Source organism: Triticum urartu, chromosome 7, assembly GCF_003073215.2.
Source record: "Triticum urartu cultivar G1812 chromosome 7, Tu2.1, whole genome shotgun sequence".
NCBI lineage: Eukaryota > Viridiplantae > Streptophyta > Magnoliopsida > Poales > Poaceae > Triticum > Triticum urartu.
The window spans coordinates 420,994,643-421,066,731 of NC_053028.1; the positions used below are offsets into that span (position 1 = coordinate 420,994,643).

Genomic DNA, 72,089 nt, shown 5'->3' on the forward strand with positions numbered 1-72,089 from the left:
TGGCTTTGAGGTGCCCCCCGCATGCGGCGCCTCCTACAGCCGCGGCACTGGCGCCGCGGCCCGCCCCTCGCGCCCAGGCCCCTCGTGCCCCAGGCGCCTCGTGCCCAGACGCCCCCGGCGCCCCCCCGCGCCCCAGGCGCCCCCGGCGCCTCCAGCACCCTCGGCTCCCCAGACGCCCCCGGCGCCTATGGCCGGTCCGGTCACCCACACCCATATGGGCGTTTTTCACCCGAGCTCGCGTTATGCCGGGGATGACTACGTCCATGCGGCGTCCACCTCTGAGCCGTCGCCGTTGTCGTCCTCCGTTCGAGCTGCTCTTCGTGACCCGCTCTGGATGGCTGTGATGCAAGAGGAGTTTGACGCCCTGTTGCGCAACTGGACGTGGCTGCTTGTTCCCCGTCCCTGGCATGCCAACATGATTACCGGGAAGTGGGTCTTCAAACACAAGCTCTGTCCTGATGGTACCATTGATCGCTATAAAGCGCGTTGGGTCGTTCGTGGCTTCCGACAGCGTGCTGGCATCGACTTCACCGACACCTTCGCTCCGGTCGTCAAGCCCGGCATGATACGCACGGTTCTTCACCTTGTGGTCTCCCGTGCTTGACCGGTGCACCAGATGGACGTCTCCAACGCCTTCCTTCATGGTCACCTCAAGGAGCAGGTCTTCTGCCAGCAGCCCACCGGGTTTGTGGACCCGGCGCTTCCCGACCACGTGTGCCTGCTTTCGCAGTCCTTGTACGGACTCAAGAAGGCTCCGCGCACTTGGTACCAGCGCATCGCGGCATTTCTCCACCAGCTTGGGTTCCGCTCTACCCGCTCGGACGCCTCGCTCTTCGTCTATCATCAGGGCTCTGACACGGCCTACTTGCTGCTCTATGTTGACGACATCATCCTCACAGCATGTACTGCTGGTCTTCTCAGTCAGCTCACGGCTCGTCTTCGTGCTGAGTTCGCCATCAAGGACTTGGGTCCTTTGCACTACTTCCTCGGTGTCAAGGTGGTGCGCCGTCCGGATGGCTTGTTCCTTCATCAGCGGAAGTACGCTCATGAGCTCCTGGAGCGTGCTGGCATGCTTAACTGCAAGGCCGCCGCTACGCTTGTTGATACGAAGGCCAAGCTTTCTGCCACGGATGGTTCTCCTGCTCCGGATGCTGCATTCTATCGGTCTATCGTTGCTGCTCTCCAGTACCTCACTCTGACTCGACCGGAGATCCAGTATGCCGTGCAGCAGGTGTGTCTTCATATACATGCTCCTCGAGACGTTCACTTGGCTGCCGTCAAGCGGATTCTTCGGTATCTCTGTGGCACTATGGATCTTGGCGTCACGCTTCATGCCTCTGCCGACACCACCCTCACCGCCTACTACGATGCAGACTGGGTGAGCTGCCCTAACACTCGTCGCTCCACTTCGGGCTATTGTGTCTACCTTGGACCCTCACTTCTCTCGTGGTCGTCCAAGCGGCAGCCTACGATCTCTCGTTCCAGTGTTGAGGCTGAGTATCATGCGGTGGCCAACGCCGTCGCCGAGTGTTCGTGGCTTCGTCAGCTGCTTCAGGAACTCTCTTGTCCTATTGACCGTGCCATAGTGGTCTACTGCGACAACGTCTCGGCGGTCTACCTCTCCGCTAACCCGGTGCATCATCGACGGACCAAGCATATTGAGTTGGATATTCATTTTGTTCGGGAACAGATGGCCCTTGGCCATATTCGCGTTTTGCACGTCCCTACTTCCCAACAATTTGCTGATATCATGACCAAGGGCTTGCCTACGGCGTCATTTGAGGAGTTCCGGTCCAGTCTTTGCGTCAGCCGCGGTGCCGCTTCGACTGCGGGGAGGTGTTGAGTATATGTGTTATGTGCATATTGTGTATTGGGCCCGCCTCCTAGTTCCTTGTATAGTTGAGGTCCGAGGCCCATCTTTGTACATCATATATACGTGCTATGCACGAAGGGAAATATATCGTGCAATCATAATCTCATACAGAGAGAACCCCCGGTGATGCTTGAGTCCAAGGTGGCTTCCTCCCTCCTCCCATTGGATCGCTTCTGGCGGCTAGAGCTTTCATGGGTTGAGTATACACGGAGAGGGTGTATGCCTTTGATTAACAATTACAATACCTACTAAGTGTCACAAGTGTGAATCCATCTGAAATGCCAACTACCCCTATTAAATATCTAAATGGTACGAGTTAATGAATGACGAAAAATTAATGTACAATAAGTACTTATGATCTCAATTTTATAGAGTTATTATTGGGATGGATGAAGTGGTATTTAGTTTCTTTGTCGAAATAGTGGGATATTTTTTCCAAGTGGAAAGGAATTTCATGAGTTAAGTTGATTATAAATTTACATATGCCTTAAGATAACAAACATCTAGTAGTCCCTATGGACAATGAAACAATTTTCACATGTTCTATAAGAAAAAATTCTTGTACGAACGGGACAATTCTTGCAACTTATAGAAGTGTATAAAATATTTTTGTTTCTTTTTACAGTATATATTTTCATATGTAAATCCTTCCCCGATGAGCTATTTATTTTGAAAGTACTAATTTTTCTTTTTGAGGACAATAAATATTTGCCGGAGTTTTTTTGGGCACCCCAGGCTTTACACTTTATGCTTCCGGCTCGTATGTTGTGTGGAATTGTGAGCGGATAACAATTTCACACAGGAAACAGCTATGACCATGATTACGCCAAGCTATTTAGGTGAGACTATAGAATACTCAAGCTTTGATCTAAGCGGTGGCGATATACTGATAACCCACAAGTATAGGGGATCACAACAGTTTTCGAGGGTAAAGTATTCAACCCAAATTTATTGATTCGACACAAGGGGAGCCAAAGAATATTCTCAAGTATTAGCAGCTGAGTTGTCGATTCAACCACACCTGAAAATTTAGTATCTGCAGCAAAGCATTTAGTAGCAAAGTAATATGATAGTAGTGGGAACGGTAGCAAAAAGTAACAGTAGCAAAAGTAGTGTTTTTGGTATTTTGTAGTGATGATAGCAACAGCAACGGAAAAGTAAATAAGCGAAGAACAATATATGGAAAGCTCGTAGGCAATGGATCAGTGATGGAGAATTATGCCAGATGCGGTTCATCATGTAACAATCATAACCTAGGGTGACACAGAACTAGCTCCAGTTCATTGATATAATGTAGGCATGTATTCCGAATATAGTCATACGTGCTTATGGAAAAGAACTTGCATGACATCTTTTGTCCTACCCTCCCGTGGCAGCGGGGTCTCACGAACGACGGTGAGCATCATGAAATTGGTGATGGAGGATGGTTGATGATGACGATGGCGACGGATTCCCCTCTCCGGAGCCCCGAGCGGACTCCAGATCAGCCCTCCCGAGAGGTTTTAGGGCTTGGCGGCGGCTCCGTATCGTAAAACGCGATGAATTCTTCTCTCTGATTTTTCTCTCCCTGAAACACAATATATAGAGTTGGAGTTGGAGTCGGAGGAGCTCCAGGGGGCCCACGAGGTAGGGGGCGCCCCCTAGGGGGCAGGCGCGCCCCCACCCTCGTGGACAGGTGGTGGGCCCCCTGGCCTTCGTCTTTTGCAGGTATTTTTTATATTTTCCAAAAAGTTGCTCCGTGAAGTTTCAGGTCATTCCGAGAACTTTTGTTTCTGCACATAAATAACACCATGGTAATTCTGCTGAAAACAGCGTCGGTCCGGGTTAGTTCCATTCAAATCATGCAAGTTAGAGTCCAAAACAAGGGCAAAAGTGTTTGGAAAAGTAGATACGACTGAGACGTATCAACTCCCCTAAGCTTAAACCTTTGCTTGTCCTCAAGCAATTCAGTTGATAAACTGAAAGTGATAAAGAAAAACTTTTACAAACTCTATTTGCTCTTGTTGATGTAAATATGTAAAGCCAGCATTCAATTTTTCAGCAAAGATTATAACTAACCACATTCGCAATAACGCTTAGGTCTCAAGTTTACTCATACAAATGGCATAATCAACTAGCGAGCAATAATAATAAATCTCGGATGACAACACTTTCTCAAAACAATCATAATATGATATAATAAGATGGTATCTTTCTAGCCCTTTCTGAGACCGGAAAACATAAATGCAGAGCACCTTTAAAGATCAAGGACTGACTAGACATTGTAGTTCATGATAAAAGAGATCCAGTCAAGTCATACCCAATGTAAACTAACAAGAATGAATGCAAATGACAGCAGTGCTCTCCAACTGGTGCTTTTTAATAAGAGGAGGATGACTCAACATAAAAGTAAATAGATAGGCCCTTCGCAGAGGGAAGCAGGGATTTGTAGAGGTGCCAGAGCTCGGTTTTGAAATAGAGGTGAATAATATTTTGAGCGGTATACTTTCATTGTCAACATAACAACCAAGAGATGGCGATATCTTCCATGCTACACACATTATAGGCGGTTCCCAAACCGAATGGTAAAGTTTATACTCCCCCTTCCACCAACAAGCATCAATCCATGGCTTGCTCGAAACAACGAGTGCCTCTAACTAACAAGAGTCCCAGGGGGAGTTTTGTTTGCAATTATTTTGATTTAGTTTGCATAAAGTATGGGATTGGGCATCCCGGTGACCAGCCACTTTCTCGTGAGTGAGGAGCGGAGTCCACTCCTCTTGAGAATAACCCGCCTAACATGGAAGATACGGACAACCCTAGTTGATACATGAGTTATTAGAGCATACAAAACATGATATTTATTTGAAGGTTTAGAGTTTGGCACATACAAATTTACTTGGAATGGCAGGTGGATACCGTATATAGGTAGGTATAGTGGACTCATGTGGAATAACTTTGGGGTTTAAGGGATTGGATGCACAAGCAGTATTCCCGCTTAGTACAGGTGAAGGCTAGCAAAAGACTGGGAAGCGACCAGCTAGAGAGCGACAATAGTCATGAACATGCATTAAAATTAATCAACACCGAATGCAAGCATGAGTAGGATATAATCCACCATGAACATAAATATCGTCAAGGCTATGTTGATTTTGTTTCAACTACATGCGTGAACATGCGCCAAGTCAAGTCACTTAAATCATTCAGAGGAGGATACCACCCTATCATACCACATCATAACCATTTCAATAGCATGTTGGCACGCAAGGTAAACCATTATAACTCATAGCTAATCAAGCATGGCACAAGAACTATGATCTCTAGTTGTCATCGCAAACATGTTTATTCATAATAGGCCGAATCAGGAACGATGAACTAATCATATTTACAAAAACAAAAGAGGTCGAGTTCATACCAGCCTTTCTCATCTCAGTCAGTCCATCATATATCGTCATTATCGCCTTTCACTTGCACGACCGAACGATGTGAATAATAATAATAGTGCGCGTGCATTGGACTAAGCTGGAATCTGCAAGCATTCAATAAACAAGAGAAGACAAGGCAATATGGGCTCTTTTTTCAGATCAATAATAATGCATATAAGAGCCACTTCAACAATTTAATCATGGTCTTCTCCTATCGACCCCCAAAGAAAAGAAAAGAAATAAAACTATTTACACGGGAGAGCTCCCAACAAGCAAAAGAAGAACAGGAAATATTTTTGGGTTTTCTTTTTAATTACTACTACAAGCATGGAGAGTAAACTAATTAAAAGCTACAACTATTTTTTTTGTTTTTCTTAAGGTTTATTAACACAAGAAGAAAGCATAAAAAGAAAATAAACTAGCATGGATGATACAATGAAAAAGTATGAGCACCGACATCTAGCAATGAGTGTGTGAACACAAATGTAATGTCGGTGAGAAATACGTACTCCCCCAAGCTTAGGCTTTTGGCCTAAGTTGGTCTATGGCCACGGCTGGCCTGGCGGATATCCATAATAATAGTTGGGGTCGTACTGAGATGCAGCGGCTATCGCCTCCTGAGTTGCAGCGTGGCGATGAGCGGCCTCCGCTCTCCTCTCATACTCATCTGCTTCCTCTCTAGTAATAACATATCTTCCTTTTGCCTGATGATCAAAGAAGGCAAGAGCAGGGAGAGTAATATGGACAGCACGGCGTCTGTCAAAGATTAGTCGATACTGGAGAGGTGATTCATTCCTCTCAACAAACTGGTGGTGAACCATAACATTAAATTTTAGGTAAGGAGGGGGTAATTCAATATCATCTTCGCGTATGGCTATACCAAGAAAATTAGCTATGCGGGTTGCATAAATTCCACCAAAGAAATCTCCATTAGATCTGTTAAGATGCAACCTACATGCAACAGTGGCTCCCATATTATAAGATTTATCTCCTAACACAGCACTCCTAAGAATACTGAGGTCAGGGACACACATGTGACATGCCTCATCTTTACCACTAATGCATCTACCTATGAAGAGAGCAAAATAATGTATAGCAGGAAAGTGAATGCTCCATATGGTAGCTTGTGTTATATCTCTAGATTCTCCCACAGTTATACTAGTAAGAAAATCTCTAAATTCAGATTTGCGAGGATCCCTGATACTACCCCATTGTGGAAGTTTGCAAGTAGTGGTAAAATCCTCTAAGTCCATAGTATAAGAATTTTTATAAAGATCAAACAGGACAGTTGGAGAATTACGTGAAGATGAAAATTCAAACCTCCTCACAAAGGAACTAGTGAGATTGTGATACTGGCTGCACTTCTCTTCCTCGAAGCTCACAAGATCAGCGTTACGCAAATATGCGTTAAATTCTTCCTTAATTCCCGCTCGATCCATAAAGTTCTCAGAAGGCCATTCACAAGGACGCACTGGAGTGTCTCTTGGTGGCTCTTCATCAGCATCACGCATTGCAAGCCTGGGTCCTTGCTTTCTTGAAGAACCACCCTGGAACATTTTCCTAAGCATATTTCTTCCTCTGAAAATTTCTGAAAATTTTTAGTAACCTCAAAATAAAAGTAAACCAAACTCAATAATATTGATAGCAACTACTCCTACAAGTGCCTAGAGCCTATATCATGCATCAAAACTACTTGGAACCATATAAATTTGACATGCAAGTTCAAGAACATGGTCACCTAGACAGCACAAATTTTCAATGAATAAAGCACTAGAACAAAAACTAATTGGACCAATGAAGGAGTCACATACCAAGGAACAATCTCCCCAAGCAGTTTTGTGAGAGGTGCTTTGAGCAAGGAGATCGAAAATGGCAGCAAAACGAGCTTGGACTCGGGTTTGAGCTGGTTGTTCGTGTTTGTGGAAGGAAGAAGGAGTGTGTGGGTGAAAGGATAAGTGGAGGAGGGCCACCGTGGGCCCATGAGGCAGGGGGCGCACCCTCCACCCTCGTGGGCAAGGTGGGTGACCCCCCTGCTATGTTTTCAGTGCCAAATATTCTCAAATATTCTAGAAAAATCATATTTAAATTTTAGGGCATTTGGAGAACTTTTATTTTCGGGGTATTTTTATATTGCATGGATAATCAGATAACAGACAGAAAAATACTAATTTTATTTTATTTAATATAAATAACAGAAAGTAATAGGAAGGTACAGAAGGTTGTGCCTTCTAGTTTCATCCATCTCATGATCATCAAAAGGAATCCACTAACAAGGTTGATCAAGTCTTGTTAACGAACTCATTCCGAATAACATGGAGCCGGAGAAATTTCGAATAACACTATGTTACCTCAACGGGGATATGCACATCCCCAATAATAAGAATATCATATTTCTTCTTGACAGTAGGAAGGGGAAATTCAAAACCTCCAAATATAATCGATGGAATTTTTCCAATAGAGTTGATACTATGAACTTGAAGTTGTTCCCTTGGAAAGTGTACCGTGTGCTCATTACCATTAACATGAAAAGTGACATTGCCTTTAGTGCAATCAATAACAGCCCCTGCAGTATTCAAAAAGGGTCTTCCAAGAATAATAGACATACTATCGTCCTCGGAAATATCAAGAATAACAAAGTCCGTTAAAATAGTAACGTTTGCAACTACAACATGCACATCCTCACAAATACCGACAGATATAGCAGTTGATTTATCAGCCATTTGCAAAGATATTTCGGTAGGTGTCAACTTATTCAAATCAAGTCTACGATATAAAGAGAGAGGCATAACACTAACACCGGCTCCAAGATCACATAAAGCAGTTTTAACATAGTTTCTTTTCATGGAGCATGGTATAGTAGGTACTCCTGGATCTACTGGTTTCTTTGGTATTGCACCCTTAAAAGTATAATTAGCAAGCATGGTGGAAATTTCAGCTTCCGGTATCTTTCTCTTATTTGTAACAATATCTTTCATATACTTAGCATAAGGATTCATTTTGAGCATATCAGTTAATCGCATACGCAAAAAGATAGGTCTAATCATTTCAGCAAAGCGCTCAAAATCCTCATCATCCTTTTTCTTGGATGGTTTGGGAGGAAAAGGCATGGGTTTCTGAAACCATGGTTCTCTTTCTTTACCATGTTTTCTAGCAACAAAGTCTTTCTTATCATAACGTTGATTCTATGATTGTGGGTTATCAAGATCAACAGCAGGTTCAATTTCTATATCATTATCATTACTAGGTTGAGCATCATCATGAACATTATCATTAACCTTATCACTAGTTTCAGGTTCATTACCAGATTGTGTTTCAGCATCAGAAATAGAAATATCATTTGGATTCTCAGGTGTTTCAGTAATAGGTTCACTAGAAGCATGCAAAGTCCTATCGTTTTTCTTTTTCTTCCTTTTAGAAGGACTATGTGCATCTATATTATTTTTCTGAGAATCTTGCTCAATTCTCTTAGGATGGCCTTCAGGATACAAAGGTTCCTGAGTCATTTTACCACCTCTAGTCATAACTCTAACAGCATTATCATTATTCTCATTATTCAATTCATCGAGCAAATCATTTTGAGCTTTAAGTACTTGTTCTACTTGAGTGGTAACCATAGAAGCATGTTTACTAATAAGTTTAAGTTCACCTTTGACACTAGCCATATAATCACCCAAGTGTTCAAGCATATTTGAATTGTATTTCAATTGTCGACCAAAATAAGCATTAAAATCTTCTTGCTTAACCATAAATTTATCAAACTCATCTAAGCATGGGCTAGCAAACTTAGTAAATTGGATTTCAGCTTTATCATATCTATAGAGAGAATTTACCTTTACTACCTGTGTCGGGTTATCAAGACCACGAGTTTCTTCTGTTGGGGATCATAGCAGAAATTTAAAATTTTCTATGCATCACCAAGATCAATCTATGGAGTAATCTAGCAACGAGGGGAAGGGGAGTGCGGCTACATACCCTTGTAGATCGCTAAGCGGAAGCGTTGCAAGAACGCGGATGAAGGAGTCGTACTCGCAGTGATCCAGATTGCGGTTGATTCCGATCTAAGCGTCGAACAATGGCGCCTCCGCGTTCAACACACGTGCAGCCCAGTGACGTCTCCCACGCCTTGGTCTAGCAAGGGGAGAAGGAGAGGTTGGGGAAGACTCCGTCCAGTAGCAGCATGACATCATGGTGGTGGTGGAGGAGCACGGAACTCCAGCAGGGCTTCGCCAAGCACTACGAGAGACGAGGAGGGAGAGAGGTAGGGCTGCGCCAAGAGGGAGATGATCTCGTGTGTCTTGCAGCCCCCAATACCTCAAGTATATATAGAGGAAGGGGAGGGACTGCGCCCCCATCTAGGGTTCCCTCCCTAGGGGTGGCGGCAGCCTCAAAACCCATCTAGGGTGGCGACCAAGGGGGGAGAGAGGGGGGCGCACCTAGGGTGGGCCTTAAGGCCCATCTGGACCTAGGGTTTGCCCCCTCCCACTCTCCCTGCGCCTTGGGCCTTGGTAGGGGGGTGCACCAGCCCACCTAGGGCTGGTCCCCTCCCACACTTGGCCCACGCAGCCTTCTAGGGCTGGTGTCCCCACCTGGTGGACCCCCGGGACCCTCCCGGTTGTCCCGGTACATTACCGGTGATGCCCGGAACACTTCCGGTGGCCAAATCGGGACTTCCCATATATAAATATTTACCTCTGGACCATTCCGGAACTCCTCGTGACGTCCGGGATCTCATCCGGGACTCCGAACAACATTCGGTAACTGCGTACATACTTTCCCTATAACCCTAGCGTCATCGAACCTTAAATGTGTAGACCCTACGGGCTCGGGAGTCATGCAGACATGGCCGAGACAACTCTCCGGTCAATAACCAACAGCGGGATTTGGATACCCATGTTGGCTCCCACATGCTCCATGATGATCTCATCGTATGAACCACGATGTCAAGGATTCAATCAATCCCGTATACAATTCCCTTTGTCTATCGGTACGATACTTGCCCGAGATTCGATCGTCGGTATCCCGATACCTGTTCAATCTTGTTACCGGCAAGTCTCTTTACTCGTTCCGTAACACATCATCCCGTGATCAACTCCTTGGTCACATTGTGCACATTATGATGATGTCCTACTGAGTGGGCCCAGAGATACCTCTCCGTTTACACGGAGTGACAAATCCCAGTCTCGATTCGTGCCAACCCAACAGACACTTTCGGAGATACCCGTAGTGCACCTTTGTAGCCACCCAGTTATGTTGTGACGTTTGGCACACCCAAAGCACTCCTACGGTATCCGGGAGTTGCATAATCTCATGGTATAAGGAAATGATACTTGACATCAGAAAAGCTTTAGCATACGAACTACACGATCTTGTGCTAGGCTTAGGATTGGGTCTTGTCCATCACATCATTCTCCTAATGATGTGATCCCGTTATCAACGACATCCAATGTCCATGGTCAGGAAACCGTAACCATCTATTGATCAACGAGCTAGTCAACTAGAGGCTTACTAGGGACATGGTGTTGCCTATGTATCCACACATGTATCTGAGTTTCCTATCAATACAATTCTAGCATGGATAATAAACGATTATCATGAACAAGGAAATATAATAATAACCAATTTATTATTGCCTCTAGGGCATATTTCCAACAGTCTCCCACTTGCACTAGAGTCAATAATCTAGGTCACATCGCCATGTGATTAACACTCACAGGTCACATCGCCATGTGACTAACATCCAAAGAGTTTACTAGACTCAATAATCTAGTCCACATCACTATGTGATTAACACTCAATGATTTCTGGGTTTGATCGTGTTATGCTTGTAAGAGAGGTTGTAGTCAACGGGTCTGCAATATTCAGATCCCTATGTATTTCGCAAAACTTTATGTCATATCGTAGATGGTGCTACCACGTTCCACTTGGAGCTATTCCAAATTGTTGCTCCATTATACGTATCCGGTATCTCTACTCAGAGCTATCCGGATAGGTGTTAAGCTTGCATCGACGTAACTCTTTACGTCGAACTCTTTATCACCTCCATAACCGAGAAACATTTCCTTATTCCTCTAAGGATAATTTTGACCGCTATTTGGTGATCCACTCCTAGATTACCTTTGTACCCTCTTGCCAGACATGTGGCAAGGCACACATCAGGTGCGGTACTCAGCATGGCATACCGTATAGAGCCTATGACAAAAGCATAGGGGTCGACCTTCGTCCTTCCTCTTTCTTCTACCGTGGTCAAGCTTTGAGTCTTACTCAACTTCACACCTTACAACTCAGGTAAGAACCCCTTCTTTGACTGATCTATTTTGAACTCCTTCAAAAACATGTCAAGGTGTGCATTCTTTGAAAGTATCATCAGGCGTCTTGATCTATCTCTATAGATCTTGATGCCCAATATGTAAGCAGCTTTATCTAGGTCTTCCTTTGAAAAACACTCTTCAAACAACCGTTTATGCTTTCCAGAAATTCTACATTATTTCGAATCATCAATATGTCATCCACATATACTTATCAGAAATGTTGTAGTGCTCCCACTCACTTTCTTGTAAATACAAGTTTCTAGCAAACATTGTATAAAACTAAAAGCTTTGATCACTCCATCAAAGCATATATTCTGACTCCGAGATGCTTGCTCTAGTCCATAGAAGGATCGCTGGAGCCAGCATACCTTTTAGCATCCTTAGGATCGACAAAACTTTGATTGTATCACATACAACTCTTTCTTACGAAAACTGGTAAGAAAACTTGTTTTTGACATCCATCTGTCAGATTTCATAATCGAAAAATACAGCTAATGCTAACATGATTCCGACGGACTTAAGCATCGCTACAGGTGAGAAATTCTCATCATAGTCAACTCCTTGAACTTGTGAAAAAACTCTTTCCCACAAGTCGAGCTTCATAGACGGTAACATTACCGCCCACGTCCGTCTTCTTCTTAAAGATCCATTTATCTTAATGGCTTGCCGATCATCGGGCAAGTCCACCAAAGTCCATACTTTGTTCTGATACATGGATCCTATCTCGGATTTCATGGCTTCTAACCACTTGTCGGAATACGGGCCCACCATCGCTTCTCCATAGCTCGTAGGTTCATTCTTGTCTAACAACATGATATCTAAGACAGGATTACCGTACCACTCAGGAGTAGTACATATCCTTGTCGACCTACAAGGTTCGATAGCAACTTGATCCGAAGCTTCATGATCACTATCATTAACTTCCTATTCAACAGACGTAGGCGCCACAGAAAACATCTTTCTGTGTTGCATCACTCTCTGGTTGAAGTAAAGGTTCGACAACCTCATCAAGTTCTATCTTCCTCCCACTCAATTCTTTCGAGAGAAATTCCTTCTCGAGAAAGGACCCGTTCTTAGCGACAAACAATTTGCCCTCGGATCTGAGATAGAAGGTATACCCAACTGTCACCTTTGGGTATCCTATGAAGATGTGTTTGTTCGTTTTTGGGTTCGAGCTTATCCGGCTGAAGCCTTAAGCATCACAACCCCAAACATTAAGAAACGACAACTTTGGTTTCTTGCCAAACCATATTCATACGACGTCATCTCAACGGACTTAGATGGTGTCCTATCTAAAGTGAATGCAGCTGTCTCTAACGCATATCCTCAAAATGAAAACGGTAGATCGGTAAGAGACATCATAGATCGCACCACATCTCATAAGGTTTGATTACGACGTCCGGACACACCATTACCCTGTGGTGTTCCAGGTGGCTTCAACTGTGAAACAATTCCACAATGTCTTAAGTGATTGCCAAACTCATAACTCAGAAATTCTCATCGATCATATCGTAGGAATTTGATCTTCTTGTTATGATGGTTCTTAACTTCACTCTGAAATCGTTGAACTTTTCAAATGTTTCATACTTGTGCTTCATTAAGTAAATATACCTATATCTAGTCAAATCGTTAGTGAAGATGAGAAAATAGCGATATCCACCGCACGCTTCAATTCTCATTGGATCACACACATCAGCATGTATGATTTCCAACAAGTCACTTGCCCGTTTCATTGTACCTGAAAACGGGGTCCAAACATCCATCGACACGGAGTTTCTTCATGCATCTTACGCCAATATGACCTAAGCGACAGTGCCACAAGAAAGTGGTACTATCTACATCTTTTGGCGTGAACATGTGTATTACCACGACCGAGATTCACTGAACCATTCACATAGGGTGCATGACCATGAAAGGTATTATTCATGTAAACTGAATAACCATTATTCTCTAACTTAAATGAATAACCGTATTGCAATGAACATGATCTAATCATATTCAGGCTCAACGTAGACACCTGATAACATTTATCTAGGTTCAATACTAATCCCGAAGGCAGATGGAGTGTGCGATGGTGGTCTCATCAACTTTGGAAACACTTCCAACACACATCGTCACCACGCCCTTAGCCAGTCTCCGTTTAGTCCGTAGCTTTTGCTTCAAGTCACCAATAATAGCAACTGAACTGGTATCCAATACCCAGGTGCTACCAGGAGTACTAGTGAGGTACACATTAATAACATGTATATACTTTGTTGAAGTTGCCAGCCTTCTTATCTACCATGCATTTGGGGTAATTCCGCTACCAGTGACCGTTCCCCTTACAATAGAAGCACTTAGTCTCGGGTTTGGGTTCAACCTTGGGTTCCTTCACTGGAGCGGCAACTGGTTTGCCATCCATGAAGTTTCCCTTCTAGCCCTTGCCCTTCTTGAAACCAGTGGTCTTGTTAAACCATCAACACTTGATGCTCCTTCTTGATTTCTACCTTTTGCGGTCTTAAGCACCGCGAACAGCTCCGGGATCAACTCCATCCCTTGCATGTCATAGTTCATCACAAAGATCTAGTAGCTTAGTGATAGTGGCTAGAGAACTCTATCAATCACTATCTTATCTGGAAGTTTAACTCCCACTTGATTTAAGTGATTGTAGCACCCAGACATTCTGAGCACATGCTCACTAGCTGAGCTATTCTCCTCCATCTTGTTGGCAAAAGAACTTGTCAGAGGTCTCATACCTCTCAACACGGGCATGAGCCTGAAATCCCAATTTCAGCTCTTGGAACATCTCATATGTCTTATGGCGTTCAAAACGTCATCGGAATCCCGATTCTAAGCCGTAAAGTATGATGCACTAAACTATCAAGTAGTCATCAGGATGTGTCTGTCAGGTGTTCACAACATCCACAGACGACGTTGTAGGGGTTTGCACATCGAGCGGTGCATCAAAGACGTAAGCCTTCTGTGTAGCAGTGAGGACTCTCCTCGGACTACGGACCCAGTCCGCATCATTGCTTACAATATCTTTCAACTTAGTCTTTCTCTAGGAATGTATTGAAACAGGGAGCTACAACGTGAGCTATTTATCTACAACATATTTGCAAAGACAATTTAGACTATGTTCATGATAATTAAGTTCATCTAATCAAATTATTTAATGAACTCCCACTCAGATAGACATCCCTCTAGTCATCTAAGTGATACATGATCCGAGTCAACTAGGCCGTGTCCGATCATCACGTGAGACGGACTAGTCATCATCGGTGAACATCTTCATGTTGATCGTATCTTCTATACGACTCATGTTCGACCTTCGGTCTTTCATATTCCGAGGCCATGTCTGTACATGCTAGGCTCGTCAAGTCAACCTAAGTGTATTGCGTGTGTAAATCTGGCTTACACCCGTTGTATTCGAACGTTAGAATCTATCACACCCGATCATCACATGGTGCTTCGAAACAACGAACCTTCGCAACGGTGCACGGTTAGGGGAAACACTTTCTTGAAATTATTGCGAGGGATCATCTTATTTAAGCTACCGTCATTCTAAGCAAATAAGATGTAAAACATGATAAACATCACATGCAATCAAATAGTGACATGATATGGCCAATATCATTTTGCTCCTTTTGATCTCCATCTTCGGGGCACCATGATCATCATCGTCACCGGCATGACACCATGATCTCCATCATCGTGTCTTCATGAAGTCGTCTCGTCAACTATTACTTCTACTACTATGGCTAACGGTTTAGCAATAAAGTAAAGTAATTACATGACGTTTAAGTTGACACGCGGGTCATAAATAAATTAAGACAACTCCTATGGCTCCTGTCGGTTGTCATACTCATCGACATGCAAGTCGTGATTCCTATTACAAGAACATGATCAATCTCATACATCACATATATCATTCATCACATCCTTTTGGACATATCACATCACACGGCATATGCTGCAAAAACAAGTTAGACGTCCTCTAATTGTTGTTGCAAATTTTTTACGTGGCTGCTATAGGTTTCTTAGCAAGAACGTTTCTTACCTATGCCAAAACCACAACGTGATATGCCAATTTATATTTACCCTTCATAAGGACCCTTTTCATCGAATCCGATCTGACTAAAGTGGGAGAGACAGACACCCGCTAGCCACCTTATGCAACTAGTGCATGTTAGTTGGTGGAACCTGTCTCACGTAAGAGTACGTGTAAGGTCGGTCCGGGCCGCTTCATCCCACGATGCCGCCGAATCAAGATAAGACTAGTAACGGCAAGTAAATTGACAAAATCGACGCCCACAACAACTTGTGTTCTGCTCGTGCATAGAAACTAAGCATATACCTAGCTCATGATGCCACTGTTGGGGATCGTAGCAGAAATTTAAAATTTTCTACGCATCATCAAGATCAATCTATGGAGTAATCTAGCAACGAGGGGAAGGGGAGTGCATCTACATACCCTTGTAGATCGCTAAGCGGAAGCGTTGCAAGAACGCGGATGAAGGAGTCGTACTCGCAGAGATTCAGATTGCGGTTGATTCCGATCTAAGCGCCGAACAACGGCGCCTCCACGTTCAACACACGTGCAGCCTAGTGATGTCTCCCATGCCTTGATCCAGCAAGGGGAGAAGGAGAGGTTGGGGAAGACTCCGTACAGCAGCAGCACGACGGCGTGGTGGTGGTGGAGGAGCGCGGAACTCCAGCAGGGCTTCGCCAAGCACTACGAGAGACGAGGAGGGAGAGAGGTAGGGCTGCGCCAAGAGGGAGATGATCTCGTGTGTCTTGCAGCCCCCAATACCTCAAGTATATATAGGGGAAGGGGAGGGGCTGCACCCCCATCTAGGGTTCCCTCCCTAGGGGTGGCGGCAGCCCCAAAACCCATCTAGGGTGGCGGCCAAGGGGGGAGAGAGGGGGGCGCACCTAGGGTGGGCCTTAAGGCCCATCTGGACCTAGGGTTTGCCCCCTCCCACTCTCTCTGCGCCTTGGGCCTTGGTAGGGGGGCGCACCAGCCCACCTGGGGCTGGTCCCCTCCCACACTTGGCCCACGCAGCCTTCTAGGGCTGGTGTCCCCACCTGGTGGACCCCCGGGACCCTCCCGGTGGTCCCGGTACATTAGCGGTGATGCCCGAAACACTTTCGGTGGCCAAATCGGGACTTCCCATATATAAATCTTTACCTCCGGAACTCCTCGTGACGTCTGGGATCTCATCCGGGACTCCGAACAACATTCGGTAACCGCGTACATACTTTCCCTATAACCCTAGCGTCATCGAACCTTAAATGTGTAGACCCTACGGGCTCAGGAGTCATGCAGACATGGCCGAGACAGCTCTCCGGTCAATAACCAACAGCGGGATCTGGATACCCATGTTGGCTCCCACATGCTCCACGATGATCTCATCGGATGAACCAAGATGTCAAGGATTCAATCAATCCCGTATACAATTCCCTTTGTCTATCGGTACGATACTTGCCCGAGATTCGATCGTCGGTATCCCGATACCTTGTTCAATCTTGTTACCGGCAAGTCTCTTTACTCGTTCCGTAACACATCATCCCGTGATCAACTCCTTGGTCACATTGTGCACATTATGATGATGTCCTACCGAGTGGGCCCAGAGATACCTCTCCGTTTACACGGAGTGACAAATCCCAGTCTCGATTCGTGCCAACCCAACAGACACTTTCGGAGATACCCGTAGTGCACCTTTATAGCCACCCAGTTACATTGTGACATTTGGCACACCCAAAGCACTCCTACGGTATCCGGGAGTTGCACAATCTCATGGTATAAGGAAATGATACTTGACATCAGAAAAGCTTTAGCATACGAACTACACGATCTTGTGCTAGGCTTAGGATTGGGTCTTGTCCATCACATCATTCTCCTAATGATGTGATCCCGTTATCAACGACATCCAATGTCCATGGTCAGGAAACCGTAACCATCTATTGATCAACGAGCTAGTCAACTAGAGGCTTACTAGGGACATGGTGTTGCCTATGTATCCACACATGTATCTGAGTTTCCTATCAATACAATTCTAGCATGGATAATAAACGATTATCATGAACAAGGAAATATAATAATAACCAATTTATTATTACCTCTAGGGCATATTTCCAACATCTTCAATAGGTAATGGATTAAGATCATATGTTTCTTCAACATGCGGTAAATTAAGACCATGTGTTTCTTCAATAGGAGGTAAATTCTTAACATCTTCAGCTTTAATACCTTTTTCTTTCATAGATTTCTTTGCCTCTTGCATATCTTCAGGACTGAGAAATAGAATACCCCTTTTCTTCGGAGTTGGTTTAGGAATAGGCTCAGGAACTGGCTCAGGAGGTGTCCAATTATTTCCATTTGTCAACATATTATTCAATAGAATTTCAGCTTCATCCGGTGTTCTTTCCCTGAAAACAGAACTAGCACAACTATCTAGGTAATCTCTGGAAGCATCGGTTAGTCAATTATAAAAGATATCAAGTATTTCATTTTTCTTAAGAGGATGATCAGGCAAAGCATTAAGTAATTGGAGAAGCCTCCCCCAAGCTTGTGGGAGACTCTCTTCTTTAATTTGCGCAAAATTATATATATCCCTTAAAGCAACTTGTTTCTTATGAGTAGGGAAATATTTAGCAGAGAAGTAATAAATCATATCCTGGGGACTACGCACACAACCAGGATCAAGAGAATTAAACCATATCTTAGCATCACCCTTTAATGAGAACGGAAATATTTTAAGGATATAAAAGTAGCGAGTTCTCTCATCTTTAGTGAACAGGGTGGCAATATCATTTAATTTAGTAAGATGTGCCACAACAGTTTCAGATTCATAGCCATGAAAAGGATCAGATTCAACCAAAGTAATTATATCAGGATAAACAGAGAATTCATAATCCTTATCAGTAACACAGATAGGTGATGTAGCAAAAGCAGGATCATGTTTCATTCTAGCATTTAGAGATTGCTGATTCCACTTAGCTAATAACCTCTTGAATTCGTATCTATCTTTGCAAGCTAAAATAGCTAAAGAAGCTTATTTATCAAAAACATAACCCTTAGGAATAACAGGAAAGTCTTCATCATCACTTTCATCAGTATTATCAGATTCAATATTTTCAATCTCTCTAGCCCTAGCAAGTTGTTCGTTAAGAAATTCACCAAGTGGCACAGTAGTATCAAGCATAGAAGTAGTTTCATAATAAGTATAATGTATAGCAGAAGTGGCATCATCAATAACATGCGACATATCAGAACGAACAAGAGAAGCAGGTTTAGGTGTCGCAAGCTTACTCAAAACAGAAGGTGAATCAAGTGCAGAGCTAGATGGCAGTTCCTTACCTCCCCTCATAGTTGAGGGAAAAAACTTGGTTCTTTCAAGTTCTTCATAATGATAAGAAGATATAAATCCCAAGCGACTCAAAGAATAGAGCTATGGTCCCCGGCAACGGCGCCAGAAAATAGTCTTGATAACCCACAAGTATAGGGGATCACAACAGTTTTCAAGGGTAAAGTATTCAATCCAAATTTATTGATTCGACACAAGGGGAGCCAAAGAATATTCTCAAGTATTAGCAGCTGAGTTGTCGATTCAACCACACCTAGAAACTTAGTGTCTGCAGCAAAGCATTTAGTAGCAAAGTAATATAATAGTAGTGGTAACGGTAGCAAAAAGCAACAGTAGTGTTTTTGGTATTTTGTAGTGATGATAGCAATAGCAACGAAAAAGTAAATAATCGAAGAACAATATATGGAAAGCTCGTAGGCAATGGATCAGTGATGGAGAATTATGCCGGATGCGGTTCATCATGTAACAATCATAACCTAGGGTGACACAGAACTAGCTCCAGTTCATTGATACAATGTAGGCATGTATTCCGAATATAGTCATACGTGCTTATGGAAAAGAACTTGCATGCCATCTTTTGTCCTACCCTCCCGTGGCAGCGGGGTCTTTACGGAAACTAAGGGATATTAAGGCCTCCTTTTAATAGAGTACCAGAACAAAGCATTAACACATAGTGAATACATGAACTCCTCAAACTACGGCCATCACCGGTAAGTATCCCGATTATTGTCACTTTGGGGTTAACGGATCATAACACATAATAGGTGACTATAGACTTGCAAGATAGGATCAAGAACTCTCATATATTGATGAAAACATAATAAGTTCAGATCTGAAATCATGGCACTCGGGCCCTAGTGACAAGCATTAAGCATAGCAAAGTCATAGCAACATCAATCTCAGAACATAGTGGATACTAGGGATCAAACCCTAACAAAACTAACTCGATTACATGATAGATCCCATCCAACCCATCACCGTGAAGGAAATATGCCCTAGAGGCAATAATAAAGTTATTATTTATTTCCTTATTTCATGATAAATGTTTATTATTCATGCTAGAATTGTATTAACCGGAAACATAATACATGTGTGAATACATAGACAAACAGAGTGTCACTAGTATGCCTCTACTTGACTAGCTCGTTAATCAAAGATGGTTATGTTTCCTAACCATAGACAAAGGAGTTGTTATTTGATTAACGGGATCACATCATTAGTTGAATGATCTGATTGACATGACCCATTCCATTAGCTTAGCACCCGATCGTTTAGTATGTTGCTATTGCTTTCTTCATGACTTATACATGTTCCTATGACTATGAGATTATGCAACTCCCGTTTGCCGGAGGAACACTTTGGGTGCTACCAAACGTCACAACGTAACTGGGTGATTATAAAGGAGCATTACAGGTGTCTCCAAAGGTAGATGTTGGGTTGGCGTATTTCGAGATTAGGATTTGTCACTCCGATTGTCGGAGAGGTATCTCTGGGCCCTCTCGGTAATGCACATCACATAAGCCTTGCAAGCATTATTAGTTGCGGGATGATGTATTACAGAACGAGTAAAGAGACTTGCCGGTAACGAGATTGAACTAGGTATTGGATACCGACGATCGAATCTCGGACAAGTAACATACCGATGACAAAGGGAACAACGTATGTTGTTATGCGGTTTGACCGATAAAGATCTTCGTAGAATATGTAGGAGCCAATATGGGCATCTAGGTCCCGCTATTGGTTATTGACCGGAGACGTGTCTCGGTCATGTCTACATTGTTCTCGAACCCGTAGGGTCCGCACGCTTAAGGTTACGATGACAGTTATATTATGAGTTTATGCATTTTGATGTACCGAAGGTTGTTCGGAGTCCCGGATGTGATCACGGACATGACGAGGAGTCTCGAAATGGTCGAGACATAAAGATTGATATATTGGAAGCCTATATTTGGACATCGGAAGTGTTCCGGGTGAAATCGGGATTTTACCGGAGTACCGGGAGGTTACCGGAACCCCCCGGGAGCCATATGGGCCTTAATGGGCTTTAGTGGAAAGGAGAAAGGGGCAGCCCAAGGTGGCCGCGCGCCTCCCCCCTCCCCTAGTCCTATTAGGACTAGGAGAGGTGGCCGGCCCCTCTCTCTCTCTCTTTCCCCCTCGGGGAATCCTAGTCCAACTAGGATTGAGGGGGGGGGGAGTCCTACTCCCGGAAGGAGTAGGACTCCTCCTGCGCCCTCCTCCTGGCCGGCAGCCCCCTCCCCCTTGGCTCCTTTATATACTGAGGCAGAGGCACCCCAGAAACACACAAGTTGATCCACGTGATCTATTCCTTAGCCGTGTGCGGTGCCCCCAGCCACCATAGTCCTCGATAATACTGTAGCGGAGTTTAGGCGAAGCCCTGCTGCTGTTGTACATCAAGATCGTCACCACGCCGTCGTGCTGACGGAACTCTTCCCCGACACTTTGCTGGATCGGAGTTCGGGGATCGTCATCGAGCTGAACGTGTGCTAGAACTCGGAGGTGCCGTAGTTTCGGTACTTGATCGGTCGGATCGTGGAGACGTACGACTACATCAACCAAACGCTTCCGTTGTCGATCTACTAGGTATGTAGATCATACTCCCCCTCTCGTTGCTATGCATCACCATGATCTTGCGTGTGCGTAGGAAATTTTGAAATTACTACGTTCCCCAACACACCGTCCAGCTAGCCTACGATGAAATTACTCACGAATGACGGTGAGCATCATGAAATTGGTGATGGAGGATGGTTGATGATGACGATGGCGACGGATTCCCCTCTCCGGAGCCCCGAACGGACTCTAGATCAGCCCTCCCGAGAGGTTTTAGGGATTGGCGGCGGCTCCGTATCGTAAAACGCGATGAATTCTTCTCTCTGATTTTTTTCTCCCCAAAACACAATATATAGAGTTGGAGTTGGAGTCGGAGGAGCTCCAGGGGGCCCACGAGGTAGGGGGCGCGCCCTAGGGGGGCAGGCGCGCCCCCAACCTCGTGGACAGGTGGTGGGCCCCCTGGCCTTCATCTTTTGCAGGTATTTTTTATATTTTCCAAAAAGTTGCTCTGTGAAGTTTCAGGTCATTCCGAGAACTTTTGTTTCTGCACATAAATAACACCATGGTAATTATGCTGAAAATCAGCGTCAGTCCGGGTTAGTTCCATTCAAATCATGCAAGTTAGAGTCCAAAATAAGGACAAAAGTGTTTGGAAAAGTAGATACGACGGAGACGTATCATATACACACAGACAGGCCAGTATCATGCGGTGTGTGTCCTCGGTATCTTTTTCGGTGCTCTTTAATGGGGGTAGGCTGGAAGAATTCAAGCCTTCTCAGGGGCTCCGTTAAGGGGATCCTATTTCACCTTACTTATTTCTTCTAGCAGCTGAAGGATTATCATGTTTGTTAAAGGGCCGCAACAATAATGATGATGTTGCCAGGATCAAAGTTGCGCCTACTGCTCCCTCAGTTAATCATTTGCTTTTTGGAGATGACAGTATCTTATTTTTTAGAGCTAACAGTCTGAGTGCCCAACAAATCAAGGAGTCCTTGGACCTTTACTGCCAGGCTTCAGGACAACGGATAAATATGGACAAGTCCTCGGTCTTCTTTGGCAAGGGCTGTACGGAGACCACCCGTGGACAGATTGAAGATCTACTTGGAGTCCAAAATGAATCATTAGCAGAGAAGTATCTTGGGTTACCTTCATCGATGGGGCGCTCCAAAAATGGGGTGTTCAAATACTTGAAAGATAGTGTTTGGGCAAGAGTAAGAGGGTGGATGGAAAAAGCTTTGTCTTGTGGAGGAAAAGAAATCTTGATTAAATCCGTCGCTCGGGCTATCTGCACTTATTCTATGGCATGTTTTAAGCTGCCTCGAGGTCTTTGCGATCACATTAATTCCTTGCTAAGGAAATTTTGGTGGGGCAGCAAGGACGGCGAGCACAAAACTGCATGGGTCTCTTGGGAGACGATGACCAGGCCGAAACGGGATGGTGGACTAGGCTTCCGCGACATCGAGATTTTGAATCTCGCACTGTTGGCACGACAAGCTTGGTGAATGCTCATCAACCCAGAATCACTAAGTACTCATGTGCTTAAGGCAGTATACTACCCGAAAGGAACAATTTTTTCCGCTGCTCTGGGGACGCGCCCTTCGACGGTTTGGAGGTCTATATGTGAGGGTAGGGATGTTCTTAATCTGGGTATCATTCGGTGCATCGGAGATGGAAAGAATACAAAGTTTTTTGATAACTGGCTTCCCAAAGACCATAAACTCAAACCCATATGTGTAAAGTTAGCTATGCCACCGGTGTATGTGAGCGAATTAATTAATCAAACAACCCGTGCATGAAACAGACACGCAATCAACACACACCTAATCCAGCCTGATGTGGATGTGGTTCCGAATATCCCATTGAGTACTATCTCACTTTCAGATTCCTAGGCTTGGCACTATGAGAACTCTGGGAATTTTTCGGCGCGGTCTGCTTATCACTTGCTCGTAGATACGAAGAGGCAACGTGAAGATTGGCTTGAACAACGATCAGGCCCGTCTGATATGAAGATTATCCGCCGGCAATGGTCTACACTTTGGGAAGTGAAGATACCGTCAAAAGTTAAAATTTTTGCGTGGTGACTAACTCATGTGTCGCTGCCTACTGCTGATGTACGAGCTACTAGGAATATGGCGAAGGATGTGACATGTTCGCTCTGTAATGCAGCGACGGATTCATGTCATCATTCACTAATTGAGTGCAACACGGCCAAGGCAGGTTGGGCCTGATGGATGATGATGTGGTGAATCTTGTGCAAGTAGGAAACTATGGCAACCCCAAACTCTGGTTGTTCAATCTAATGGAAGTAGCCTCCCAGGCAGAAGTGGTCAGAGTCCTTGTAACTCTTTGGTTCATCTGATGGGTTTGGAGAAAGGCGATCCACGAGCAACACTTTCAGAGTTCACTTTCAATCTTCTTCTATATTCAGAAATTTTTACTGATCTTGATATGTTAACAGTGAAGAAGAGCAACCCCAACGGGCCATGCACGGTCCGGCGCGGATGGCAAGCCCCGGCTATCGGCAGCGCCAAGATTTATGTTGATGGTGGAGTCAACCGAGGAGAAAACAAATGTGCTGTTAGTGCAGTCTGCCGAGACACGAGCGACACGTTCCTTGGAGTATCATCGGTGGTGTTTGAGGGGCTTACTCAGCCGGGAATTATGTAAGCTATTGCATGTAATGAGGCTCTCTCCCTGACTCTAGACTTGAACCTGCCAAGTTACAGATTGCCACGGACTGTTTGCAAGTAGTACGAAACATTGAAGAGGAGAATCCATGCAACTATGGAGTGATTGTCAAAGAGATCCTAATGAAGAAGGAGCTATTTCAGAAAGTATCTATTAGTCATGAGTCTCGAGTTTGTAATTTAGAAGCACACAATCTTGTTAGGGCTTCTACTTCTCTTGAGAGTGGGCGGCCCCCCCCCCCCCCCCCCCCCAAATCAATAGCTTGTATTTCCATAAACATTGCCTAAATAAAGCTATTTGGTGTTTAAAAAAAAGACAGGCCAGTATTCAGTCAGTATTCTTCACCTCAAAAAAAAAAAAGACAGGCCAGTATCCCACCCTCTCCACATCTCGTTGGCCCACCCTGAGCTCCGCGGCCGCGCGGAGACGGAGCACCGCCGGACGCCTCCCTGCTCCGGTGCTCCCTGTGTAGGGTTGCGCTTCGCTCGCTTTACTACCAGGTAAGCCCCCGCCCCCCACCCTCCTTGTTAGATTTGATTAAAATCATGCCGAACCATCTCCGATGGCGCGCAGCATAAGGTTCCGAGAACGGCGGACGCGGCGCTTTCGGCGGTGTATGGCACGAGAGAGCCGCCATTAGATCGGCACTTTGCTCCCCGTTTCTAGGTTGCAGCTAATTGTTGTTTTTTAGTGCTAGCTCTCCTGCTCCCCATTCTAGTTAGCTGGTTGGTTGGTTTTGCGGCAATTTTTTGTAATTCTCGCACTTTACCCAAGTTATAAAATGATTGTAGTCTGCACGAGCTTGGCTTAAGAAAGGGATTGCCCTTTGCAGTGACCGGCAGTTTGTTCAAGTTTGGTTTTTGGAATGCCTCTGTAAGTGTATCAGATCCAGTTTTTTTTTTTTTTTTTGGCGAGGAAAGATAAGAGATCCATGGGATCGAACTATGTACATTTGCCTTCCTGCCGCCGTATTAGGCTACCTGGAACTGTAATCTGGGAGTACGAGGGTTTGGCATTTTGGAGGATTTTAACTCTTGTCCTTCAGAAAATTTACAGTTTTCACCTGAATGCTAGTCTAACAGTGCCTGATAGTTGTACTTGTACCTATCCAATTGGTGTGTCATCTTGGCAAGTTGCTTCAAGACTACTGATTGAATTCAACAGCTGAAATTACCAAACATCTGCTTGTGACCTCAAAACTTGTTATAGTCACTACCTTTTGTGTGCAGGCTACCTATCACCATCTGCTCAAGTGAATGCACTGGACACTGGAAACTTCTTCTTGCCAATGGCCAATACGTCCAACAAGCGCATGGGACCAACAGGGTTTTCGGATATCACAAGTGACAGGATCAGCAGCCTCCCTGATGAGATTCTCCACCATATCCTGTCTCTCATGACTGCACGAGAAGCAGTGCAGACATGCGTGCTATCCACGAGGTGGCGCGACGTTTGGATGTCTTTGCGGTGCATTGAAGTTGAGGCACAGGAATTCACCAACATGGAGAGATTTGTGATGTTCATGGACAACCTACTACTGCGCCGTGGTTTGGTACCTCCAGATAGCTTTTCCCTCATGGGCTGGAGCGATGATTTTTCCCTTAACCATCCCAGAGCTAACCTGTGGGTCTGCCATGCCCTTAGGAGCAATGTCCGTGTGCTTCAGATCTTCAGCCATAAATTATTTAATCTTGAGTACTCTCCCTTCATTTCGTCGCATCTGAAAATACTCAATCTCCGTGATGTTTCCATCGCTGCCCTCTTCATTGAGAAGCTCTTTTCTGGCTGTCCGCAGCTGGAAGAACTATCATTGGTAGACTGTCGTGTTCCTGCCACCAAGTTCTCCTCTAGGACCCTGAAGAAATTAACATTTATCGCACATACCCCCTATGGTGCTGATGATGTCCATACTGATTTTGAAGACCTTGTCATAGATACCCCTAGTCTTGTTTCGCTGCATCTGGAGGACATTCCGTTGTTAACTCCTTGCCTTGTGAATGTCTCATCTGTTGTCAAGGCTTCATTTCGCCTGGATGAAGAATGTTTCTCGAGTCCTTATGTAAGCTGCAATATTATCAGTGCCCTGTCAAATGTTACGAAGCTGAAGTTGTTCTTTGGACTTGACAATGTAAGTTTGTCTTCAACTGTGCAATGACTCATTCTTCATCTAATTGTCTTCTAACTTTTAACTATTATTTTTCATGGTTTCGTCTTGTGTAGGAAACTGCAAGCAAGGTTCTAAGAAGAGATCTCTGGAGGTGCCAGGCATTCAACAACCTGAAAACTTTGTCTGTCAGTGGCTGGTGCATAGATGTTGACCTCCGTGCACTGGTCTACTTTCTTCGACGCTCACCTGCCTTAGAGAAACTTACTCTGTGTCTCAGCCAGGCAAGGATATATTTCGTCTTACCACAATGGGTTTTACTTGTTGTTCACAAAAATATTTACACGTCTTTGATTCTTGTCAGGCTAGAGCTTCAGACAGGCTTCGCCGAAGGGACAACACAGAGTCCGAGGAAACAAGCACATCGTTTAATTGTAAACATCTGAAGAAGGTCAAGATCAGATGCCCTCAGGGTGACAAAAGGGTGGGCAATATTCTGAATGTCATACTTGCTAGCGCCTCTCTCCCGGAAATTGTCATCAATCCGTACGAGCGCTGGGATCCTTTGGAGTAAGCCTCTCTTTGTTCGTTGATGGTAATTTTTGGTTTTCCTTTTAGTAGTTGTGCCAACAAAGGCAATCAGAAACTCACTGCTATTTTCTTGTACTTGTAGGTAGGGAGATGTGCACGGCCCATGCGTTATTACCGTGGATTAGAGCTTCTGATGGTTGGCAAGTGTTGCTTCCGATTTGATGTGGAAGGGCTTTTTAATGTTTGTGTGCTCTTCTTTTTGCGGGGAATGTTTGTGTGATCATGAGGCCAACAAATTAATATTCCTGTAACTGAATCTGGATATGTGTTTCACTTTCCAGAGGCATATGCAGAGAAATTTGATATTAGAGTTGTGTTTGACATTATTCGGGATTACTGTAATCTCATCGTTTGCTTGACTGTCTTAACATATTTTGCCGTGTGGCCACCCTCTCACGGTATACTCGTCAGAACACAAGTTTAAAATCATGCTCTGGCTGAAAACATAACGGTACACAGACAGCAAATGACGGAAATGTTGTGGCGCAGGCCTTCCTCCATCCGTAGCTATGATGATGCACAGCAACCATCCATACTTTGAAAAAAAAAAATCACGGCACACCATTGGATCGGTTGTTGTAGGAATTGGGCATTACACGGTAAGGGAGCGCGCTCTGCCGTGTTTCGTTTCGTCATCGCTGTCATTGGTGATCTTGAGTTGGGCTGAGTTTACAGAATGTAAGTGCAATAGGGGGGTTGGGGGCCTGTAATGTAAAGCAAATGTTCAATATAGTCAAGGGCAAAATCTGTAATTACCATGAAGTACAGAGACTAAACTACAGAGTAAACTAAGTCTAGGGAGTAATCTGCGTGGTACAGTAAGTCTGAGTGTGCCTAACAGATAGATAAATGTAGCAACGAATACATAAACTAGGTAATGTTTGAGGACTCAAATGCAAATGACCATAGAGATAAGATTCTATATCCTCCATGCTTGTTCACACAAAAATCACCATACTGTGCTGCTCGTCGGCTGTAGGCCGCCGTCACCACACGTCGGATAGTGTCATTGCTTCAGATCCGAGAGCCTGGGACCGAGCTGGGCACCGCCGCATTTGGAGGGGTCTCGCCTAGAGGAGCAGAGTGGAATCCTTATCCCAACGCTCTTTGGCCAGGTCCGGCTCCGCCTCGACTGGTGCACAAAGAGCAACGTCGGGGCCAACTCAGATAGCATTGCCACTCGTCATTGACTGAGTGCGCCAACACACTGGGACGCGTGTGATATGACGTTAGTGCAATGTTGCCATGAATGAGGGCATCACACACCATCGTGGGCAGACTTGCTTCCATAAACGGCGTCGAGGATGAAGCCGCCACACGTGAAACTATAGGGTTCCATTGGATAGCACAACCATAATGGTACGCGCCAAGGAGGACGGTGTTGTTTTTCATGGTTTGTAAATGAAAGGAGAAAAAATTAAGAAGCACACACAGCAGTGAATGTGAATTTGATTCTTGTGTGGACGTGATGCATGTGTTGACTTTTTACTATTGTGTATCTTTGTTCTTCACGTTTGACGACCTTCTCTTTCGAGTTATAAATTGCCTTCGCTACTGCATGCTGATAGAATGTTAGAGAGCAAAAATAAGACCGTAGTCGAATTATGATGAATATTTGTGTTTGTAATGTGGTTGGTTGCTCTGTTTTCGTTCTTTCTTATTTCCCCTTGCTTTGAGACAGGGCATGCATGCTGAAATTTCATGCTAGTCAAGTCTCCATCCCATATAGCAGATAAAACCCCTTAAAAACATACTAGCAGACAAAAATGTCCGAAGATAAATGTCACACGCAAGCCCACAGAACAAAAAGGCACAAAAGCAGCAAGTGCCCTCAACGGCCTCAAGCAAGCACCGCATGAAACTTGACGAGATTTGGGTGATTCAGAACGTTCAAGAGAGGGAGAGAGAGCCCTAGCTGGCTAGCTTTCACCTGGACAGGAATGTTTGGTTCTTGGGTGTATATACACCCCATATAGATTTTTTAGTAATTAAATAAAAAGTCAAAAAATCTGACTTTTTTAAAAAAATAAACCTAACCTTTTGTACTTGTAAAAAAGTCCACGAAAAGAAAAACTCCCGTTGACTTCAGGGAATAAATAAATAAATTAGGCCAAAATAGTGTAAATAGTTATCCGCAAAGAAATAATGTAAATAGTATCTTGTATATAGCAATATTTTTCATTTTCTTGCCATGAAGTAAACAGTGGTTTTTTATTCGTGAAAATTTATATACTAGTCCAAAAGAAAGTCAAATTTAGTCAAAAACACGTAAACTTTTTTGAGTTTTATTCTTAACTTCTTTTTGTATGGGGTGTATATACACCCATGAACCAAAGGCCATTTCCCGCTTCCACCCCAGTTCTTCCTTTCCTCTGTTCCTATCCTCCGCATTTCCATATAGCAAAGCTCCTCCCCAGTTTTTTTAGCAGTCCGTGGATGTAGCAAAGCTCCTCCCCATTTCTCTCGCATCTAGCTCCCGCTTTCTAGTCTAGTTCTCAAATAAATCAGAGGTAGCATGTTTCCCGACGGATGAGAGATTTTACAGCATTAACATTTTCTGTCTACACCTTGTGCAGTGTTTTTGAATCTCAACCGAGAAATGATGCTTCACAGGCAGATCTGCTGAGCTGGGGAGTCTCGTGTTCTTCCGCTCGTTCTCGTTGGTTGGTCCTTTGGTCTCCAGAATCATCCGCGGAGTGCTTTGGATCGTACTTATCGCTCTGCACCGTGCACACCACCTGTTCGACTGAATGCCATGACGAAGCCAGGCAAGAGAGCGAAAGCAATGGCCGTTGGCGACAGGATCAGCGGCCTCCCCGACGAGCTGCTCCACCGCATCCTGTTCTCCTTGCCGGCGCAGGACGCCGTGCGCACGTGCGTGCTGTCACCAAGGTGGCGCCACCTCTGGTTGTCCGCACGGCACCTCAATGTCAGCACTCTGGGGTTCACCGGCGAGGTGAGATTCGCCCAGTTTGTGAATAACTTGCTGCTGCGTCGTGGCCATGCACCTCTCGACACCTTCTGCCTGCGCGCTGAGGGGCCTCACATTTTGTTTGACAATATCCGTGACACTGCCAACCTGTGGATATACCATGCCCTGAGGTGCAATGTTCAGGCGTTGAGTATTGCCGACCATGACCTGTACGAGGAAGGCGAAACAGAAGATATTCTTAGAACCTTCCACCCCGACCGTTACTCCTTTACCTCATCACACTTGAAAAGATTGCATCTTCACTATGTTTGTGTCAGCAATTGCCTCATCAAGCAGCTCTTTTCTGGCTGCCCGGCGTTGGAAGACCTAGAGATGAATGACTGTGACATCACTGCCACAGAATTTTCCTCTACCACATTGAAGAACTTGAGCATCAGCACCGTTGGTTTCTCTGTAACAAAAGATGAGGAAGTTGATATTGTTATAAATATGCCTAGTCTAGTCTCGCTATGCATCGGTGCACTACTCTGTACGAAGCCTTCTTTTATCAACATGCGATCATTGTTAACAGCCTCCATTCACTCAGAACAGACAGGGTTTGAATTTGTTAATGGCTGCTCTATTCTTCGTGCTTTTTCGAACGCCAGGAACTTGACACTGCTGCACGTTGGCCCCATGGTATGCTTTATCAAGAGTAGTCATGGTTGCATTTAGTTCTTTTTCTGTCTTCTCTATAGCAGTAGCATGTTGTTTCTGCGAAGTATTTTGTCTCAACGACCTTTTTTGTACTGTATTTGCAGGTTGGGAAGGAATTATTGGGAAATGAGATACTATTCCATCAAGTAGTGTTCACTAATTTGACAACTTTGTCTTTGAATGAATGGTGTTTGCATAATAGCTGCAAAGCACTGCTGTACTTGCTTAGGCACTCACCTAATTTAGAAAAGCTTACTCTTGGGTTGTCCGAGGTATGAATTTCAGAATTTCCCCGCACCTTGATGGGCACACTTGTCCATGAATCGAGTGTAATAGTCTTTGGGTGTTACCTTCAGGTTGGAGCTTTAATCTATCGACGTCCCGAGCTTTCAGGAAATTTTGCTGTGAAAATAAACCCCTGTTGCAAGGGAACAGAGACACCATTTTATTGCCAGAAGCTTAAGAAAATCGAAATTACCTGCCCAAAGCATGATAAAAGAGTCGGTGTCGTGGTGGCGATCTTATGCGCTAACCTTATCTCTCTCCCAGAAATAAATATCAAGCCATCTTGAGGTATATTATGGTAAGTTTCTTGCCCTGTCGAAATCACACGCTCATGACACATGTTGATGCTTTTACAGTTTACTAGTTAATTGCCTGTGCGCTGCAATGGGAGTATGCATATTCTAGTAGTTCAACATTAGCTGTGTCTAACATATACTCCCTCTGTCCCAAAATAAGTGTCTCAACTTTCTACTAGTAACTTTAGCGCAAAGTTGTACTAAGGTTGAGACACTTATTTTGGGACGGAGGGAGTACCTTTTAGGATCCTCATGGACATTAGGAAGCATTGTCGGATTTGGAGGAGGAATCGGTTAAGCTCCCCTAAAATATCTCCTCTAAATCTCTATATAGGGGACACCCCTATCAAGATTCTACCCTAAAATTTGTTTAACTTCAGCATCACCCCTAAATCTTAACCCCTATATTTCAATATCCTATATCTTATTAATTTTATGGAACTACCAAATCCATATGTTTATCTTTCTAATACCCTGCACGTTCAGTTGAAGAGTAAAATTATTGCTCCAAGCCTCCAATACAAAATAACACGCAAAACAAACAGTCAAAAGAAAATTTATACTTTTTTATATGTACTATAACACATGAAAGAAAAAAAAACCCACAAACAACACATTTTCACCAGCATAGACATCTAGCAGCATGAAGTAATTGCAATCATTCCATATACATCTCTCTATTTTATCTAGCAATCAGCAATTAGTAAATAAAACCTAGCAATCATGGCAATCCTCAGCATTAGACAATCAGCCCATGTATAAACTGTCACAGTGCCACACAACCCAGTATAATCAGCCCCAGTTTAATCAGCAGTGGCATCTAAACCCTTCTCACTCTCTGTAGCCTCTACTATTATTCCTCTCCTGTAACCACACACAGCAACAACAAAATATGCACACAGGCACATAGCAGCAACCTCTCAATCCTGGGATCTTAGTTCGGCCCGTATACCATAAGAATAGGAGATGGGATGTAGAAGAAAATACAAAAAGCCCAGCAAGCACTCCAACCCGTCTCGCGATCCGCACGAACAACCGGCCAGCCGGCCACCTGCCTCGCTTCAGCGATTCCCTTCCGCCCATCCTGATTTTATTCGCTGCCAGCCTCCTGCCTTGCCGGCGACTCGCCGTCACGGAACGGATTTGAATGGGATTAAAGAAAACGCCACTGCTATTACTTTCACTGAAATGAAAAAAATACATCATGTCCTTCCCTAGCAAAACCAAGTTGATGCATATCTATGACACGACCTTGACACATGGAGATTTGGAATATCTTTTAGAAGATGAGATAGGGGTGGACAACGAGGTCAGCTAAGATATACTCCGATGGTCATACTTAGGTACATCAAGAATGTCTAATTTATTTGTTATTTTTTCTACTATAGGTCATAAATGCATACATTTTCTGCCTAAGGGTCCAAGAAAAATATTGTAGAGCGGGTGCATGTGTATTCTTAGATAATAGATATGATTCCGGAATACCGAAGCGAGATTGTGAAATTCCCATAAACCTAGAGAGTCATCCCCACATCATAAAAAAAGGTGCTTAAGTATCTACAACATGACATGGTTAGACTAATTTTCTACCTATATTTTTCTACTGGTTATCGTCACATCATCAAATTACATTTTTTATCAACTTACATTGCAAGTGAAGTAAGTGGATTTCAATTATTTTTTGACTATTATTGGCTATCTTTTGTATACATGCGAAATTTGACATGCATTATGTTTAGGCCAACTCCAATGTTGTGACCCAAACGGACTCGGATTTGGTCCGCCTTGTCCGTTTGGGTCGTCGGCCGTAGGGGTGTCATCCATCCTCGTCCGTGTTTTCCCGGCTAATGCGCCCAACTGGCCGACTCATTTGGTCCACCTGGCCGGTTTTTGGCCAAATTTTAACATTTTACATTCTATTCATATAAATACAAATAAAAGTCATAGTTTTTACATCACAATAAATAGTTTACAACCAAATAAAAATCTTATAGTTTACAACCAAATGAATTTGAAATAGTCACAAATACATTGAAAGAAAAAGAGCCGATACATCTATTGGTTTCCTAGGTGAATCCACGTATGCTCAACCAAATCATTTTGAAGTTGAATGTGAGTTGTCCAATCACGCACTTTTGATGAAATTGGGTGAACTGTGCAAACGTTGCTGGTCCATGCTCAGGCTCAACATTTTCATACTCCACGACTCCCCCCCGATTACGGTTGAACACATGTCTCGCCATCTGGAAGCGTCGACAGAAAAGCTTGGGGTTGAAGAGTGGGAACGTGCACTGGAAATAATTGCTATAGAAGGCAATGATCGCTCTCTCTGTTAGGATTCAATGTTGGAGCGTGGACCGGGATCGCGCCCCTAAACCTAGGCTGCTGACTAGCAATGTGCTCATTGACGACCAAAGTAGCAACCATAAATCCTCTTTGTCGGAGGATGAATCGTCCAATGAACATATGAAGTTGTTTAAAAAAAAATTCATCTGAGCTGTCCACCATGGTACCTTGTGGGCAAAGGGCCGAACACCTTGCGGGAGGCGATGGAGGCGGGCGTGGCCAAGACATGGCCGGTGAAGGGCAGTGGGCCTGTGAAGTCCGCACCCTCCGGCAGTAACCATGGAGGCGAGGGGCAGTGCCGGCGACCCTTGGTAGTTGTGCCTTCTCATGCTCCGACAGCGGCGAGGAGCGGCCACAAACGTCGGCAAGAGATTGGCCTCGGTGGATGCGGTGGTGGTGGGGAAGTTGGTGGATGCGGCGGTGGCGCCTGAGTGGTGTCGCCGCGGCCAGAACTGGGTGGCGGCGAGGCCAGGGTGTAGAGTGTGGAAGGGGAGGGGGAAGAATGGCCGATGTGCCATCGATGGATGGGCCGGGGGAGGACAAGGGAGGGCGTCGCGGGTGTCTGCGCCCTGTCCGTGCCGACACAAACCTGGCTGAAATTTGGGCCGAAAAGGGTTGTGGCGGACAAAAAAAGGACACTCATTCGTTTGCGCCGGCGTGTTGGGCCGCATTTTTGTCCGTGTGGACTCAAACGGCCGCGGACGGACGAAATGGGTCGCCGCGTTTGAGTTGGCCTTACATATACACCAGCAAAAGAATTCAAACCCCGGTAACAACTCACGGGCATTCTACTATTAGTATACATATAGACATCATGTTGCAGGAAAGGTTCCACAGGCACCATTTTAACTTGTGGCCTTGCAGGTGATCGAAACGCTGGTGACCTGGCTGGATTAGAGCTTGTCGAACTGCATGCATCGGACTTGCTGGCTTCATAGCGCTTATGTGTACTGATTTGTTACTGTGGTTTATTTCGAACGCCCGTCGCCATTCACTGGCATAGCCGCAGCTAGTTTGGGTTATTTTTTTATCAGTAAGTTTTACTCGGTATATGGTAAAACCATTAAGTGTGCACTCCGCTATGCACCAAGCAACGCTGGTGCATGTACGGTGAATGGCTTGTGATGCCAATGGCAGAACCCTATTGTTTTTCATGTGTGCGTGTGCGCTTAGGTTGTGCACGTGTTCAATTAATGTCTCCATATCCATTTTTTTTGAAGAACCGGTGTATCGCCGACATTCATATATTAAGCAGGGAGAAGATGGCAAATGCGTTCATGATCAATTGATCATGGTGGTTTACAGGAGTTGGGTGTGGAAGTCACCCTGAAAAGGAACTAAAACGCTTCTCTCCGTATCCTGGGTCGCCTAGTGGCGTCTGTAGGCACATCCGCCCTAACTAGTTTCCAGCAGTCCATGTCGCTTCTAATAGCAGCCGTCATGTTATTGATTTGGCTTGGTGTATGTCTGAAAGTTCGGTTGTTGCGCTCTGTCCAGATGTGCCATGCCACCAGGAAAATCATCGTTTTGAACTTTGCCTTAGGTTGGGTCTTGTCTGTTGCAGAAGGTTTCTCAGTCGTTGATCAGAAGGGGTATCAGCAGGTTGTGAGAAGAGCAAGCTTTCTGCAATCCGGCCAGGCTGAAATTCGTTGCCATATCTCTTTTGATACCGGGCATTCCTAGAATAGGTGAATGAGTGTCTCCAGATTCCTCATGCACATGGGGCAAAAATATCCGTTTTCTCAATCCTTATGTTGCAGTCTGTCATTGCACTAGAGACGGGTTTTTAGCGGTAACCAGAAGAAGACTTTGATCTTTCCGGGAGCACATGTCTTCTAGATCAATTCCTTGCTATACCCGGATGAATTGGAACATGGGAATTGTACACCACATTTTTTTGATTGGTTTCTGTAGGGCAAAACACCCCACAGCCTTTTACTCTTTATTATTTCCCCAATAAGTTTCAATATGTATTCTCGCAAAAAAAGTTTTACTCTGTAGAAAGAGGCCATAAAATGAAAATTGTTTAAAGGAACACCCTCAAGTTGGTCAAAAGGAATCCACCTAACCAGCTCAGAGACATGTCTATAAAAACTGGGCCTTTCATTTATGAAGATCCTAGCATTCTTGATAATCCAAATACTTCTGCTTCGGTACATCTGAAAGGATCGAGATGGCCCTAGGGGGTGTGTGTGTGTGAATAGGTACAACTACAAATTTTAATTGTTACTTAGCGATTTTAGGCAATTGTGCGGAATATGAAAGTGAGCCTAACAATTGCAAATGATGCTAAGAGCTAAGTAAGATAACCAAGTAACACAAGTATGTAAGTAAGCAAGCACAATATGATATAAGTAAGTGCTAAGAGACAAGTAACCACAAGTAGAGAGTTAGGGTTAGGAATAACCGCAACTCTGGGAGACGAGGATATATGCCGATGTTCACTTCCTTGGAAGGAAGCTACGTCACCATTAGAGAGGTGGATGTTACCACGAAGGCACACCAACGCCACGAAGGCTCACCCTATTCTCCCTTTGAGACAACACCATGAAGGCGTTTCTCAACCACTAGTGGTAGACCTTGGGGTGGTCTCCGAACCCTCACAAACTTTCCGGGGGTAATCACAATGGTTGATTCCTCTCCGAATGACTCCTACCGCCTAGGAGTCTCCAACCTCCAAGAGTAACAAGAACGATGAAGAAAAGCTCAAGACTTGCTCAAATCACAAATTCCTTTGGTGCAAGGAAGGGGAAGGAGTGGATCTATCACTTGATTGGAGAACGTCTCTCAAATGTTCCCAAATCCCTTGAGGATCTAGGATTTGGTGTAGGGAGACAAGAGAGGGAGTGAGATGTGTTCTTAGAAAGCTTCAAAGTGAATGGTCAACCTTATCCCATGGGGGGGAGAAGGCTATATATAGTGGAGGTGGAAAAGTAACCATTTGAGCAACTCAAGTGCACATGAGACGTCGGACGTCCGGACAGGACCGGACGTTCGGTGGCACAGATAGGTCCGGACGTCCGACAGACATCGGTCGTCCCGACGCTGGAGAACCACAAGCCACGAATCAGCACTCAGCCAACGGACGTCCGAGACGTTTCGGCCGTCCGATGACCGGACGTCCGTAGATGACCGGATATCCGTAAAAAATGTTCTGTTGAGAAAGTGTCAGACCTCCAGAGGAAAACGGACATCCGGCGACCGGATGTCCGGAGAAGCTCCGACATCCGTGAATATCGTTCTGTGAAGAAACACCGGACGATCGCCGAGAGCCGGACGTCCGGACAGCCGAGAGGGATCGGACGTCCGTAGCGTACCGGACGTCCGGTGAAAAATGGAGTTGGTGGGTTTTGAGCAAATCTTTCACTAGATCCAACGATCCCCTCTTAATAGTGCGGGATCCCTATACTCAAGAACAAACCGTAAACAAAGCCAACACTATTGTCTTGTATCTCCAATCTTGAGTTATATGCATTTGTCCCTAGTCATGATCCACACACGGCATTTGAGGCATAATCCTGAGATATACTTGATAAACATGATTAGTCCCATATATGCATGTTGTCATCAACATCAAAATGAGATTAAGGGCATGATTGCACTTTTAATCTCCCCCTTTTTGGTAGTTGATGACAACATACATGCAATTCTTAAAATAATAATAAAAACTTTGAATATCAAAAGGATTTGTTGCGGAGCTCCCCTTAACAATGTGTACAAAGACAAATAAGCATGAGAGGAGCTCCCCCTCAATGTGATACCAACACATTCAAATCACAAGTTGCACATGATAACATTCAAACAGATTCATAAGTAGATTCATCACTCACATCATAGAAACTAAAATAACAATGGTCATAACAAGGTTCATGGTACGATACATGATACGTCCATTTTGCATCATGCTTTTATATCGATATTTATTGCATTATGGGCTGCTATTACACATTATGTCACAATACTTATGCCTATTCTCTCTTATTTTACAAGGTTTACATAAAGAGGGAGAATGCCGGCAGCTGGGATTCTGGGCTGGAAAAGGAGCAAATATTAGAGACCCATTCTGCACAGCTCCAAAAGTCCTGAAACTTCACGGAAGACGTTTTCAGAATATAAAAAAAATACTAAGCGCAAGAAGTTCACCAAGGGGGCACACCCTGCCCATGAGGGTGGGGGCGCGCCCTACCCCCCTGGGCGCGCCTCCTACCTCGTGGGCCCCTGGTGGCCCTCCGATGTCCATCTTCTGCTATATGAAGTCTTTCGATGAGAAAAAAATCATAAGCCATCTCCTCGGACGAAACTCCGCCGCCACGAGGCGGAACCAATCTAGGGCTCCGGCAGAGCTGTTCTGCCGGGGAAACTTCCCTCCGGGAGGGGGAAATCATCACCATCGTCATCACCAACGCTCCTCTCATCGGGAGAGGGCAATCTCCATCAACATCTTCATCAGCACCATCTCCTCTCAAAACCCTAGTTCATCTTTTGTATCCAATTCTTGTCTTCAAGTCCGGGATTGGTGCTAGTAGGTTGCTAGTAGTGTTAATTACTCCTTGTAGTTGATGCTAGTTGGTTTATTTGGTGGAAGATCATATGTTCAGATCCTATATGCATATTAATACCCCTCTGATTATGAACATGATTATGCTTTGTGAGTAGTTATGTTTGTTCCTGAGGACATGGGAGAAGTCTTGCTATTAGTAGTCATGTGAATTTGGTATTCGTTCGATATTTTGATGAGATGTATGTTGTCTCTCCTCTAGTGGTGTTATGTGAACGCCGACTACATAACACTTCACCATTATTTGGGCCTAGAGGAAGGCATTGGGAAGTAATAAGTAGATGATGGGTTGCTAGAGTGACAGAAGCTTAAACCCTAGTTTATGCGTTGCTTCGTAAGGGGCTGATTTGGATCCATATGTTTCATGCTATGGTTAGGTTTACCTTAATACTTTTGTTGTAGTTGCGGATGCTTGCAATAGAGGTTAATCATAAGTGGGATGCTTGTCCAAGTAAGGACAGCACCCAAACACCGGTCCACCCACATACCAAATTATCAAAGTACCGAACGCGAATCATATGATCGTGATGAAAACTAGCTTGACGATATTCCCATGTGTCCTCGGGAGCGCTTTACATCATATAAGAGTTTGTCCAGGCTTGTCCTTTGCTACAAAAAGGATTGGGCCACCTTGCTGCACTTTATTTACTTTTCTGGCGCTGTTGCCAGGCAGTGAAGCGCTTTTGGTAGGTGGAATTTGGTAAGGAAAAATTTATATAGTGTGCTGAAATTTATTGTCACTTGTTACTATGGAAAGTAATCCTCTAAGGGGCTTGTTCGGGGTATCTTCACCCCGACCAGTAGAGCAAAGAGTTGATCCTCAACCTACTGAAAATGAAAATGTCTGCTTCAAAATTCCTTCCGGTATGATAGAAAAACTGCTAGCTAATCCTTTTGTAGGAGATGGAACAAAGCATCCTGATGAGCATCTAATATATGTGGATGAAGTTTGTGGATTATTTAAACTTGCAGGTGTACCTGGAGATGTTGTTAAGAAGAAGGTCTTCCCTTTATCTTTGGAGGGAGATGTGTAAGTGCATCTAGTGCCACCCCTGATTGGTTTTGGAGTATTGACGACAAACCTGGTTGAGGGACTAATGTGTTTGTGAGAATTGCAGGATAACACAGGTAGAAGTCCCTCATTGATTCGGTTTTCCTACCAGAGATGACCCCTAAAAATGTATGAAGACATTGAAGTCAAAAGTGGTATGTGAAGACATTCACATTAAAGACTATGACAAGAGAAGACATCGCATGAAGACTATGGAGCGCGAAGATTTAGTTGTTTCGTCGTTCTTTTTCTTCTTTGTTGAGTCATAGGAACCACCGTACTGTTAAGTGGGATCCAAGAGAACCAGTCAGAATGACTGAAGTGATGCTTAACCAAAATCCTATGTCTTCGAGTGAAGACTATGAGAGCAAATCTTATTCAGAGTTGGATAAGTCAGCTTTGCTTGTAGCCCAAGTAAAGTTGTCGTGTGTGTTTGAAATCTGACCGTTGGAACACGTGTCAGTTCCTTAGTGACCCAGGGTCATTTCGGACAAATCAGGTCGGGTTGCCTAGTGGCTATAAATAGCCCACCCCCTACAACCATAAACGGTTGGCTTCTCAGAGTTAGTGTACGGCTTTTGTCGTTTGAGAGCAACCCACCTAGAAGCCTTTGAGAGAGAATTCCTTGCGAGGACAAAGCCCTAAACACCCAGAGCCAAAGAGTGTTAGGCATCACTTAAGTCTTCCTGTCTGTGTGATCTGAAGACTTATTACACTTGAGGACTGTGAATCCTCCAGCCAGTTAGGCGTCATGTTCTGAGCATCCAAGAGTCACTGTGGATTGCCGGTGAATGAAGTCTGTGAAGGTTTGTAAGTCTACCTTGAAGACTTACCAGAGTGATTGGGCGAGGACCGGGTGTCCTTAACTCAAGGGGAATAAGGTGAAGACACAGTCTTCTGAGTTGAATCTCAGCCTCCCTAACCAGACGTACAGTTGTCACAGCAACTGGAACTGGTCCAACAAATCATTGTCTTCAACGAGTCACTGGTTCTATCCTTCCCATCTCTTTATTTATAGTTGGTCCTTGTGAAGTCATTGCTTGTTTGCATTATCCTTTGTCTTCACTGAGTGACTGCTTGTTCTGATTGGCTTCATATTATCTTCCTACCTGATCTATATTGCCTAGCTGCTATTAGTCGTTGTGCTTTCACTTCATTGAATACTTGACTATGGCTTGCTTAGTGTAGTCTACCTTCCGTTGCATGGTAATAGGTTTATTTCTATCGTTTGTCTTCCAAACTTCCATGTTTTGAAGACTTTCATAAAAATCGCCTATTCACCCCCCTCTAGTCGATCACTAGCACTTTCAATTGGTATCAGAGCAAGGTACTTCCTTGTTCTGTGTGATTTGGTTTAACCACCTAGAGTTTTAGCTATGTTGACTGCAGGGATAATCAAAGTCTCCGCTGCGTGCCCAGTCTTCGATGGAACTGAATATCCCTACTGGAAGAATAAGATGCGCATGCATCTTGAAGCCATTGATGTCGACCTCTGGTATGTCGTCAAGAATGGTGTCCCCAAGGCTAGTGAAGGTGTCACCGCTACTGATGTCAAGAAGTTCGTTCAACTGGACTCCACTGCCAAGAACATCATATGTGGTCATCTGACCAAAGGTGTAAGGACATATTTATCCCTAAGTGTTTTGGTGATTGATGACAACGCATTTGTGGACTAATCGTGTGCCATGAGTTTTCCAGACACTTCTTTGCTAGGCACAAGACGATTGGGTGCCCCTCGAAGACTGATGAAGACGACGTCTTTTCTACGTTTCTTTTTGGTGGATTTGAGTCGTAGGAAAGCCGTACTATTAAGAGGGGGTCCGTGTTGGAAAGGTTTGGGTGGAATCATCACGTACACGTCTCCTTTTATCCCCTTCGTCTTCCTTGGAGCTTCCTTCGTTTTTCCTGCCTTCTTTGACTGGCTGTTGTTGTGATTGCGGTAGTACTGCTCCTGGATCAACGGTAGTACCGCGCCGTGGCACGGTAGTACCGCTGGTGCTCACGGTAGTACCGCTCTCCTAGAGCCGCACTACCGCTGCCCACCAGGCTAGTGCCGCCCCCTTGCGGTAGTAGGAGCGGATGTAATTTTTTACATCCGCACCTGCCGTGGTAGTACCGCTTTCGCCGTGCGGTAGTACCGCGCTATGCGGTCAGGCAGTAGTACCGCCCCTCGGCAGTACTACTGTGTCGGGTTTTTGCTACTTCCGTTTATTTGCGGAAGTAGGCACGGAAGTTCCCCTTCCCCCTGGCTGGGACTTTTGCCTTGCGGTAGTACCGCATGGGGGGCGCGGTAGTACCGCGCGTGCGGAAGTACCGCCCCCAGCTTGTGTCTGTTTCTGTGTTGGGGTCGCGGCAGTACCGTGGGACGGTACGGTTGTACCGCACTGCCGTGCGGTAGTACCGCTTGGTTGAAAGCAGTAGTACCGCGCGGCCTTGCGGTAGTACCGCTGGCCAGGCGCGGTAGTACCGCTGGCCGCGGGCTGGTTGGTGGGTAACGGTTAGATCTTTTCCACACACTATATAAAGGGTCTCCTTCTTCCCCGTTGACTCACCTCTTCCACCATTAAAGCTCCATTATTGCTCCAAGCTCCATTTTTCGCCCGATCTCACTCCCTAGCCAACCAAACTTGTTGATTTGCTCGGGAGTGGTTGAGAAGGCCCCGATCTACACTTCCACCAAGAGATATTTGATTCCCCCTACTAATCCCTTGCGGATCTTGTTACTCTTGGGTGTTTGAGCATCCTAGACGGTTGAGGTCACCGCGAAGCCATAGTCCATTGTGGTGAAGCTTCGTGGTGTCGTTGGGAGCCTCCAATTGAGTTGTGGAGATTGCCCCAACCTCGTTTGTAAAGGTTCGGTCGCCGCCTCCAAGGGCACCAATAGTGGAATCATGGCATCTCGCATTGTGTGAGGGCGTGAGGAGATTACGGTGGCCCTAGTGGCTTCTTGGGGAGCATTGTGTCCACACCGCTCCAACGGAGACGTACTTCCTCTCAAAGGGAAGGAACTTCGGCAACACATCCTCGTCTCCACCGTCTCCACTCTTGGTTATCTCGTGCCTTTACTTGTGTAGCTTATTTGTTTCATATATCTTGCTTGCTTGTGTTCCTATTCGTGTTGCATCATATAGGTTGCTCATCTAGTTGCATATCTAGACAACCTACTTTGATGCAAAGTTTAAATTGCTAAAGAAAAGCTAAAAATTGTTAGTTGCCTATTCACCCCCCCTCTAGTCAACCATATCGATCCTTTCAATTGGTATCAGAGCCTCGTCTCTTTATTAAGGACTTTACCGTCCAAAGAGTATGGTTGATACCGTAGACGGTGCGGAGGAACACTCCGGTGTGAATCCTATCTCGTCTACGGGCGATGGGGGAACTTCGGTCTCTCGTGAGGAGTTCAATGTGGCCTTGGAGACATTGAAAACCTCCATGACGACCGAAGTTGAAAGCATGTTTACTAAATTTCTTGAGGGGCTTAAACTATCCACCGCACAGTTGAAACTGGGTGATCCCGCCATCAAGGTGTCGAATGCTATCTCCGACAAGGGGGAAGCTAGTAGTGAAAAGGCTCCTTCTTCTAGTGGCAAGAATGGCACCGGCATCTTTGCCCATGTGGAACCACCACTTGTTTATGGTGGACCGGTTCCTTCCACTCATTTGAATCATGCCGGTCCTCCCCCTAAGATTGTGAAAAATGAGGATTTTGATTCTTGGGTTTACCGCTTTAAACGTCATTTAAATCATGTGAACACTAACCTTTGGAGAATCATTGAAGAAGGTTTCTATCCACATGATCCAAGCAACTTCACTCCTCGAGAAGCCGCGGACAATCAATTCAATGAGAATGCTCTCTTCATCATTCAAGATGCAATTCCACCCGAAGACCTACCTCATCTTCGTCCCTTCGCCTTGGCCAAAGATGCATGGCATTGTGTCGTGTCTCTCTACCGGGGAAGCGCAAGCATTCAACGCTCCAACTATGAAGTGGTACAAGATGAGGCCGATGAGTTTGCAATGAAGGAAGATGAAGAACCTCGTGAGCTTTATCGGAGAGTAACCAAACTCGCGGTCTCACTACGAGATCACGGGAGCAAGGACACGGATGACAATTGGATCAAGCGCAAATTCCTCAAGGCAATGATGCCCTACCACAAGGCCATGTCTTCCATCATTCGTCAAAGACCGGACTTCCACACTTTGACCTCAAGCGAAGTGTTGGATGAGTTTGTGGCCATGAACATTTTGGACAAGACTGCCAACAATGCGGTGCTCCGTTCTCAACGGGCAAAGAAGTCTAACCTTGCATTGAAGGCCAAGCTCACCGTGGAAGAAGAAGAAGAGGAAGAAGAGGAGAGCAACCCCGAAGATACGAAGTATGCATATCATGAACACATGGCACTTGCTTCAAGGCAATTTTGGAGCAAGAAAAACTCGAGGCCCAATCTTAGCAAAAACAACTCGAGTGGCACAAGGGGCAAGCAACGTGTAAGGACGTGCTACAATTGCGGCAACGTGAGTCATTTCGTTGCGGAATGCCCGTATGAGAAGAGGGAAGAAAATGGTGGCAAACTCACCCGAAAGGACAAGGCCAAGTCGTTCCCCAACAAGAACAACTTCACCAAGAAGACTCCTCCCAAGGCTTTGGTTGTGCAAGAAGAGTATAATGAGGATGATGATGATGATGAAGATGATGAGTCGGTTGCCATGGCCTCCGTTGCCATTGCAACAACGTCACGGGTGTCTCTCTTCGACTCACCCAACGAGAGCATCACCGCCAAGTGCCTCATGGCTAAAGCCACCAACAAGGTAACCTCCAACATCAAAACTACCATCATTAATCATCCTTCCCCAATGGATAGCATTAATGAACCTGAGGGAGCTAATGTGGAGGCTAACGAGTTTGAGGCCTTTATGGGCAAACTCAAGGGAAAATCCAAGAAGCACTTTGTTGCTCTCTTGGAACAACTGGGGGAGGCCAATGACATGATCGAGGCTCACGAAGACACCATCTCTAAGATGGAAGGGCATAGTCGTGACTATGCCGATGAGATTTCGGATCTTTCCAATGCTCTTGAGGAAGCGTGGTCTTCGTTTGGCTCTTGAGGAGTCACACAACGTTGATCATGCTAAGTTAAAGAAAGATTATGATCATGCCCTCATTGTTTCTCGTGTGCTAAATTCCGAGAAGGCCAAACTCGGGGTTGATCTTGCTAGACTCAAAGAGGAGTTTGATATACTTGACAAGGCCCACAAGGCCTTGAAGGGTATTCACGCTAGTCTCAAGGAGTCTCATGATCAACTCCAAGTGAAGCTAACTAAGGAGAAAGCAACTTTTCCTCATATGGTTTTAATTGATAATGAAAATGCTACTAACCCGTGTTGTGAGCATATACATCTTGTTGAGGAAAATGCGAAGTTGAAGGAGCAACTTGAGAGAGGTCTTGCGACTTGCATACAAGGCAAGAAGAACCTCAACGATCTCTTGATCAACCAAAAGGGAGGTGTGGCCAAGGAAGGGGTTGGGTACGTGCCCGACTCCAAGAACAAGAAGAAGAATGACAAGACCAAACGACCTCCTCCCCTCATGCAAACCTTTGTGAGGGAGGGATAGAGTGCCCCTGAGGAGAAGAAGAAGAACAATGTCAAGAAGGGCAATGCCATCCCTCTCAACAAAGCCGGCGATTTTAATCCTTCTTATGTGTTATGCCGTGCTAGTGATGGGCATGTTTATGCCAAATTTGTTGGTTCTCTTCATGAATACATTGAATGGTCTATTTGGATTCCAAAAACCCTTGTTTCTAACATCAAAGGACCCATTACAAAATGGGTACCTAAAACCAAGCATTGATCTCTTGTAGGTGTTTGCTTCCGGTGGGGGATCATGGTTGCTCGATAGCGGAGCTACAAATCATATGACCGGAAGCAAGGACTTGGTGGTGGACGTGCACAAGGATCCATCTATGCCCACCAATGTCGAGTGGGGTGACGCCTCATCTTCTAAGGTATTGGGACTTGGCAAGGTGGTCATCTCTCATGATCTCACGATCGAGAAGGTCATGCTTGTTGAGTCCCTTGCATACAATTTACTTTCCGTTCGTCAACTTGCTATCATGGGCTCTGCCACTTTCTTTGATATCGATACCGTGGCCCTCTTGTGGAGCAAGACTCTTAAAGTAGCCTTTGTTGGGCATGTCGAGAACGGTCTATATGTGATTAACTTTTCGGAGCGACCCACTAAGACCGCGACATGCCTAATGGCTAAAGTTGATGTGGGATGGCTTTGGCATCGCCGTTTAGCCCATGTCAATATGCGATCTTTGCAAAGTCTCCTCAAGGGGGACCATGTCCGTGGACTAACGAATGTTAGTTTTGCTAAAGATCGTGCTTGTAGTGCCTGTATCGAAGGAAAGCTACATGAGAAGGCTCACCCTCCCACGACTATCATTTATTCAAAGAGGCCTTTGGAGCTCCTTCACATGGATCTCTTTGGGCCTCCATCCTTCGATAGTCTTGGAGGTAGGAAGTATTGCTTGGTGATTGTGGATGACTACTCAAGGCACACATGGGTGTATTTCTCCAAGAGGAAGAGCGAGACCCAACAAACCATCGTTGACTTTGCAAATGAAGCACAACGTCAACACAATGCAAAGATATTGACAATAAGAAGTGACAACGGCACCGAGTTCAAGAACTACACCTTGGATGAGTTTCTTAGTGACGAGGGAATCAAGCATCAATATTCCGCACCCTACACCCCTCAACAAAACGGTGTTGCGGAGAGGAAGAACCGGACGTTGATGGATGCGGCAAGGACCATGATGGCAGAGTTCAAGTCTCCGTACAACTTTTGGGCCGAAGCCATCAACACCGTGTGTCATGCATCAAATCGGCTCTACCTCTGCAAGGGCTTGAACAAGACTCCATATGAAATACTCACCAGTAACAAGCCCAACCTCAAGTACTTCTGGGTATTCGGGTGTAAGTGTTTCATTCTCAAGAAAGGTGTTTGGTTGTCTAAATTTGAGGCTAGAGCTTATGAGGGCATATTTGTTGGTTATGCTACAAACTCTCATGCTTACCGTGTCCTCAATAAATCCACGGGACTTATTGAGGAGACGTGTAACGTGGAGTTTGATGAGAATAACGGCTCCCAAGTGGAGCAAAGTGGCACTTGTGATGTAGGTGATGAAATTCCTCCTCAAGCCATAAGAAGAATGGGTGTTGGTTTCATCCTACCCATTGAGGAACCCTTTGTGGCCGAAGGAGAAGGACAATGCTCCACTCAAGTGGAGCCATCACCAACCCAAGGCCCACACGCTTCCGAAGAACAAAGTGAAGGCCCTCAACATCATGAACAAGACCAAGGGCAAGATCATACTCAAGACGGTGTGGACACACCAAGTGATGCCCAAGGTCAAGTTCTCTCCCCCGAGCAAGTTCAAGATCAAGAACAAGTTCATGACGGCGCTCAAGATGATCAAGTAACCGCTCCTCAACTCACCACCGAGGAGGAATTAGAGCGTCGTGCTGCCAAGGTTGCTTCCAAGCTCTCCACCAAGGATCATCTCATGACGAATGTGCTTGGAAGCTTAAGAAAGGGGGTAAGCACTCGTAGACAATTAGCAAATTATTGTGAGCATCACGCGTTTGTCTCTTGTGTGGAACCCCACAAGGTCTATGAGGCGCTAGAAGATCCGGATTGGCTCAATGCCATGCACGAAGAACTCAACAACTTCGAGCGCAACAAAGTGTGGAGATTGGTGCCAAGGCCAACGGGGAACCACAATGTCATTGGAACCAAGTGGATATTCAAGAACAAGCAAGATGCCCATGGGATTATCATTCGCAACAAGGCTCGTTTGGTAGCACAAGGCTACTCCCAAGTCGAGGGTATCGACTACGGTGAAACCTTTGCTCCCATTGCTCGTCTTGAATCCATTCGCATGTTGATTGCATATGCTTCTCATCATAACTTTAAGTTACAACAAATGGATGTGAAGAGTGATTTTCTTAATGGTCCCGTTAATGAATTGGTTTACGTCAAGCAACCCCCCGGGTTCGAGGATCCCTACTTTCCCGATCATGTGTATCAACTCGATAAGGCACTCTATGGCCTTAAACAAGCCCCACATGCGTGGTATGACCACCTTACCGAGTTGTTACAAGACCGTGGTTTTGAAGTTGGGCTAATTGAACCCACTCTTTTTACTAAGAAGGTCAAAGGGGAGTTGTTTGTGTTCCAATTATATGTTGATAATATTATCTTTGGTTCTCCTAACAAAGCTTTCAATGAGGAATTTGCCGCTCTCATGACATCAAAGTTCGAGATGTCCTCCATGGGAGAGTTGAAGTTCTTTCTAGGGTTCGAAGTGAAACAAAGAAGAGAAGGAACCTTCATCAATCAATCCAAATACACTCAAGACATGCTCAAGAGATTCAAGCTAAGTGATGTCAAGCCGGCTTCCACTCCAATGCCCACCAAGTGCCAACTTGATTTAGATCTCAATGGTAAAGTGGTGGATCAAAAGGTATATCGTTCCATGATTGGATCCTTCCTTTACCTTTGTGCATCTAGACCGGACATCATGTTGAGTGTGGGAATTTGTGCATGGTTTCAAGCCGCACCTAAGGAAAGTCACTATGTGGCGGTCAAACGAATCTTTCGATATTTGGCTCATACCCCAAACTTTGGCTTATAGTACCCAAGAGGATCAACTTCAAGCTTGTAGGGTACTCGGATTCCGATTGGGCGGGAGACAAAGTGGATAGGAAGTCCACTTCCGGAGGGTGCCAATTCCTTGGTTGCTCTTTGGTAAGTTGGTCTTCCAAAAAGCAAAGTTGTGTGTCTCTCTCGTCCACCAAAGCGGAGTATGTGGCGGCCGGTAGTTGTTGTGCACAACTCTTATGGATGAGGCAAACTTTAAAGGATTGTGGTGTCACTTATGACAAAGTGCCTCTTTGGTGTGACAATGAAAGTGCCATCAAGATCTCTCTCAACCCAGTGCAACACTTCAAGACGAAGCATATTGAGATCCGGTATCACTTCATCCGGGATCACATTAGGCAAGGAGAGATCGAGCTCAACTACGTCAACACTCATGATAACCTTGCAGATATCTTCACGAAGCCCTTGGATGAAGCAAGATTTCGTGAGTTAAGGCATGAGCTAAATATCATCGATTCGAGCAATGTTGCTTGAACCCTTGCACACCCCACCATACTCAATGTGTTGTCCTATTTAGATGTAGGCATGGACATAGGGGGAGTGATGTTCTCTCAATGAACTCTCCCTCCCCCCATTATGCATAAATCAATCAAGTCTTTCACATTAGCCATGTTTGATGGTACTTGTGCTTCAAAGATGAGTTTTGGTCATGGACCCAAGGATAATTCTTCGCGGTGCCATACCAATTGACTCAAACATAGGTGGCTACGGCCACCGCCCTCTCTTTTGGAGAGGTGGTGTCTCGTGGTTGGTTCGTTTGTCGTGTGCCTTTCTGGTTTTGTGTGTTGCGTGGTCTTGTGGTGTCGTGTTGGCTCGGAGTGGTTTGTGCAAAGATCTAGTTTTTCGCGCTCGAAACGTGCATCTTCTTGAGCCCACGGTACTACCGCGTCTGGGCGCGGTACTACCGCTTTGGGAGGCACGGTACTACCGCGCCACAGCATGGTACTACCGCTCTGGTGCGGTACTTCGGAAGTACCGCACCGTGCGGTACTACCGTGTCCGGGCACGGTACTACCGCGCCATCAAGGGCGCGTGGGGGTTATGACTCGGGCAGGGGAGTTCCAACTCCCCATACCCATTCATTGTCTCTCTCTCCACGTCTCTCCCTCTCAAGAACGGCACCGGAGGCCCTCGCCGGATCTCCGTCTCCGGCCACTCTCCTCGGATTCCGACCGGTGGGATCGTTCCCCACCACTTCCTCTTGCCATGGACCAAGGTTTTTCCCCAAATCCCTCTTTTTCTTGGCTGTTCTCTTGCTTCTAGGCTTTTGGGGAGAAACTTGTCGTTCTTGAGATTTTAGGCCAAATCTATGCAAGAGTAGGATGTAGGAGAGTCGTGATGCATAGGAAACATACTTGATATGCTGTCTTGTGGTAGCTTTGTCCAACCGTAGTACCGCCGTGGTTTCATGGGCTTTCTCAGATTTGAACCAGTTCAGATCTGACGCGGTGCGGTACTACCGTGCCCGATGTGCGGTACTACCGCTCTTGTGGTACTACCGCCCGTCAGGTGCGGTACTACCGTACCGTGCGGTACTACCGCTCCGCAGACGCGATACTACCGCGCCGGCCGTGGCGCTAAGGTCGTACTACCGCTCCTACACTCGGTACTACCGTGATCTTGCACGGTACTACCGCGTCTAAGAGCCGTACTACTCTCTTAGCTCCGCAGCTCTTGGCAGTACTACCGTAGGGATCAAATCTCTCTCTAGGCATTTATCATGTGTGCTTTCTACTTGTTTCACTTGCTTTGTTGTGGTCTTTGCATTAATCTCTCTTGGCTGTTGTGGGTGTTTTTGCGTTCTGTGTCTCAGGTGGTGGCTCTCGCCGTTCCAATCCCAGTCGTGACACTGGCTCCAAGCGTCTGCGCAACCCCCAAGATGAAGCCCCAGAGGGCTCCAATCCCCCCAAGCACAATGTCAAGACCACTGCCAGCAAGCAAAAGGAACCAGCTAAGGGCATGGATGAGATTTCAACCACTGAGTATGTTGAGCGCCGGAAAATCAATCCCTATGTGAATCCTTGGGCTATCCTCAGAGGCACCGAGTTGTTCTGGACCAAGCAACAGGCTCTCATCTATGTGGATGTGATCAAGAACAAGCAGAATACCTTCGTGCATGTCAAGTGGATAGACAAGCATCACCTGCGGAAAGACAAGTTTCGTGACTATTTTGGAGAGGCTCTGGACTTGGTGGAGCAGTTTGGTGGAGTAGTCCGCAACACTCTGTTCCCACGCATTGGCGACAAGGACAAGGTTCATGCATATCTAGTGGACATGTTGCTCTTGTGTGCAGAGGCACGTACTTCTCAGACTCAGCCACTTGATGTCTCACACATCATGTGGTGTGAGCTTCGGTTTGCGGTGTTCACTCGCAAGGTACCTATCTATGGACCGTACCTGTTTCTGCTGCTCTCCACCACTTGGGAGAAGACGTATCCAGGTGATGAGTTCCTTGCTCCAGACTGGATTCTCCATGAGTCCATCAGCCTCCGCGTCAAGCCCAACTGGGCCAACACCACTACCCGTGCTGAGGCATCTTTTGCTAGGAGGGCTGCTGGTGAGGGGGAGGCTGCTGCTGCTGAGACTGCTGCTGAGGACCGTGCTACTAGGTCCACCACTTCTTCCTCTGAGCCGTCATGGGCCAAGAAGCTGAAGGACAAGATGAAGACTCTCTTCTGCATGCAGACGAAGGGACAGTACAGGGCTCACGTGACTGACAAGGAGAGTCGCCGCCGTGACAAGAAGATGATGAGGCTCTTTGGAGAGGATGTGTCTGGCGGGTCTGAGGACATCATCACACCTGAGGCTGCCTGGATGTCAAAGCAGGGCTACAAGTGGACCAGTTCAGAGGATGACATCGAGGAGACTATCCCCGCCGCTAAGTCTGACGAGGAGCACGAGGAGCAGTGGGACGACTTCTCTTCCTGAGCCACCCCGTGTGTGTAGGTGTCCTCTCTGCCTTTTTGGTGTCTCGATGCCAAAGGGGGAGAGAGTGTAGGGATTTGCGTTGTGTCGTGCTTGGTGTGTTTGTTTGCTTTGTCGTTTGGACCTCATTTGCTTTTGTTCGGTTTGTGCCTTCGACCTATCCTCCATATGGTGTAAGACATATGCACTCTATCTATCTTAGTTATCTTATGTCCGTACTATCTTGTCTAGTGATAAATTTGCCTTGTCTCTATAATATAGGGGGAGCTCTGTTCCTAGTATTCGTGCTCATCTAGGTGGCACACATTTAGGGGGAGCCCGTCTATATTATAGAGAGGAGGGGTTTGCTTTTACTTAATAGTATTTTTCCTTGTGCAAATCCCGTTTTGTCATCAATCCACCAAAAAGGGGGAGATTGTAAGGACATATTTATCCCTAAGTGTTTTGGTGATTGATGACAACGCATTTGCGGACTAATCGTGTGCCATGAGTTTTCCAGACACTTCTTTGCTAGGCACAAGACGATTGGGTGTCCCTCGAAGACTGACGAAGATGGCGTCTTTTCTACGTTTCTTTTTGGTGGATTTGAGTCGTAGAAAAGCCGTACTATTAAGAGGGGATCCGCGTTGGAAAGGTTTGGGTGGAATCATCACGTACACGTCTCCTTTTATTCCCTCCTTCCTTGGAGCTTCCTCCGTTTTTCCTGCCTCCTTTGACTGGCTGCTGTTGTGGTTGCGGTAGTACTGCTCCTGGATCAACGGTAGTACCGCACCATGGCGCGGTAGTACCGCTGGTGCTCACGGTAGTACCGTTCACTTGGAGCCGCACTACCGCTGCCCACCAGGCTAGTGCCGCCCCCTTGCGGTAGTAGGAGCGGATGTAATTTTTTACATCCGCACCTGCCGCGGTAGTACCGCTTTCGCCGTGCGGTAGTACCGCGCTATGCGGTCAGGCAGTAGTACCGCCCCTCGGCAGTACTACTGTGTCGGGTTTTTGCTACTTCCATTTATTTGCGGAAGTAGGCACGGAAGTTCCCCTTCCCCCTGGCTGGGACTTTTGCCTTGCGGTAGTACCGCATGGGGGGCGCGGTAGTACCGCGCGTGCGGAAGTACCGCCCCCAGCTTGCGTCTGTTTCTGTGCTGGGGTCGCGGCAGTACCATGGGACGGTACGGTTGTACCGCACTGCCGTGCGGTAGTACCGCTTGGTTGCAAGCAGTAGTACCGCGCGGCCTTGCAGTAGTACCGCTGGCCAGGTGCGGTAGTACCGCTGGCCGCGGGCTGGTTGGTGGGTAACGGTTGGATCTTTTCCACACACTATATAAAGGGTCTCCTTCTTCCCCGTTGACTCACCTCTTCCACCATTAAAGCTCCATTATTGCTCCAAGCTCCATTTTCGCCCGATCTCACTCCCTAGCCAACCAAACTTGTTGATTTGCTCGGGAGTGGTTGAGAAGGCCCCGATCTACACTTCCGCCAAGAGATATTTGATTCCCCCTACTAATCCCTTGCGGATCTTGTTACTCTTGGGTGTTTGAGCATCCTAGACGGTTGAGGTCACCGCGAAGCCATAGTCCATTGTGGTGAAGCTTCGTGGTGTCGTTGGGAGCCTCCAATTGAGTTGTGGAGATTGCCCCAACCTCGTTTGTAAAGGTTCGGTCGCCGCCTCCAAGGGCACCAATAGTGGAATCACGGCATCTCGCATTGTGTGAGGGCGTGAGGAGATTACGGTGGCCCTAGTGGCTTCTTGGGGAGCATTGTGCCTCCACACCGCTCCAACGGAGACGTACTTCCTCTCAAAGGGAAGGAACTTCGGCAACACATCCTCGTCTCCACCGTCTCCACTCTTGGTTATCTCGTGCCTTTACTTGTGTAGCTTATTTGTTTCATATATCTTGCTTGCTTGTGTTCCTATTCGTGTTGCATCATATAGGTTGCTCATCTAGTTGCATATCTAGACAACCTACTTTGATGCAAAGTTTAAATTGCTAAAGAAAAGCTAAAAATTGTTAGTTGCCTATTCACCCCCCCTCTAGTCAACCATATCGATCCTTTCAGAAAGGGCAGTATGGCCGTGTGAGTGCTCTGGAAACATCTAAGCTAGTCTGGGACTGGCTTCCCAAGGTCAACGAAGGCGTCTCAACCCAGAGAGATCAAAGAATAGTGTCCTTCGCAACCTCTTCAACCGCTTCAAGAGAAACGACAATGAGAATGTCCATCTCACGTTTGATCGACTCACTGACATCACAAATGAGCTTCAAGCCCTCACGCTACTGAGATCACCAAGCATGAAGTCGTCAAGACACTTTGAGATCACTTGACAGCTGTTTGACACCCTAGCCCTTGATGATTCAAGAATGTCCTGACTTCAAGACACTCGATCCGTCTGACATACTTGAAAGGCTCAACACACATGAGTTTCAGCTTTCTGAGAAAAGAGACATCTACGGTCCCAACTATGGGCGAACTCGTGCCTTGAAGGCAAAGGCTGTCTTCTCATCTGAAGAAGAATCTGACTGCAGTTCTGATGATCCTGAAGACATTGGAAAGGAGCTTGCTATGCTTGTGAAGAAGTTCCAAAAATTCACCAAGAAGAAAGGCTTCAGAAAGTCTTCATGATCAAGCTTCTGCTCATGACTACAAGAAGAGAACATGCCACAAGTGCAAGAAACCTGGCCACTACATCTCTGAGTGTCCACAGTGGGACAATGAGAACAAGAAGAAGAAGAGCAAGGAGTATGATTCTGACGACAAGAAGAAGAAGAAATACTCAAAGTCTTCTTCCAAGTCTTCCTCAAAGTCTTCATCACACAAGAAGATCTCATCTGGCAAGGCTCGTGCGTTCGTTGGCAAGGAAATGGATTCAGAGGAGGAGTCTGCTTCTGAGGAGGCGGAGGTGGAGTCTGAGGAGGAGTCCGATTCTGGCGTTGCAAGTCTGGCTACAACATACTTTGCCAAGTCCATATTCAACACTGAAGACAATGGCTTCATCACCGACGACGATGCAAATGACAAGGACTACTCCGCTCCCACCTACTGCTTCATGGCACGTGGTGCCAAGGTAAACACACACACTACTCACTATCAAACATCCAGTGAAGATGACTCTGATTGTGGTTCCAAACCCAGCTACAAAACACTTGCTAAAATTGCAACTGAACAACATAAAGCTATGGAACATATTCAAAAACTGCTAGACAAAAGCGATGACCTGTTAGACGCTGAAATGACTCGATCTCAGTCCTTAATTGAAGACATAAAAAATCTTCATGTTAAGTATGAGGAACTTGAAAGTCATCATGAAACGCTCTCAACAACTCATGAAAATCTTTCCTATGATTATCTTGAAAGGAAGCAAGATCTTGAGAAATTGAGAGCGGCTCATGAAGATCTTCAAAAGGAAAACGAGTCACTTCGTGCCAAACAGATCAGTTCTGCTCAGGAAGGATTTGAACCACCATGTCTTAAATGCATTGAGCGTGACAACGCTACTTCTGTTGCTGGATGTTCTACTACTGCTTCAACTTTTGATGTGGTAACTAACCCCTCTGCTGAGGATACCACTTCTATTGTTGATGAAAATGCTAGGTTGAAGACATTGCTTGAAACAGGAATGTACAAAAGTCTCAAAGGGCATCAGACACTGTGATGTCCTCAAAAGGCAGATCCTGAACCGAAACCCTAGGAAAGAGGGTCTTGGGTTCAAAAGGAAAATGAATGCTGATGGCTCTTACTGGAAGCCTGAGCAGTACCCCAAAACCACATGGGTTGCTGCAAAGGAACCTTCAGTGGATCCATCCACCCTGTCTGGCTTCACTTGTGCTAATCCCATTGTTATTGTTGAATCCTTGATGCAAACTATAAACTGTTTAAGAATCAGAATGGTGAAGTGTTTGCCAGGTATATTGGTACTAACTGCAGGAATGGGCCACCTATGAAGAAAGTCTGGGTGCCGAAAAGGTTGTTGGAGAATCTTCCTATGAATGTCGTCATGACACCACAAGTGAAGAAGACAAACCCCAGACCACAGGCTTCATATGGTCCAAAGAATTCATACAGACAAAGGCATCACCTGAGTCGCACTAATGCAAATGTTTTGCAGGGAAACCATACTCAGGCCTATGAATATGAGCGCGTTTCATTAAACCGCCATGTTCATAATACCAATAACTACTCTGCTTATTCCTATGAGTACTATTGTCCACTTGCAAGACTTTTTGCTAGGGCTCCAAAGCCAAAGTTCTCAGATGCTGCACTTAGACTCATTGCTTCGAAGCCACCCTTGAAGATGTGGGTGGGTAAGAAAGCTTAACTCTCTTTTGCAGGGAAGGGTCTCCAGCCGAAAATCAAATTCGTCTGAAGCTATTGCTGGGGACCTTAAACATCTTGTAGGGCGCAAGATCAAATGCCCAAATGGTCTTATTATGTATTTTGTTCCCGAGTTGCTTGCTACTTGCCCTATCAGTCCTAACCTCGATCTAGGCTTTCATAATCCACTTGCCCGTCAAATGTTTATGCTTCACAATTCTCTTCGTGAAGCCTATCCCCCTAACTGCACTGTAGGGTATGACACCTGCTGCTTCAGAATGGATTATTGATAGTGGATGTACTAATCACATGACTGGCAAGCGAAGTCTTCTCATGGACTCAACTTTACGTCCATCTGACAAGAGTCACATCACATTTGCTGATACTAGTAAAAGCAAGGTATTGGGTCTAGGTAGAGTTGCAATCTCAAGGGATCAACACATGGATAAAGTGATGCTTGTTGAATCCCTTGGTTTCAACTTAATGTCTGTCTCAATGCTTTGCGATTTAAACATGATTGTGATATTTGGAAAATATCGTTGCCTTGTTCTAATGGAATCTGACAAGTCTTTAGTCTTTGAAGGGTATTGGAAAGATTATTTGTACGTGGTAGATTTCTCATCAGGACCACAACTTGCCGTATGTCTTCTGGCAGAAGCTTCTGAATGCTGGCTCTGGCATCGAAGGCTAGGGCACGCTGGCATGAGGAACTTACACACTCTTGCAAAGAAGAAGCATGTCATAGGCATCGGGGGCGTCAAGTTCAAGAAGGATCACTTATGCGGTGCCTGTGAAGCAGGAAAGATAACGAGGGCCAAGCATCCCTCGAAGACAATCATGACAACGACTCAACCTTTCGAACTGCTCCACATGGACCTTTTCGGTCCCACTCACTACTCAACTCTTACTACTACTGCTTGTCTCTATGGCTTTGTCATTGTTGATGATTATTCAAGATATACTTGGGTGCATATAATCCTCTACAAGACTGAAGTGCAGAATGTCTTAAGACGCTTCGCCAATCGAGCCATGAACAACTATGGCGTCAAGATCAAGCACATCAGAAGTGACAATGGCACTGAATTCAAGAACACTGGCCTAGACACTTATCTTGATACTTTGGGCATCACTCATGAATTCTCAGCTCCGTACACGCCGCAGCAGAATGGCGTCATAGAACGCAAGAACAGAACACTTATTGAGATGGCCCGGACGATGCTCGATGAATACAAGACTACAAGGAAGTTCTGGCCTGAAGCCATTGATACTGCATGCCATATCATCAACCGTGTTTATCTTCACAAGCTTTTGAACAAGACATCCTATGAGCTCCTTACTGGCAAGAAGCCAAATGTCAGTTACTTCAGAGTATTTGGTGCCAGGTGCTGGATCAAGGATCCACATCACACTTCAAAATTTGCACCAAAAGCACATGAAGGTTTTATGCTTGGATATGGAAAGGATTCGCACTCCTACAGAGTCTTCAACCTCTTTCACTATAAAGTGGTTGAAACTGTGGATGTGCGGTTCGATGAGACTAACGGCTCGCAAAGAGAGCACCTGCCAAATGTGCTAGATGAAGCACCATCCAGTGAAACCATCAAACTCATGGGAACTGGAGAAATCATACCGTCTGAAGCTCAGCCTGAAGAGGAACTCATCATCTCTGCACCTGATCAACCTGAAGACAATGCTCAGCCTGAAAACAATCCTTCTAACGATGACAATGATCAGCAAGAGCAAAATCTTCGTCCTGTTCATCCTCGTGTTGCAAATGAAGTACAAATTGAGAGAATAATTGATAGCATCAATGCACCAGGTCCACTCACTCGTTCAAGGGCAACACAGCTAGCAAATTTCTGTGGGCACTTCGCATTCGTCTCAATATCTGAACCCAAGAAAGTTGATGAAGCCTTCATGGAACCTGAATGGATTCAAGCTGAAAGTGCGTTATATCGACTAGAGGGGGGGGGGGGTGAATAGGCGATTTTTATGAAGTCTTCAAAACATGAAAGTTTTGAAGACAAATGATAGAAATAAACCTATTACCATGCAGCGGAAGGTAGACTACACTAGGCAAACCATAGTCAAGTATTCAATGAAGTGAAAGCACAATGACTAATAGCAGCTAGGTAGTAAGGATCAGGTAGGAAGATATTAAGAAGCCAATCAGAACAAGCAGTCACTCAGTGAAGACAAAAGATAGTGCAATCATACGATGACTTCACAAGGACCAACAGTAAGTAAAGGGAAGGATGAAACCAGTGACTCGTTGAAGACAATGATTTGTTGGACCAGTTCCAGTTGCTGTGACAACTGTACGTCTGGTTAGGGCGGCTAGGTATTTAAACCTGAGGACACACAGTCCCGGACACCCAGTCCTGAACACGCAGCTCAGGACACCCAGTCCTCACCGTATTCCCCTTGAGCTAAGGTCACACAGACCACGCCCAATCACTCTGGTAAGTCTTCAAGGTAGACTACCAAACCTTCACAGACTTCGTTCACTGGCGATCCACAATGACTCTTGGATGCTCAGAACGTGACGCCTAACCGGCTGGAGGATTCACGGTCCTCAAGTGTAATAAGTCTTCAGATCACACAGACAGGAAGACTTAAGTGATGCCTAACACTCTTTGGCTCTGGGTGGTTAGGGCTTTATCCTCGCAAGGAATTCTCTTTCAAAGGCTTCGAGGTGGGTTACTCTCACACGACAAAAGCCGTACTTTAACTCTGAGCAGCCAACCGTTTATGGTTGTAGGGGGTGGGCTATTTATAGCCACTAGGCAACCCGACCTGATTTGTCCAAAATGACCCTGGGTCACTAAGGAACTGACACGTGTTCCAACGGTCAGATTGCAAACACACACAGCAACTTTACTTGGGCTACAAGGAAAGCTGACTTGTCCGACTCTGGACAAGATTCGCTCTCATAGTCTTCACTCAAAGACATAGGTTTTGGTTAAGCCATCACTTCAGTCATTCTGACTGGTTCTCTTGGACCCCACTTAACAGTACGGTGGTTCCTATGACTCAACAAAGAAGAAAAAGAACTACGAAAGATCTAAGTCTTCGAGCTCCATAGGCTTCATGCGATGTCTTCTCTTGTCATAGTCTTCAATGTGAATATCTTCACATACCACCTTTGACTTCAATGTCTTCATACATTTTTAGGGGTCATCTCTGGTAGGAAAACCGAATCAATGAGGGACTTCTACCTGTGTTATCCTACAATTCTCACAAACACATTAGTCCCTCAACTAGGTTTGTCGTCAATACTCCAAAACGAACTAGGGGTGGCACTAGATGCACTTACAATCTCCCCCTTTTTGGTGATTGATGACAAACTAGTTGAAGTTTTCAACGGGGAATATAATATGTGAAATTGTAAAGGATGAGGAATTGTCTTCATAAGTTGCAAGGGCTCCCCCTGAAGATGTGCATATAAGTAATTTGCTTTTGGAATGCAAATGCACATGGCAGGTTATACTCGTGGAGATCCTCTTCAACTTATGATGACAATTCATTATGCATGTGAAGGTATGTGAAGATAATGACATGCATAATGGAAAATGGATGTCTGCAAAATGATCTAAGTGCGGAATTTATCGTCGCACATGCGGAATTTATCATCGCATCACAAGGTGGCAAATAGGTAGCAGACGACCATCGAGTTTAAGTGTTACAACTCAAAGAACCAAATGAATCAAAACAAGAGTTGTAAACACTAGGAAAAATATAAAGCAACCGCCCATGTGGACCCACTTGAAGACTATCATACTCATATGCTTCTCCCCCTTTTGTTAGTAAGGACCAAAAAGGTTTGAAGACATAGAGCATCTACTCGTTCCCATGAAGAGTAGGTGAAGCAGCAGGGTCGTCGGTGGTGTTCGGCGGTGCAGAAGAACTTGGAGCAGTGTCGAAGCGTGCTGAAGGAGGGGGCGGAGAAGTAGCATCGTCTTCGTCCTCGATCGCTCTGGCATTCATAGTTGCCGCAGAGGAAGAGAACTCAGAGTCTTCAAGAGATGGAGTTCGTCGCAGCACTGCCCTTCGAGGAGGTGTGGAGTCAAACTTGAAGCATTTAGAGAAGCCATCCTTGTGAAGATCATCTTCAGAGCACATAAGCGTCAGCCCTTTCCATGTGCGTCGAGAGGTTTCATGGGCAACAAAGGCATTCTTGGTGGCAAGATTGCGAATGCGGTTAACATCCACCAAGAGGCTTTGCATTTGGTGCTTCAGCCAGTCATGATGCCTATCCTGTTTCTGATGAAGATCCACCAGAAGCTCTCGGTCATTGAGAACACGAGATCGCTTCTTGGGTCGTTGGGCAATAGTGCTTTCGGTGGCTTCAGTAAGGGCACGATGAGGTGCACGTGTAGTTCCAGCCAGAGGATAAACACGGGTGACTGCTTCTACTCCTTCAATGTTCTGAGAGAAACTTTGATGCTCCGCATTCTGAAGACTAAGAGGCTCCTTGGCAGGCTCAGGATAAATGGCTTCAACGGACATATCCACATCAGGCAGAAAGATCCGATGATTGCGAGCAGATGGCTGATATGAGATAGCGGAGTGGAGTTTAATCAGCCGCATTATCCATGGAGCGTAGAACTTCAAGCCAAAAAGATCAGAGCCTGATGCAGCAAGTTGGCGGATGAAGAAGTCCTGTGCATTGAAACATTTGCCATGAAGAATATAGAAGACCAAAGTCTTCATTGCACCTTCCAGCTTGGCATGTGGAGAATGTCCTTTGATGGGCCAGAGAGTTCGCCTTATGATGTGATAATAGTCCTTGGCAGATACTCAAGGTATTCAACAAAGAACTCCTTAGGATATGCAGCATCTTGTGGCAAGGGCTTCATCATACTGAGCATCTGACTCATGTTTGGTTCAGGCTTCTGAAAGATGCTCTCCATAGCTTCACTGTGAAGCTGACAGCCAGGTTCGTAGAGATCGCCAGGAGTGGGCAGACCAGTGAGCTCAATGATATCAAAGGCTTTGGCTTCGTGATGAACATTTCCTGTCATCCACTCCAGGACCCAAGTCTTCGGATCTCTGTTGTACCCACGGATGTGAAGTGTGGCATAGAATTGGAGCAACAACTCTTCATTCCAGTGCTCTTGGTCGGTGACAAATGGCAACAATCCAACCTCTTTGAAGCAATCCAGAGCTTCTTCCAGACAGGGCAGACTCGCTATTGCTTCGGTGTCAAGACGCTTATGTGGGAAGATGCGACCTTGATTGTACAGAATGCAGGAGTAATAGCTTCGCTGCGGATAGCTCCAGAACCAATCAGAAGATATTCTTTCCCTTGAGTAGGGGTTCTTGGAGCTATTGAAGAAAGTGTTGTCTGCTTTGAAGCCGTTGACATTGAAGGATCCAGGTGCTGATGCAGGACCTGGAAACCTAGGCAACCTTGGAATTGGCTTCTGTACCTGAGGCCTATGCTCAACATGATAGTCAAACTGAGGACCAGTAGCAGGCGCAGGAACAGAAGCAGTAGCTTCATTGGCTTCGCTGACTTCTGGTTCTTGGGTTGGTGGAGGCTCCACATTTGCTTCAGCCATGACAACGTCAGTGGCTTCATTGGTGTTGGTGGTGGCAGCCTCAAGATTCTCAACCTCCACTTGATGAGCTGGAGGGTCGGTCAAAGTCACGTTCTCCTCGAGAACAGCTTCTTGGTGAGACGGGGGTGTAGCAACTCTTGGGGTTTCTTCTTCATCGGCTGATGCAGCCGGAATGTCTTCAGCAGCTTTAGCTTCAGACTCGGAGACTGGAGGCCTTGGTCCTTTGCGAAGTCTGCGTAACGCTGGAGACGCATGTGGAGTTGGAGTTGGCTGGGCCTCAAAGTCATCTTCCTCTTGTGCTTGTGGGTGATCAGCCCATGATGCATCCTGAGCAATTGGCGTCAGAGGACGACCAATGCTGATGAGTTCGCTGTGCGTAATCACAGGCAATGATACCTGTTGGTACTCGATCTGAGGAAGAAGTGCATCATCTTCAACATGGTCATGGTGACCAATGTCTTCAGCAACGGTGGGATCAGCTGCTGGAAGGTCTTCAGCTTCATGAGCCTCTGTGGAAGCAGGCTAATGGATAGTCAGTTGGCGCTCTTGATGTTCAGCGTCAGGGCGAACCATGGAGATGGGTTCAACAATTAAGGGCTCTGTGGGAGCAGGCCGTTCCTTCTTGGTCTTCCGCTTCTTCTTGGAGGGAGCAGCATCAGAGGCTTCAGAATGTTTCCTCTTTCTGGCTTTAGCCTCAACAGTCCTCGTCTTCTTCAGTTCTGAAGCGGTTGACCTGGCCTTTGGCTTTGAGCCAGTCATGCTAGTTGGGAAGACAATGGGATCTACTTCCTACCTTGGTGCATTGGGTTCGGCCACAGTGGGCTTCTTCTTCTGCTTAGCAGCCATCCTGGGATCAATGCCCGGACGCCCAAGGGCCTTGCGCTTCTCAGCCTCGTTGTAGCCTTGCACACACTTGTCAGCTAGGCTCTTCATGTGCTCACGAGAACCCTGAGCTTCTGCACGTTTCTTGAGAAAGGCTTCTTTGAGCTCGTGCAGCATAATCTTGAAGTTTTTCACCTCTTGCACGCTGAGCTTGGCCATATGCTTCTTGAACTGAGCTTTCTCAAAGTCAATCTTTTGCTTCAGTTCGACGATGCGCTGAGCTAGAGTTAGCTCTGAAGCAATGGCGCCATGGAAGGCGACACTGAGGCCAATTGGAAGTTGCAGATCTTCGAAGCTGAGGTTGGGCGTGTCAAACCACTCATCAATGAAGTTGTGAATGATTGCCACGTCAAAGAGAGGCAGATCATTGAAGATTTCTGCTTCTTCTTTGCTCTTGATCAGTTGCTCAAGAGCGTCATCTGCAAGATCTTCATCACTAGACAGATCGATGGCATCGTTGCGCAAAATAGCAGCAGCTATCAGTTCTTGGCCGGTGTGTGGCAGAGGCATCTTGACTTTCTGGGGCTTGGAGATGCGTGACAAATCTTCAGACTGCACACTGTATTCAGGAGGTGCATTAGCCAGTGGCTTCGCCTGTGAGATCTTTGGTGCAGAGGCAGGCTTTGAAGCTTTAGGCTACTTCAGTTTCTTTGGCTTCGGCGCTGCAGGCGCTTCATCTGATTCAGCGTCATCTGCAGGCTCATTCACGGCTGTCCCTTGAACCACGATATGAGTGATGAGACCTTCCAAGTTGTAGAAGGGCCCAAGAAGATTGGGTTCAGCTTCACGAGTTCCATCGGCACGGGGAGCAGAGGGACCAGGGTTGAAGTCTAATCGCAAAGACTTCTTGTTCTGCTTCGCTGAGTTCTGGGCAAACTGGAAGTTGCGCTTGAACAGATTGTCGTCACGACACCATAGCAGTGACGATGGGTCAGCATCCGCAGGCTGTGGTCCACGGACCATGCAGGGATAGAAGCCTTGTTCAATGGCTTCATCTCTGGACCTGGGTTGAAGATTTTTGTAGAGGATGTCTCCCCATGGTCGCTTGATGGCATTCTTTTCAGCATATTCCTTTGTCACAAATCTGTACTTGAACCACTGTTCTGCCCAATATCGTCGAATCCATTGGATTCGTGTCTTGCACTGATTGTAATCCTCTTCAGGATCTGTCTTGTACAGCTCTGAGAGGTCATCAGGCAGATCTCTTGATGTTTCTCCTTGACGCTTTCTGCCACCCTTCCTTGCTGATTTCTCTGCAGCCATGAACTTTAAACTGAATGGCTTCAATACGTTCAAAGGCTTCAAAGGCTTTCGCTTGCTGGACAAACAGGAACTGGCTTTGGGAGAATTTATGTGATACTGTAAGAATTCTGCAAATGAATGCAGACTATGAGAACCAAGGGATTCTCCCACAGACATGTACCTGTGACAGCATTAAGGTGCGAGGGAAGGGGAAGAGGTCATATGCATTCTCAGAAGATTTTGAAGATAAATCAGTTTAGAAGACATTTACCTCATCGTGCGAAGACATTCACTCATAGATAAGGAGTTGGTTCCAGATTTGTACGAATCCACGGATCAGTACAAGTGAGGAATCTAACTACTTTGTGAAGCATAAGTGAATATACTAGGCATATTATGAGATGCAGTATGAAGTGGATCCAACATGTGTGAACAAAAACCATTTGTGGTAGAAAGTGACGAATCTATAGGATCAAAGGGGCCGTAAAAAGGAAGTTTTATTTACCACACGAAGAACTGCTAGACGGAGTGGAAGAGGAGGTCGAGCAGTCCGATCGTCCGTGCCCTAACTTGGCGACGGAGGACACCTACGGCGATGGCGGAGAAGACGATGTCCGCGGTCGGCGTGAAGACGGCGTCGGAGAGGTTGCGGTAGCTAAGCGCTTCGTCGCCAGCATCGTCGAGGGCTAGCGGTGGCGCTAGGGTTCGTGCGAGAGTGAAAGAAGAGATAATGACTGTGGTGTGGCGCGTATTTATAGGGACAGGGGCGGCTTAGTGTTATTACACAGGTGCCCCTGGCGATTCACATCTGAGGAACATGTGGCCATCATGCAGCATATCGGAGGGTGTTCCATGTCCCACGTACGCCTGGATTGTCGGGTGGTCGTTCCCACTTCTTCGGGTTTCAGGTGAAGGAATTAGCATTGAAAGTGGTCTTAATGTTTGTCTCTGTATCTTCTGCTGACAAGGACGCAGAGAAGACATTTGACAGGTTCAAAAGAATGCATATGATTTGGAGAGATAGAGTTTGAGATAGAAAGCATAGAGATGTTAGGGTCCGATCACATTCACTTAGTTCAAGAGATTCAACAAGAAGACATAGCTATAAGTGAATGCTGTAGAGGACAGAACACTAGTATATATATATATATATAATCAACATAGTGAAGATAATCATGAAGACATGTTGAGATTGAAGCCAAACCAAATGTGAAGACATAGCAAATGTAACGCCATGAGTGAAACACTTCAAACAAAACATTTGGTGGTGGCGTTACCCACCGTATAGGAAGTATTAGACCCAGACACGGCGCACAATTATCATGGCGCTCCGAAGTCAAATTCCTCATTAATGTATTCACACTTAGAATGCATGTCTTCATTGATTGAAGATATACTTTACTTCGTGTGTTGCACATCTAAGTCATCAATATGCATAAGTGTTAGGATGTGTGCCTGATCACAGGACATTTGAGGATTCCAAGATATTTAGCTCACACCATAACTTGCAAAATCTCTTCTCATCCAAGGGCTTGGTGAAGATATCTGCCAATTGCTCTTCAGTGTTGACATGTATGATATCAATATCTTCCTTCACAACATGATCTTTGAGAAAGTGATGACGAATCTCAATGTGCTTTGTCTTCGAGTGCTGAACTGGATTGTTGGCAATCTTGATGGCGCTTTCATTGTCACAGTAGAGTGGCACTTGCTTTAGATGAATGCCATAGTCTTTGAGTGTTTGCTTCATCCATAGAAGCTGAGCGCAGCAAGATCCAGCAACAATGTATTCAGATTCAGCAGTGGAGAGAGATACACAGTTCTGCTTCTTTGAAGACCAACATACAAGTGATCGTCCCAGAAAATGACATGTGCCTGATGTAGACTTGCGATCAACCTTGTCGCCAACATAATCAGCATCCGAGAATCCAACTAGATCAAACTCTGAGCCCTTTGGATACCATAATCCTAGAGTTGGGGTGTAAGCCAAATATCGAAGAATTCGCTTCACAGCTAAGTGATGCGATTCCTTTGGTGCTGCTTGGAATCGAGCACACATGCAAACACTAAGCATAATATCTGGCCTAGATGCACATAGATAAAGTAAAGAACCAATCATGGAGCGGTATACCTTTTGATCGAACTCTTTACCATTGTCGTCGGGACCCAGATGATGTTTGGCTGGCATTGGCGTCGTGAAGCCTTTGCAGTCTTGCATACCGAACTTCTTCAGGCAATCTTTGAGATACTTCTCTTGAGATATGAAGATGCCGTTGCGTTGCTATCGTATTTGAAGACTGAGGAAGAACTTCAGCTCTCCCATCATGGACATCTGATATTGCTCTTGCATCATATATCCAAACTCTTCACTGTATTTCTGATTGGTGCAGCCGAAGATAATGTCATCCACATATATTTGGCACACAAACAGTTCCCCATCATATGTCTTCGTGAAGAGAGTGGGGTCGAGGGAACCAGGTGTGAAGCCTTTGCTCTTCAGGAAGTATTTGAGTGTGTCATACCAAGCCCGAGGGGCTTGTTTGAGGCCATACAGTGCCTTGTTGAATTTGTATACCAGGTCAGGATGCTTTGGATCTTCAAAGCCAGGCGGTTGTGCAACATACACTTCTTCTTCAATCTTGCCATTGAGAAAAGCGCTCTTCACATCCATCTGATATAGAAGTATGTTATGATGATTTGCATAGGCCAGCAGTATGCGTATGGCTTCAAGTCGAGCCACAAGAGCAAATGTTTCATCGAAGTCAATCCCTTCAACTTGAGTATATCCTTGAGCAACGAGATGAGCTTTGTTTCTGACAACTTGATCATGCTCATCTTGCTTGTTGCGGTATATCCATTTGGTGCCTATTATATTGTGCTTCCGAGGATCAGGACGCTTAACCAGTTCCCATACATTATTCAGCTCAAACTGTTGAAGCTCTTCTTGCATAGCTTGAATCCATTCAGGTTCCATGAAGGCTTCTTCAACTTTCTTGGGTTCTGTTATTGAGACAAATGCGAAGTGCCCACAAAAATTTGCTAGCTGTGTTGCCCTTGAACGAGTGAGCGGACCGGGTGCATGATGCTATCAATTATTCTCTCAATCTGCACTTCATTGGCAACACGAGGATGTACAGGGCGAAGATTTTGCTCTTGCTGATCATTGTCATTGTTAGAAGGATTATCTTCAGGCTAAGCATTGTCTTCAGGTTGATCGGGTGCGGAGATGATAAGTTCCTCTTCAGGTTGAGCTTCAGAGGGTATGATTTCTCCAGTTCCCATAAGCTTGATTGATTCACTGGATGGAACTTTATCTAGCACATTTGGCAGGTGCTCTCTTTGTGAACCGTTAGTCTCATCGAACCGCACATCCACTGTTTCAACCACTTTATAATGAAAGAGATTGAAGACTCTCTAGGAGTGCGAATCCTTTCCATATCCAAGCATAAAACCCTCATGTGCTTTTGGTGCAAATTTTTAAGTGTGATGTGGATCCTTGATCCAGCACCTGGCGCCAAATACTCTGAAGTAACTGACATTTGACTTCTTGCCAGTAAGGAGCTCATAAGATGTCTTGTTCAGAAGCTTGTGAAGATAAACACGGTTGATTGTATGGCATGCAGTATCAATGGCTTCAGGCCAGAATTTTCTTGGAATCTTGTATTCATCTAGCATCATTCGGGCCATCTCAATGAGTGTTCTGTTCTTGCATTCGACGACGCCATTCTGCTGTGGCGTGTAAGGAGCCGAGAATTCATGTGTGATGCCCAAAGTATCAAGATATGTATCAAGGCCAGTGTTCTTGAATTCAGTGCCATTGTCACTTCTGATGTGCTTTATCTTGGCGCCATAGTTGTTCATTGCTCGATTGGCGAAGCGTTTGAAGACATCCTGCACTTCAGTCTTGTAGAGGATTATGTGCACCCAAGTATACCTAGAATAATCATCAACAATGACAAAGCCATAGAGACAAGCAGTAGTAGTAAGAGTTGAGTAATGAGTGGGACCGAAGAGATCCATGTGGAGCAGTTCGAAGGGTCGAGTTGTTGTCATGATTGTCTTCGAGGGATGCTTGGCCCTCGTCATCTTTCCTGCTTCACAGGCACCGCATAAGTGATCTTTCTTGAACTTGACGCCCTCGATGCCTATGACATGCTTCTTCTTTGCAAGGGTGTGGAGGTTCCTCATGCCAGCATGCCCTAGCCTCCGATGCCAGAGCCAGCATTCTGAAGCTTTTGCTAGAAGACATACGGCAAGCTGTGGTCCTGCTGAGAAGTCTACCATGTACAAATCATCTTTTCGGTACCCTTCAAACACTAGAGACTTGTATGATTCCATTAGAACAAGGCAACGATATTTTCCAAACATTACGATCATGTTTAAATCACAAAGCATTGAGACAGACATTAAGTTGAAACCAAGGGATTCAACAAGCATGACTTTATCCATGTGTTGATCCTTTGAGATTGCAACTCTACCTAGACCCAATACCTTACTTTTACCAGTGTCAGCAAATGTGATGTGACTCTTGTCGGATGGACGTAAGGTTGAGTCCATAAGAAGGCTTCTCTTGCCAGTCATGTGATTGGTACACCCACTATCAATAATCCATTCTGAAGATGCTGGTGTCGTACCCTACAGTGCAGTTAGGGGGATAGGCTTCACGAAGAGAATTGTGAAGCAAAAACATTTGACGAACCAGTGGGTTATGAAAGATTAGATCGAGATTTGGACTGATAGGGAGAGTAGCAAGAGATTCAGGAACGAAGTACATGGTAAGACCATTTGGGCATTTGATCTTGCGCCCTACAAGATGTTTAAGGTCCCCAGCAATAGCGTCAGACGATTTTGGTTTTCTGCTGGAGACCCTTCCCTGCAAAAGAGAGTTAAGCTTTCTTAGCCACCCACATCTTCAAGGGTGGCTTAGAAGCAATAAGTCTAAGTGCAGCATCTAAGAACTTTGGCTTTGGAGCCCTGGCAAAAAGTCTTGCAGGAGGACAATAGTACTCATAAGAATAACCAGAATAGTTCTTGGTCTTATGAACATGGCGGTTTGATGAACCACGCTCACATTCATAGGCCTGAGTATGGCTTCCCTGCAAAACATTTGCGTTAGTGCGACTCAGGTGAGTCCTCTGTCTGTATGAAGCCTTTGGACCATATGAAGACTGTGGTCTGGGGTTTGTCTTCTTCACCTGTGGTGTCATGATGACATTCACAGGAAGATTCTCCAAACACCTTTTCGGCACCCAGATCTTCTTCATAGGCGGTCCATTCCTGCAGTTAGTACCAATATACCTGGCAAACACTTCACCATTCTGATTCTTAAACAGTTTATAGTTTGCATCAAATAATTCATCAATAACAATGGGGTTAGCACAAGTGAAGCCAGATAGAGTGGATGGATCTGCTGAAGGTTCCTTTGCAGCAACCCATGTGGTTTTGGGGTACTGCTCAGCTTTCCAGTAAGAGCCATCAGCATTCATTTTCCTTTCGAACCCAACACCCTCTTTCCTAGGATTTCGGTTCAGGATCTGCCTTTTGAGGACATCACATAGTGTCTGATGCCCTTTGAGACTTTTGTACATCCCTGTTTCAAGCAATGTCTTCAACCTAGCATTCTCATCAGCAATAGCAGTGGTATCCTTAGCAGAGGGGTTAGTTCCCATATCAACAATTGAAGATATTGCAACAGTAACAGCAGTAGAACATTCAACAATAGAAGTAGCATTATCATGCTCAATGCATTTAAGACATGGTGGTTCAAATCCTTCCTGAGCTGAACTGATCTGTTCGGCGCGAAGCGACTCGTTTTATTTTTGAAGATCTTCATGAGCCGCTCTCAATTTCTCAAGATCTTGCTTCCTTTGAAGATAATCATAGGAAAGCCTTTCATGAGCTGTTGAGAGCGTTTCATGACGACTTTCAAGTTCCTCATACTTAACGTGAAGATTTTTTATGTCTTCAATTAAGGACTGAGATCGAGTCATTTCAGCGTCTAACAGATCATCGCTTTTGTCTAACAGTTTTTGAATGTGTTCCATGGTTTTTCTGTTGTTCAGTTGCAATTTTAGCGAGTGTTTTGTAGCTGGGTTTGGAACCACAATCAGAGTCATCGTCACTAGATGTTTGATAGTGAGTACTGCGTGTGTTTACCTTGGCACCGCGTGCCATGAAGCAGTAGGTAGGAGCAGAGTAGTCCTTGTCATTTGCATCGGTGTCGGTGATGGAGTCATTTTCTTCAGTGTTGAAGATGGACTTGGCAACGTATGCTGTAGCCAGACTCGCAATGCCAGAATCGGACTCCTCCTCAGACTCCACCTCCGCCTCCTCAGAAGCAGACTCCTCCTCTGAATCCATTTCCTTGCCAACAAACGCACGTGCCTTGCCAGATGAGCTCTTCTTGTGTGATGAAGACTTGGAGGAAGACTTGGAAGAGGACTTTGAGTATTTCTTCTTCTTCTTGTCGTCGGAGTCATATTCCTTACTCTTCTTCTTCTTCTTCTTCTTCTTGTTCTCATTGTCCTTTCTCTTGAAGCGGTTGAAGAGGTTGCGAAGGACACTGATTCTCTGATATCTCTGGGTTGAGATGCCTTCGTTGACCTTGGAGAGCCAGTCCCAGACTAGCTTAGATGTTTCCAAAGCACTCACGTGGCCATACTGTCCTTTGGTCAGATGACCACAGATGATATTCTTGGTAGTAGAGTCCAGTTGAACAAACTTCTTACGTCAGCAGCAGTGACACCTTCTCCAGCCTTGGGAACTTCGTTCTTGACGACATACCATAGGTCGACGTCAATGGATTCAAGATGCATGCGCATCTTATTCTTCCAGTAGGGGTATTCAGTTCCATCGAAGACGGGGCACGCAGCGGAGACTTTAATCATCCCTGCAGTCGACATAGAAAAAACTCCAGGTGGTTAAACCGAATCACACAGAACAAGGGAGTACCTTGCTCTGATACCAATTGAAAGTGCGTTATATCGACCAGAGGGGGGTGAATAGGCGATTTTTATGAAAGTCTTCAAAACATGAAAGTTTCGAAGACAAACGATAGAAATAAACCTATTACCATGCAGCAGAAGGTAGACTACACTAGGCAAACCATAGTCAAGTATTCAATGAAGTGAAAGCACAATGACTAATAGCAGCTAGGTAGTAAGGATCAGGTAGGAAGATATTAAGAAGCCAATCAGAACAAGCAGTCACTCAGTGAAGACAAAAGATAGTGCAATCATACGATGACTTCACAAGGACCAACAGTAAGTAAAGGGAAGGGAAGGATGAAACTAGTGACTCGTTGAAGACAATGATTTGTTGGACCAGTTCCAGTTGCTGTGACAACTGTACGTCTGGTTAGGGCGGCTAGGTATTTAAACCTGAGGACACACAGTCCCGGACACCCAGTCCTGAACACGCAGCTAGGACACCCAGTCCTCACCGTATTCCCCTTGAGCTAAGGTCACACAGACCACGCCCAATCACTCTGGTAAGTCTTCAAGGTAGACTACCAAACCTTCACAGACTTCGTTCACTGGCGATCCACAATGACTCTTGGATGCTCAGAACGTGACGCCTAACCGGCTGGAGGATTCACGGTCCTCAAGTGTAATAAGTCTTCAGATCACACATACAGGAAGACTTAAGTGATGCCTAACACTCTTTGGCTCTGGGTGGTTAGGGCTTTATCCTCGCAAGGAATTCTCTCTCAAAGGCTTCGAGGTGGGTTGCTCTCACGGTTGCTCTCACACGACAAAAGCCGTACTTTAACTCTGAGCAGCCAACCGTTTATGGTTGTAGGGGGTGGGCTATTTATAGCCACTAGGCAACCCAACCTGATTTGTCCGAAATGACCCTAGGTCACTAAGGAACTGACACGTGTTCCAATGGTCAGATTTCAAACACACACGGCAACTTTACTTGGGCTACAAGCAAAGCTGACTTGTCCGACTCTAGACAAGATTCGCTCTCATAGTCTTCACTCGAAGACATAGGTTTTGGTTAAGCATCACTTCAGTCATTCTGACTGGTTCTCTTGGACCCCACTTAATAGTATGGTGGTTCCTTTGACTCAACAAAGAAGAAAAAGAACTACGAAAGATCTAAGTCTTCGAGCTCCATAGGCTTCATGCGATGTCTTCTCTTGTCATAGTCTTCAATGTGAATATCTTCACATACCACCTTTGACTTCAATGTCTTCATACATTTTTAGGGGTCATCTCTGGTAGGAAAACCGAATCAATGAGGGACTTCTACCTGTGTTATCCTGCAATTCTCACAAACACATTAGTCCCTCAACTAGGTTTGTCGTCAATACTCCAAAACCAACTAGGGGTGGCACTAGATGCACTTACACAAGCTATGCAAGAAGAGCTTCAACAGTTTGAGTTGAATAATTTATGGGAACTGGTTAAGCATCCTGATCCTCGTAAGTACAATATAATAGGCACGAAATGGATATATCGCAAGAAGCAAGATGAGCATGGTCAAGTTGTCAGAAACAAAGCTCGTCTCGTTGCTCAAGGATACACTCAAGTTGAAGGAATTGACTTCGATGAAACATTTGCTCCTGTGGCTAGGCTTGAAGCTATATGCATACTGCTGGCCTATGCAAATCATCATAACATTCTTCTGTATCAAATGGATGTGAAGAGCGCTTTTCTCAATGGCAAGATTGAAGAAGAAGTGTATGTTGCACAACCGCCTGGCTTTGAAGATCCAAAACATCCTGACATGGTCTACAAACTCAACAAGGCACTGTATGGCCTTAAACAAGCCCCTCGAGCTTGGTATGACACACTCAAAGACTTCCTGAAGAGCAAAGGCTTCAAACCTGGTTCCCTGGATCCCACTCTCTTCACGAAGACATATGATGGTGAATTGTTTGTGTGCCAAATATATGTGGATGACATTATCTTCGGCTGCACTAACCAAAAATACAGTGAAGAGTTTGGATATATGATGCAAGAGCAATATCAGATGTCCATGATGGGTGAGCTGAAGTTCTTCCTTGGCCTTCAAATACGTCAGCAACGCAATGACATCTTCATATCTCAAGAGAAATACCTCAAAGATTGCCTGAAGAAATTTGGAATGCAAGACTGCAAAGGGTACATGACGCCAATGCCAGCCAAACACCATCTGGGTCCCGACGACAATGGTAAAGAGTTTGAGCAAAAGGTATAACACTCCATGATTGGTTCTTTGCTTTATTTATGTGCATCTAGGCCAGATATCATGCTTAGTGTTTGCATGTGTGCCCGGTTCCAAGCGGCACCAAAGGAATCGCATCACTTAGCTGTGAAGCGAATTCTTAGATATTTGGCTCACACCCCAACACTAGGATTATGGTATCCAAAGGGCTCAGAGTTTGATCTAGTTGGATTCTCGGATG

General features: G+C 45.5%; 2 protein-coding genes across 5 annotated transcripts; both read left to right on the top strand.

The window, feature by feature from the left end:
• The first annotated feature begins 24,489 nt into the window (after nucleotides 1-24,489).
• Nucleotides 24,490-27,211, top strand: LOC125520543 (F-box protein At4g22280-like). Of its 3 annotated transcripts, none has more exons than XM_048685495.1 (5): nucleotides 24,490-24,690; nucleotides 25,420-26,318; nucleotides 26,411-26,578; nucleotides 26,659-26,889; nucleotides 26,968-27,211. In XM_048685495.1, the coding sequence occupies exons 2-4, from the start codon at nucleotides 25,479-25,481 to the stop codon at nucleotides 26,866-26,868; spliced, it is 1,218 nt and encodes a 405-aa protein (XP_048541452.1). In that variant the 5' UTR covers nucleotides 24,490-24,690; nucleotides 25,420-25,478; the 3' UTR covers nucleotides 26,869-26,889; nucleotides 26,968-27,211. The 3 variants fall into 3 exon arrangements, with proteins under 3 accessions (XP_048541452.1, XP_048541451.1, XP_048541454.1); XM_048685494.1 differs by having other exon boundaries at nucleotides 26,659-26,864; XM_048685497.1 differs by having other exon boundaries at nucleotides 24,496-24,690; nucleotides 25,400-26,318; nucleotides 26,659-26,864.
• Nucleotides 27,212-29,227: 2,016 nt separating this feature from the next.
• LOC125523888 (putative F-box/FBD/LRR-repeat protein At4g13965) lies at nucleotides 29,228-34,598 on the top strand. Of its 2 annotated transcripts, XM_048688949.1 has the most exons (5): nucleotides 29,228-29,395; nucleotides 29,499-30,495; nucleotides 30,618-30,785; nucleotides 30,870-31,096; nucleotides 34,305-34,598. In XM_048688949.1, the coding sequence occupies exons 2-4, from the start codon at nucleotides 29,641-29,643 to the stop codon at nucleotides 31,083-31,085; spliced, it is 1,239 nt and encodes a 412-aa protein (XP_048544906.1). In that variant the 5' UTR covers nucleotides 29,228-29,395; nucleotides 29,499-29,640; the 3' UTR covers nucleotides 31,086-31,096; nucleotides 34,305-34,598. The 2 variants fall into 2 exon arrangements, with proteins under 2 accessions (XP_048544906.1, XP_048544905.1); XM_048688948.1 differs by having other exon boundaries at nucleotides 29,228-30,495.
• The last annotated feature ends 37,491 nt before the right edge of the window (nucleotides 34,599-72,089 follow it).

Bases quoted from the DNA above. Each gene is read 5' to 3' on its own strand.
- LOC125520543 (XM_048685495.1), top strand. From the start codon at position 25,479: ATGGCCAATACGTCCAACAAGCGCATGGGACCAACAGGGTTTTCGGAT. The intron at 26,319-26,410 runs GTAAGTTTGTCT...CGTCTTGTGTAG, and splicing joins TGTTCTTTGGACTTGACAAT to GAAACTGCAAGCAAGGTTCT. The intron at 26,579-26,658 runs GCAAGGATATAT...GATTCTTGTCAG, and splicing joins TTACTCTGTGTCTCAGCCAG to GCTAGAGCTTCAGACAGGCT.
- LOC125523888 (XM_048688948.1), top strand. From the start codon at position 29,641: ATGACGAAGCCAGGCAAGAGAGCGAAAGCAATGGCCGTTGGCGACAGG. The intron at 30,496-30,617 runs GTATGCTTTATC...CTGTATTTGCAG, and splicing joins TGCTGCACGTTGGCCCCATG to GTTGGGAAGGAATTATTGGG. The intron at 30,786-30,869 runs GTATGAATTTCA...TGTTACCTTCAG, and splicing joins TTACTCTTGGGTTGTCCGAG to GTTGGAGCTTTAATCTATCG.